Below are 72089 nucleotides of genomic sequence, written 5' to 3'. Positions count from 1 at the left end.
GTGCACCATGAACAGCGCACAAATCCAGTACATGGCGCACAGGCCAGTGGACCAGCATACAGCCCCCCAACCACAAAAATGCGTGTAAAACTCCCCGCGCACCCCTCAGAATACACGTACCCCGCTCGCGCTAGGCCAATCGCATGTAAAACTCCCTGCCCAACCCTCGAAATACACGTACCCCGCTCATTAGCGGGAAGTTTCACACACGGTAGGCCCTGTGCGAGCGGGGTACATGTATTTCTGGGGTTCGCGGGGAGATTCACACGCGGTAGGCCCTGTGGGAGTGGGGTACGTGTATTTCTGGTGTTCGTGGGGAGTTTCACACGCGGTAGGACCTCTGCGAGCGGTGTATGTGTATTTCTGGGGTTCGTGGGGAGTTTCACACGCGGTAGGCCCTGTGCGAGCGGGGTACGTGAATTTCTGGGGTTCGCGGGGAGTTTCACACGCGGTAGGCCCTGTGCGAGTGGGGTACGTGCATAACTGGGGTTTGCGTGAAGTTTCACACGCGATAGGTGTAACGCTCACCTGATTCTCGCAGAGGCGCCGGTCTTGACTGGGCGACTACCGTATCTTCAAAGGTGATGTGTAGCACCCGGTTGGCTCTTTGGGCTGGACCTCTGTGCACTGTATGCCTGACGTGTAGAGTAAGATGTCTGCAGATAGAAAATATGGGGTTAATGAACTGGGGTTATTGGGGTGTCCCTATCTCTTTCCTCTTCTCCTCTCCTGTAGACCCCCAAAGGTTAACGCTCACCTTAGGTAAGTGAATGCCGAGCTCTCCATCTGCCTCAGGGCAGGGTGCTGTAACCAGTTTCTTCACTGGATAGGTAGCGCAGGCCTCTTGACTTCAGAGGACTGCTGTCCGTCGTTTACTGCACGAACGGTAAGTTTCGAGTCATTCAAATGTCTTTAAAGTCTTTAGTAATGATGTCTCTTGTTTTGCAGGGTTCCGGCGATGGCGGATGACGGGCTGAAGTGAGTTGAAGATGGAGCCCGTGTGATGAATAGAAGCGCCTGGAAGCACGTAAGTAAGCGCTTGTTGCCTGCTTCACTATGCGCTCTAACTGTCTTTTTATTTTGCAGGTACGAGTTCGGAGCGGCTGCAGGGTGCCGGAATACCCACTGGATTAGATGTGGAAAGGAGTAATGGCACGTGAGTATTAAAGTTCCCCAATGTCTTTAAATGCACCTTGTTTTGTCTTTCAGATGCGGGATGCAGCGACGAAGGCCTCCGGAGCGTGCGAAGAGTTGGTAAACTTTTGTCTTTCAGATGCCGGAATGCAGTGTGAAGACCTCCGGAGCGCACGAAGAGTAGGTAAGCCTTTGCCTTTCAGATGCCGGAATGCTAACCTGTTCTTTCTTGTCTTTATAGGTGTTGCTGAAGACTGGATTCAGGATGGTAAGCCTTTGCCTTTCAGATGCCGGAATGCTAACCTGTTCTTTCTTGTCTTTATAGGTGTTGCTGAAGACTGGATTCAGGATGGTAAGCCTTTTTCCTTAGGCCCAGGACCGGATGCAGAAGACACGATGAGCGTTCTGCTGCAGAGGTTGCAGAATAACGCAAAGCAAGATTCATCCACCGGGTGTGGTTTAAATAGCCTCCTGTAGTGCTTATGTGTCTCCTTCCACAGCCACGCCTAAGTAAGAAAAGAGTTCCTGGTAAGAAAAGAGTTCCTGCCTTCCAGAAGAGTTCCAGTGTTCTGAATCTAGGGAGTGGCTCCAGCCCCACCCAACAGGAAAAGTAGTTCCAAACAGAAGAGGATCAGAGGCTCAACTGGCAGGCAAGTAAGCAGCATGGTCTGCTGAAGGTAAGTCCACCCAAGCATTATGAGCCCGGCGCTTCCAGCGCTGGGACTGGGCATATTTATGAGCCTGGTGCCACTGGCGCCAGGACTGGGTCCAAAAGGTCCCAATTGGGACTGGTTGGCACTCGGAACCTGGGTTATGGATCTGCTTCCAAGGGAGTTGGGAAAACCCTGACCTTTTGGAAGCAGAGATCATGACAATAGGCCCTGTGCGAGTGGGGTACGTGCATAACTGGGGTTCGCGGGACGATTCACACGAGATTGGCCCTGTGCGAGTGGGATACATGTATAACTGGGGTTTGCGGGAAGTTTCACACGTGATTGGAGTGGGGTACGTGTATTTCAGGGGTTCACGGGAAGTTTCACACGTGATTTTTCTGTCAGAGCGGGGTATGTGTATTTCAGGGGTGCGCGGGGAGTCCTACATGTGAATTGGCAGTGTGGGTCCTCCCAGGTGTGCCCTCTACCCCCTCCACGGCCCCTGCAGGCAGCCCACACCACAGGGGACTACCCTGCACCCCTGGTCATGTCCCGCAGGCAGCCCATCCACCATGGGCATGCCCCCCAGCCAAGCCACATGTCACCTTGTGCTAGTGATCACCAACTCATGTCCCCCAGCACCCCCACCCCCCCACCATTGACGGGCATCTGCCAGCAGGCCCCCACTCATGTCCCCCAGCACCCCCATCCCCCAGCAGTGAGGGGCACCTGCCAGCAGGCCCCCACTCATGTCCCCCAGCACCCCCACCCCCCAGCAGTGAAGGGCACCTGCCAGCAGGCCCCCACTCATGTCCTCCAGCACCCCCACCCCCCAGCAGTGAAGGGCACCTGCCAGCAGGCCCCCATTCATGTCCCCCAGCACCCCCACCCCCCAGCAGTGAGGGGCACCTGCCAGCAGGCCCCCACTCATGTCCCCCAGCACCCCACACCCCAGCAGTGAGGGGCACCTGCCAGCAGGCCCCCACTCATGTCCCCCAGCACCTCCACCACCCAGCAGTGAGGGGCACCTGCCAGCAGGCTCCCACTCATGTCCCCCAGCACCCCCACCCCCCAGCAGTGAGGGGCACCTGCCAGCAGGCCCCCACTCATGTCCCCCAGCACCCCCACCCCCCAGCAGTGAGGGGCACCTGCCAGCAGGCCCCCACTCATGTCCCACTCATTTCCCCCAGCACCCCCACCCCCCAGCAGTGAGGGGCACCTGCCAGCAGGCCCCCACTCGTGTCCCCCCCTACATGAAGTAAAGATGCACAATCATGGCCCAGTTCTACACCCAAATACCACAGCACGCCACCCCATTCTTGAGACGCAATGATTTCCCAATCCACCCCACACTGACATGCCTATCTCAAGACACAAACCAAAAGTCAACTATGTACATCAACACATGTCCGTCACACACACACATTGGTTGGCATTGATTGTGTAAACCCACATTTTCACATGCATCAACCCAATGAGCGAATCAAACACATGGAACTGAAATATGAAAATGTATTATGTACAAAAATAAAGCAATGAAAAGAAACCATGACAAAATAGCAAACATGAAATGAAAACCATGTGCAAAAGATGAGTAAATGAAAATTATAACCAATCCAAAGTAATCCTAAAGAAAAATAGTCAAAAATCTCCCTCCACCAACACAAATCCAAAGGAAACGTAAAAAGAAAAATCCATTGATCCATGGTTAAATCAAAAGAAAAAGTTCAAAAAAATCCATTGTCCAACTATGTACAATCCATTGTCCAAAAGAAAAATCCATTAATCATTGTTTAAAATCAAATAAAAAGTTAAAATAAATCCATTGTCCAATTATGTACAATCCATTGTCAAGGGTCCATGAGCCCAATGAAAGAAATGAAACCTACCTAAGAAACTACCAAATAAAAAAACTATGTACAAATGTGTGTGGCATAGTCCATTCACCACAAATCAAAGGAAAAGGAAAAGGAAACCTAACTCTAAAAACTATTTACAATGGCAGCGGGCTAGTCCAACGGCTCACTTTTGGATGTCCCGGGCCAGGGCATCATCGAACTCCCGCTCAATGTCCTGGAGGCAGTCCTCTTCCATGCCCTCGAGGGTTTGCAGGGACGACGACATGTTCACCTCCAACTCCCTGCGAATTGCCTCGAGGCACTCGGCCCGCCTCAGGGCCCTCCACATGGAGTTCTCCGCCCTGACCATTGTGAGCCATGGCTCTTCTGCCCGCTGCCGCTCCACATCTATGGCGTGGCCCAACCGCTGCCACACGGAAGACACTTGAAATCCGGGGTCCTCCTGCCCTATGGCCGATGCCTGCCCCTCCGATGTTGAAGGCCCCGAGCCATCATTGCTCCCACCATGTTGCTGCTGCGGTGCCTGTGCCTGCACCCTGGCTCTTGCTGCCTGCACGTCCTCCTCTGGCTGGGGTGCAGTTGTCGTGGCGGCCACCCCTGCTGGACGTCCGACTCCCGACTGTGGCAGGGATGTGTCCTCCACCAGCTTGGCCGCTGGGTCAGAGGCAGCTCCACAGGGTACCCAGGTGATACATGGGTGGGAAGATGGCATGGAGGATGAATGGCGCGTAGGGGGTTCAGGTGAGGAGGGGGTCGCAAGAAGGTCCAGCACACGGAGGAATCCAGCACCGGTGACCCGTCCCAGTAGGTCAACGCGGTCAAAGAGGCATGGGAGATGACATGCAGTCTCTCCACGAAAAGACTGCAGGTCACCTCGCATGCTGCATTGACGCAATGTTATCCCACTCAGGAAAGGCTCAACATGGTCCCGGATAGCCACGTCCGCGGGGAGAGGAAGGCCAGTTGTTGTGCGCTCATCCCCCCCTGAAAACGGGTCTGGACGTAGGCATCCCTGCTGGTGCCAGATGATGCACTGACAGGATCTGGGACAGGATTACACACAGGCACCTGCGCGGCTGCCTGACCTGCCTCCTGTCCCTGCCCCTGCACTGCACCACTAGCACCAGTGGAATCCCCACCTCCAGACCCGGTGTGTGTCCCTTCCGCGGCCTCCTGCTCCACCAAACCAATCAACCTGGATGACTCCGTGCCATCTTCCTCCGTCGGACCCTGTGGGGTCTCAGCTGCCCCTTCTGCTGCCGAGGAGTCCACCTCCGACCTCCGCCTCTTGGACCTACCCTCGTCAGCTGCGGCCTGGGACGCGGCACCAGACGCCTCACTCCCCGACGAGATGACAATCTGGGGGGCGAGCCAGGCTTTGCGTCTCCGGCTGGTGGTGCGATCCCTGCCGCTGTGCTCCACAGCACCCTCTCCGCCCTCTTTATCAGTTGACGCTGCAGACAGGGAGAGATAAAATACAGGCATCAGAGCACTGTACAATGGACTGATACACACATGACAGTTGTACATGAGTGGCAGTGTCATACTTCAGACATGGCATCACACTCCCCAACATGCATGTCATTTGTACTCACACACATGAGCAATTCCACAGCAATATTGCACCAGCCAGCACCATCCATACACATTCAACAGCATGAGCATCCGAAGGTGAGCCTTACGTGAGATGAAACACGGGGAGTGCACAACACATGCACACACGCCACCACACTCACATGCATGTCCAACAACTGTCACAGTGATGATATCGCCATCCATGTCACATCTGGCATTCAGCCTTCTGCATGTCAGTGTCACATGCATCCAAGTTGCATCACAGTTGCACACTTGTCAAATACACACACATGCACATGTACACAGTGCAGATACATGCAGCAGGAACCACCATCCATGTGTGACACCAGAACCATGCCAACGTACATACACAGAAATTCAAACATGTGTGCTCCCACACCTGCATTTGCCCAGCATGCTTACCAACACATACACCATCGATGTGTCTCACACCTGAGAGGACTCACATGTGGCAGCTTCACGCCCATGTTCATACACATTCCTACATGGCCCTACAAAAACACATGTGCAACCTGCACACTACTGGGACGACACGCACAGCGTCCAATCAGTATGCATGTACACTTACCGCTCGACTCCAGACGGGTCTGCCCCTCAAGGACCTGGACGTGGAGCGCTGGGCATATGAGTTCCAGGACCCTCATTTGGTGGTCGGACAGGTGGCCCCGGTGCCCCTTGGCATCCACTGCCTTCGAGAGGGGCCGGGCCTTGTTGAGGGTCCTGGACCTGAAGTCACCCCTCCGCGTTGATGGCAGTCACGATGTCCATCCAGATCCTGGTCCGTCCTTCATAGTTGGCGCGCAAAGGGGGCATCATACTGCCCCAGGACTTGCTCCACCAGGACACCAACTTCCCTGGCACTGAAGCTGGTGGCCCTCTCCCTCTCTGGCTGGGGGTTGCCAGTGGTGCCAGATGGTGTTGTGCCCGACATGGCAACCCCAGAGGCAGGAGTGGGTGGGCAACTGGTCCCCAGTCGGGAGTCTTCGGTTGCAGCAGGGGTGGTCACAGCAACTGCACCCCTGGCTGACGTGCAGGCAGCAAATAGCAGAGCACGTGGGCAGCAGGCAGTCAGGCAGCAGCAGATGGCAGGTGGGAGCGTGCTCAGGGCTCTGGGGGGCAGTAATTCGGCCTTCTGGGCAGGAGCGTGGTCTTTCGTGTGTTTTCATGTGGCCAGCTTGATATGGAGTGATTTGGCACGTGAAAAAATTGCACGTCAGCGTGTAATTCGAGGAAAGGCCCTTAGCGCGTAAGCGCGTCTGTGATGTTATGCGCGCGGGCGTTTCCCTCGTGACGTGTGCATAGTGGTTCAGCGCACGTGAAAAAACTGCACGTCCGCGTGTGAATGTGTGTAATCCGAGGAAAGGGCCTACGCGCGTAAGTGACATGACGCGCGTAAGTGACATGATGCGCGCGGGCGTTTCCCTCAGCACGGGTTAAAGGTGAGCGGGGCCAGCAGTTCGCTGTACGTGCCTATCGTGGAGACCGACGTGTGTTGCTGCTTCGTGTTGTTTCGCGCGCCATCACAACTTCACAGCTATCAAGGACGTATCTCTTCTTTTGGCGGGGGTATTGGCTACCCGTGTTTTTCTGCATCGCACTAGTCAGACGGTGAGTCGCGCATGCTATTTTTCCCACTGCGGGTGCCCCTGTGTATCGCACCCGTTTTCGAGGTCATAGTAGCCTGCGTGTCCCACGCGTACGCGTTTTTCATGTTACTGGGTGCCACCGCGTACTGCGGGAGGTTGATGCCACGCAAGTAGGCTGCAGGGTTGAGTGCACGGTTTTACTGCAGTTTTGGGGTGCCTGAGCGTTGCGTGATCTGTCACTACATCACCGGGGTCACATACAGCCTTGCAGGTGCAGGGGGGCTGTTAACATCTTGCATCCCACCCCCTTCACCCCAATTGCCCAGGACAATTGTGGTGTACACCTCCCATTGGCACTACTCCATCTGTGCCGGCACTACTACATCTGTGCCATGGTTGGGAGGTCACCAAAGGTGAGGGGCACCTCAGCTGGGCGTTCTCCTCATGGCGGGCGTGGTCGGGGACATGGCCGGGGTGACCAGGGAGTAGGGGGACTCCAGGGTGTCCAGGGTGGCCGCAGAGGGGGAAGAGGCAGGGGTGCGCCACTTGAGCACGATGTTGTGCCATGTGTCGGTGCAGTCATGCCACCACCCCCTGTGGTTCCGGGAGATGCAGCTTCTGCATCTGGCACTGGCGCCCGTGTGACCCAGCAGTCCGTTTCATCGACTGCCATGGGCCCAAGGGTAGTGTTAGCTGCAGGTGCAGCTGTGGACACCACCACCCAGGCTCAGGGTCTGCCAGCGCAGGCTGCGTTGGCACTTGAAGAGCCCTTGGAAGATTTCCAACAAGCCAGGAGGGAAACCGTAGGGGCACGCAGGGCTGCCCTGACCAAGACATGTGTCCCTGGGGCAGTTATGTCATCTGCTGCCCAGAACAGCCGGGTGTTGGAAAGTGCAGAGGCAGATGCACCCAACAACACCCCGGTTGTGAGTCTGCCAACCAGGACAGTTGCGGTCAATGACCCTGCCACTGCGGATGTTGCTGCGCAGGGTCCATTAGAGGGCACCCAGCTGCCACTGACACAAGTCAGGCCTTTGATCGTCCCTCCACCTGCCACTCCCTTGGCTCAATCCACCAAACCCACTGGCCATACTGATCAGGGCGGCATTAGCCAGCTAGGGTCTGCGCCACAATCCAAGAGGAGGAAGGTTGCACCTGGAGCACAGGCTGTGACCCCACACACAGCCACGACCTCCGGCATGTTGAGGAAGAAGCCTTTCTGCAAACAGGAACTGGACTTCCTCGTGGACTACGTGCGGGACCACAGCAGTGACATGCTAGTGGGTGCTAATTGTCAGACTACGGCTGCCCACCGTGATACCCACTGGAAGCAAGTTGCGGAACATGTGAGTGCATTCGGTCATGAGGTGCGCACGGCGCAAGAGTGCAAAAAGCGTTGGAATGACCTCAAACGCAGCGCTAAGGCTAAGCGTGCCTCAAAATACAACTTGACTCTGGTGACTAGCAGTGGGCCTGCACCAGAGGAGGAAGACCTCACTCCGCATGAGTCACTCGTTGCGGAGTTCATACCATCTGAATCGGTCGAAGGAGTGGGAGAGATGCCAGACTTTGATGCCCAGTCCAGTGAGTGTTGATGCGTGTTTGTCGAGGACGTGTGTGTTTTACCTGTGTGATGTGTTGTGCATTGCTGCCACTGCATGTCACGTGTACATGGTTCTGATGTGCAAGTAATGCAATGTTTCCCTGATGCATGTCTACTCTGCTGGATAGTGGACATGTGGAGCAGACGGGGACTGTCCGCATCACCACTATTGCACCCTACTCAAATGCTGGTTACCAATATGCCCCTCCGGTCCATGTTCCAGCTCACTGGCACTTCTGCATGTAGCGTGGGGTGACCTTTCTCTCAGCCCAGGGACTATGTATAGCATGACTGACATGCATGTGGCCTCTGCCTGCAAGCGGGTACTCAATGTAGACATGCTTCCTTGCCCCTTAACCCCCGCTCTGCGACCCAATTCCACCTTAGCACTGGTCTGCTACAATATTGCCGTTGGATACTTCCCTGTTCATGCCTCCTGTGTACATGCTAACATCCATCGGCCAATCTGCCAGACATATGCTGTGTGGTACATCCTTAGTACTTGATGCAGGGTGTCTCACTTGGACTGTGCAGAGGTCAGATGCCCCGCATGGACATGAGTGCCCATTCATGCTCCATATGCATTCCACGCATGCCCCTATGTGTCCATGACTGGATGATCACTGTAATACAAGTCCTGGATGACCTACATTGCATGGCATTTCATATGCCTTCCCATGTCAACTGTGGCTCAGTACTGCGTTGCACACATGTTTAGGGTCTGACAATCTGTGTGGGCCTCAGCCTGTTTAATGGCCAATGACTCTGTCCAACTGGTGTAGTGTCTTCTTCGCACGTGGGTGTACTCCATAGGTTTCATCATGTGTCATGCTTACTGTCCCATCATCATTTGCTGTGTTGTCACTTGACTCACATGATGCTGTTGATGCTAGTCAACGCTGTCTGTCAATACACAGGTCTATGGTCAGCCTTTTGATACCATGCTAGGCATCCCTGCTTTTGCACTTGGGGGGAGGGGTGGTTTGCCTGTAGACATGCTACCCATTGAATGCACATTGCACGTGATGCCTGAAGTTGACCTTGCACTGCCTTCACATTTTCTGACACACACCATGATGTCCTTGTACATGTAGATAGTGAGTACCATACATATTTGCTGCACTGCATAGACCCACTTCAGTGCAGACTGCCACCTTTCCACAGGTCTAATCACAGAAGCAATTTCAAGTTGACACAGCATGCATGCCAGGTTCTATTTTGTGTGTCACATGTCTGCCTGATGTGTTTGGTGTCGGTGTGTGTGTGTGTGTTGTGTGCTTCTAACATGTGTAGTGACCTTTTTTCTCTCTATTTTTCAGGTGATGACGCAATGGAGCCGGAGGATGGTGTTGTCATGCCAGGCATAGGGTTGTTATCACTACATCAACCCAGCACAAGTGGGGGTCATGGGGCTGAAGGCCACGAAAGCCCCCAAGTGCTACAGTCCATCTTGTCTCTGGCTGCCTATGAGTCCAGCCCTGATGAACACTCTGACGACCATGTCGAGTTGGATGAGCATCAGGTCCATATGTCAGGGGTGAGTGATTCTGATGTGGACACTCCTCTGTCCGCGACACCTGCACTGAGGGGTCAGACAGTCTTGGAACCTCCACCCGTGGTGGATCGGGACGCAGGATCACCCTCCACACCAGTCACTGATGTGCCTGGGACATCACATTGACGGGGGCATGTAGTCATGCAGCCGTGGGCGGTGCCAACACAATGAGGACACCCCGTCCTTTGGTGCCACACGGGTCAAGCCCAGCAACGCAGTCGCCACGCGCAACCGCTGTATACTGAGTGGGAGCAAGATATGACTGCCAATTCTGAACACCAGGGGGCAGCAATGGAGAACATCGCTGAGAGCATGGAACGTGTGGCCCGATCCGTGCTCCCCCCTGCTAGGCAGGTGCTTCTCCAGCAGCAGGCGGCACGGTCCACGGCCCGCTCGCTCAGGCTGGGCATGGCGGCCTCAGACAGGGCACGCCAGGCTGAAATGTCGTCTCTGCGTCAAGCAATTGCTGCTCACGCAGAGGCACACATGGAGGCCCTGAGGGAGGAGTATGCTTCCCTCAGATCCACTCTGGGTGTCCTTCTGATGTCCCAGAGGGAGCGTGCAGAGGAGAGGTTTGCACAGCTTGAGCGTACCATCTCAGCTGAGCTACATGCTTTCCGGGAGGTGCAGCGGTTGTCCAGCCAGGCCTTGCAGGAGGAACTCCGTGTTACACGTGCTACCTTGCAAGAGGAAGTACATGTATCACGGGAGGTTCTGCATGCAGACCTGCGTGTCATCGCCACACAGAACCAGGCTCACCCGTCTGAGAGACTTGCTGCCGACGAGGGGCAAGCTGTGGCTAGGCGTGGTCATGCTCCTATGCCACGTCCTCCTTTCCAGGAAGAGCCAGACTCGGACAACAATCTATCACCCACATAGGTCGGGCTGTTCAGGCGTTGAGCCCATGGAGGTTTTTTTTTCCTCAGCATCATCGCATGTGGGTGTTGAACAGCACCCTGTACCTCCCCCCTCCTGGTTTCCTCCCCCCACGGGTCGTATGTGGCCATTTTTGATTTTTCTTTTAGTTTAGTTAGTTAAGTTTCTGTTTGATAGTTAGTTTAAATAGGTAATGTAGATTTTTCATAGTTAGTGTAATTAGTTAATATAGTTTTTTTAAATTGCTTGTCTATTGTGCTTTCATGTGACGGTGTGGTGCTTTGTGGCTTTTGAAAGCATCCACTGTCTGTTCCAGCTGGGCCCTTCAAGCTTGTCTTGTGTATGTGTTTGCTGTTTGGGGTCCTTGACTCACATATGCCACTCCTGCTTCCCTTATCCATGGGCTCGCAAGGATGGTTCGGTGTAACAGCCTATTACACAAGGGCTTTGGACTGTCATATATGTGGCATGTCTGCTGCTGTGGAATTTGTGTTGACACCCCTATTGGGGATGATTGGGGTGTAATTGACCACTGTTCTTCTTTTGCTAGATGGGATGTTTCATGATTCATGTGTACATCCATTGCTATGCATTGTGTAGTATGTTTCTTATCTTTACTGTACATGTGCTTGTTGCAATTCATGCCGTAGATAGTGTGTTCCACACTTTGGCTGTGAAAGACGGACTGATGGTGTGATTTCTGATGTACGTCTTTGACATGGTCCAGTCATGAAATGCCTGAAGAGACAAACACAGATGAATCTAAAGCATTAATCATGTGTTTCATGGACTTTCTGCAGGGGGATGAGCCTCCAGACCACCTTTGCCAGGAGACATGGGCCATTAGACGTCTGGAATCTGGACACGTTTGGTGGTGCCGACATGCGCATGTGTGCGCAAGCAAAGGCACAGGGATTGCGATCATACATCCGAAAACTGCTGACATGTTTCAAGGGACTCCAGGCAAGGAGAGCAGCACAGGGGGGTCACAACACAGCAAACCTTCCACCAGGCCAGTTGCACATGCATGCTTAGTAGCAGCACTGACCGTGAGCTTGGACAAATATTGGTGTTGAAGCGCACAATACAGCTCAGATGTGTTAGTGGACTGATGGCTAGTTGATAGGGAAAGTTGTCTGGGGCACCTGCAGGGCCAGTGGCACATACCCTCCGGTCTACAATGGGCCATTGAGGCACTTGTATTAGCCATGTAGCGTTCCGAGACATGGAAAGAAGCAGCTCACAGGGACAGACAGCAAGGGACAAACTCAGTGCAGTGCACTGCATTTCATTTCCAAGTAGAATTAGAAAAATGCACTGCCTACTTTATTTTGGTCATGGTGGTACACGACTTGTTCTGAAGTCATACCTTGCTATATGCGTCTGTCTGCTTACCCAGGGAACATTGCATGTTGTGTGAATCGTGACACATTGGTGTTCCATTTGCCACACACCCAGCGGCGCCTGACTTACTGCATTGACTGTGTATGAACCATCACAGGGGTAATGTTACGTATGGGTACGAAGCATCCACACAAGATTGTCTGTTTGTAGAGTAGTTTGTTACTTTGGGGCATATTTGGTGGTGTGTTTGTGTATTTTGGGCATGCACAGATTATTAACTGTGGCTCTCTTTGCAGCATTGAACTGCTCCTGTTACCGGACCTGAGAGTGCACAGGCAGGAGGCCAGCACTCAACCCAGAGATAAGTTTCTCTTTGACTTCCATTTGAGTAATTTGCTGCTATGTGCATGATGAACAAGTTTGGTCTAATTGTGTATGTGTTAATGTGAGTACTACATTTTTGTGCATTCCCTACTTTCCCGTGTCAATCCTACTCCCCTCTCCTGCCCCTCATTCCGGTTATCCAGCATGCCAATGCCTGTCCCGACTGCATATCCCTGACCCTCCTTCCCCACCAGGGTCTCAGAGGCCTGTGTGAGTTTGACCTTGCAGGCACCCAGACCACGGTGGGGGTGGTTGGTTCGTGCCACTCCTGCGCCTGTACACGGGAGTTGTGACAGTACACATCCGTTCGTGGTGCATCATTCTATGTTATGTACCACACATGGTACACATCCTGTTGTGACATTGTTTTACTGTGCTACCTTGGTTGTTAACATCATTGTGGTAGTACTTGGCCTTTGTGGCGTACTGCTACTTCAAGTCATCTTCTGGAGGCTCTTCTGGTTTGTTTTACTGCCTGCAGGCTATTTGCTTGGCTTCTGTGTTGGCCTGCTTTAAGTTCTCTTAGATTTGGTGCTTTTGCAAATCAAGGTGGACTCTGAGGGTGCTGGCAACTTTTTTACACACAAGGTGGGAGATGGTGACAAAGGTGAAGGGTGATCCTGTGGCCAGGTGAAATTAAAGGTTGAGGCTGAATAACCCATGTGCAGTTGTTCAGTGGGTTGTGGTGATTTGTGAGGGAAGGGGGGTGTTTTGTTGTTGATAGCTGCCTTGCCCTGCAGTGCCCTGCAGTGTGATGGGCACCCTGACATTGCAATGGAACAATGACACAGATGTAGCTACCCAACTGCTCTCAGAGGGGAGCTAGCTGCAGGAGCTCTGTGGATGTGGTTCAAGTAAAATAAAACGTTGCTTCTGGCGAACAGAAATCACCCCGTTTGAATAGTACCCAATGGGGAGATTATCTCTATAGAATCGGATGCAAATTGTGCATTTTAAATAATATTTACTCAGCAACACTGGTCAAAACTATTATCCGCACAGTGAAGTAACTCATCACCAGTTCCATGGAATTGGTTTAAAGTGGAATTCATATATAAAGAAATTACGCTATTTTAACTATTATTATTATACATTTCCTTTGATCGGAGGTCAACTGCCAGCTCTGCCCCCAACCCCGCCTCCTCAGGCACCGCCCCCAAATTCCCGCCCCAACCCGGACCTTGAGGGATCCCCCACCACATTGTTTCCATTTCCAGCACTGCACACTGCAGCTCATAACCACAAATAATACATGTATTCTGATATAATTGTGCAACGTGCGCAACGCACTGGAGGCGCAAGTTTCAGCAATAAGATAGTGTGTCCCGAATTCAAATTGAATGAACTGAACTGTAGGTTTCAATGCATGAAAAACTGAGCTTCTTCTTCTGGACTGACTAACCCAACAACATGTACCTGCTCTGCCTCTACGGGCCGCCTGACACAGCCCTTTCAGAAAGGTCAAAGACCATGGAGGTTACCAAATGCAGACCTGTAATTCATTCCTAAAATGATGTCTTCCCCCGCGTCCACTTTCCTTGCCTTTCTAGATCATTAGGGGCTGTAACTCTTTCTATGGTGAACTTTTCAACACAGTCCACCTGTAAACTCTAAACAAAACCATGCTCTTAGCTTGTTATTTGAATCGTCTCTGCCATCCAGTGGACAAGCAGTGAGATGCTGAGTCACAACTATTGTGAGCAGATGTAAAATGACTCCCCTGCGTCCCTGGAGACAGTCTTTATGGCGCCACCCTTTTTGCCCTGCACAATACACAATGTAGTCGCTGGTGCACCCCTCTTCGGCTCTTCCCCTTTCTCAGGCTATTGTCTAACACGGGGTCCCGCTTCTCAATTAGTTTCCAGTGCAACGGCTGCTACCCACCGCTCCACTTATTCCATCTCTTGATGTAGGCAACTTTAGTTGAAGATGGATTTCACCAACACTTGTAGTGCTGAGCTTCCATTGATATCTCCATTCAGCTATAGAAAAAGAAAACAGACTGATCATCACACCCCCATGGCATGGCCCATTCTAAATTGCCTTGGAATGACTCTAACCATTGGCTATACCATAGTCCAGAAACGTGTGCCCTTTTGCACAGGGATAGGATAAATTAAACAAATGTTATCAGCCTGATTCATTTAGGTTAAATACAAGCATATACTTTATTCAAAGTTTCACAAGTTATTAAAGTACAAAATGTCGTATTCTGGAAAAGACGTGAACTTATAAAATTACAACACAATTGTAAATGTTTTCATCTGTGAAACCTGCTTTTCAAGGAATGTCCCCAATTTTTCAAACTTGTGCCTACAATGGGATATTTGCCAAATGTAGAAGAAAATACTCTGAATCGTTACTTTTTTTTCATTTACATCTTGTTTTGTATAAATAGCCGGCACTGCCTGCAGTGTTGCAGTGCTGTTTTTAAAAAAAATCATTCTTTACAAAAGTTTAAGCTTTGGTCACAATATTAGTCTTTTCTAAAGAAGTCATGCAATAAAATGGAAGCTTGAATATTGTGCTTCCAAAGATCAGGATGCCTCTCCACTGGCTCTCGGTGAAAACCATAAGTCCTTTCACTATTCTCTGTTTGGTTCACCATGATCATTGTGGGTGGCCCACAATATTTCACCATTGAGATCTGTGCGATCTACTAACACTGGCCTCCTTGGTTTACCTCACTTCAGATGTTCCTTGCATGGCGGCGGCCATTTTGTGTTCTGACATCCAAGTGATTTGAACATTGAACACCCTTGCTTCATTCTGATGCCACTTACTTCCGGTTCTTGGCTTTGAATACATCTTGTCGTTTCCCATGTATTCCATAAACAAACCATTGCGTTCACCTCCAGAATACACCAGTGCCAAGAATTGTTGAGCCGACATTGCACGTTCTATATCTCATCCAACGTATTTCCAAACACATGGTTTCATATAGGATTGTACTATTTTTAATGTCAGTGATCTTGAAAAGAGGGTGCATGCTTCAGTCCGGCATATCGGCACCAGAAAAGGATTTATGTCAACACAGTGAGGGCTGTTTGGCAGAATTCACATAATTCCCAGCTGAGTAGTTTTCTATTGACAGAAACAGGTGGAAAATTGAATATTGGAGTGTAGGTAATGTAATAACAATGCCATAAAAACGGTATGTATAAAACCATGCATGAATACAAAATTGATGTCAAAGTTCACCTGGGCCTCTATTATCAGCTCCAAATACAGACAAGGATAACCTTTGCACGGCTGTATTGTGCCAGGGATTGAATTGCTACATTACAGCGGCCGCCCCGCAGAGCAGCGGGTATGTGTGATCCTCGCCTTGGGAGTATGAAAAGACATGTCTAAGGGGCCAATTCACAAAGGGATACACTTACACACAGAAATGATTATGCATACATGTAGGCATAAATTACACATGACTGCCGAGTCTCATACTTCATAGATCACTTTTCGTGCATAATTTATGAAAGTAGTTATGTGGCCATGGAAAGTATCTACGTCCTGGGCAATCTGCTTGATGTGGCTCCGTGTAAAATTGGAGAGAAAAAATACTTCCCCCTATGCAAACAAAAGTTCACTGTTTCTGTGGCGGGTACGTCGCCCACTTTTGTGGAAAATATGGGAAGAATCCCCCTTGTTATGCTTAGATTTGCACAGGTGAAAAACACTTAGAGCAGGTGGAAACAGCAGTAATGTCCTTCTTGTAAAGCCATGCATAAATCGGGCACTGCTCTTTTATGATCAGCGACCTGCTGTGCGAGATATTGCCTGTGGCTATGGACCAACTTTTGCCCCAGCGGTCTGTGATCACTCCACTGAAATCCCCCTGACGCTCCCATGTATTCCTTGTTGTGTAATTTAGAGATGCATGACATTTGCAGCTTACAGTTGACATATGTGTATCTAGCGCATTTTTCCATGCATGCATTTTACCAATGCCTGCGAAAAACCTTGTGAATTGACCCCTGAGTGTGTTATTCTCCCAGAAAGGAGAATTGCTGGCTTTGCAAAGTGGCAAACAGTTTGTCCCATTTCGGCCTCCCACTGCAGTTCTGGGTATGTCTTCAAACTTCAGAGATATGGGGTTTGGTTCACAAAGAGTTGCACTGGAAACATCAGGAGGTGCCAGAGGGTATCCCTGATTTGCACCTGGTCCCTTATCCCTGATTCACGACATCTAAAGCTGGAGCGAATGAAGACCCGCCCGAGCCTCTGCGAGATGCTCACATGCAAATGTGAGTCACAAAGATGTGTTCAGTCTCCAGATTTGGTCCAGTTTTAGGCTTTGTGAGTCAGGTGTACCGTATAACACATGGGCGGATATCTCATGGGTGAAAGGCTCCCCTCACACATGGAGCAAGATTGCCCTTTTCACGTTCAAATCCCAGCAGGGCAGATGCAGTGCTTCATCCTTCTGAGGATGATGAGTTGAATGCCAGTGAGCTGGGTAATAATACATGTTTGGACAGCACTGACAGATTTGGGCAACATAAAATGAAGTGCTGTATAAGGTAACTTATTGTAAATACTATTATTCATTATTTTAAGATAGCAGGTGCAAATCTGTGGTGTTCATGGGCATCACCTGATTTGCTCCAGTGCAAATATTTGATAAGAAGTCTCGGTCTCTTTTACCCACCAAATATATTTGATCCAAATCCTTATGTTAATAATATCCAGAGGAATTGAGGGATACAACAATGTGACATATTATCTTCTGTGGGTAGCATGATTCAGGCATCCCGGTGTGCAAATCAAACTGTTTGGTTTCATACAAATAAATATTTACATGTGAAAGATTGTCTTTGTGCATCAAACGTATAATTCCGGCGTAATCTTATCACAACCGAAAAAATAAACAAAATGTACAAATTGGCAGTACTCCAATCTAATATAGATTGATTATTGTTCATGAAGCAGTCCCAAATGCCCAATTAGAGAATATCCCTTGGGTAGCACTGGCGCTAGTCCATGGCTCTAAAGCACAGAGAGGTCATGGCAAGACTTGGATTTCAGCTTGAGCGCCATATTTTTGTTATTTTTCGCAACAATTTTGCCCCAGAAGCGCCTGGCTTTCTTCGGGATGCTCTCTCGCCGTTTCTGATGGGACATCCTCTCTTCGTTCTTTTCTTTGCTGTCTCTCCTTAAGCGCACCTGTCGCACAATTCCTTCAAACAATTCTTTCACGTTATGCTGGACCGCCGCAGAGGTCTCAATGAATTTGCAGTCAAAAACAACTGCACAAGCTCTTCCTTCTGCAATGAAAACAATGAAAAAAGGTTGTGAGTGAATATACAATGTTTTTTAAAAACACGGTTTGCCTGTTCACACCAGGCTCACACGACCTTCACCATGACACCTGGCAAGATGGTCCAGGCTGCCCCCTGAGGTAAGTAACTGGACCCACCTGGCAGGTCCAGGTTTTCCTCCACCTTTCCTCCCAGCTGGTGAGTTCTAGTTCTCCCTCTGCCTTCTCACCTAGGTGGCCCTAGTCATCCCCCAACCTTCTCCTGAAGGTCCGGCTTGTCCCATTCAACCTCTGTCAAATCCTGGTTGTACTCATCCCACCTCCCTCATCCTCCTGGTGGATTCTGCTTGCCCCCTGCAGTGGGCTCCAGTTGGCCCAGCATGCCCCACTAGTGGCTCCTGGCTGTCCCACTCCCTCTTCCATGCAGTTGCCAGTTTTCTCTCTTTTTTATTTTTTGTATAGGTCATTTATTGTGCACCTATTCACGGGTGTTTCTCAGGGCGCAACAAGGCAAGGGTGGGGTGAGGGTGGAACGATCCTACTAAGCCTTGTAGGTTCAGATCCGGGCTTGGTTTCAAGCGCGGATCCGGGATACGAGCCTGTGTTGTTCAGCGTGGTCTTGCTCCCAAGACCCGCGCGTTGCCACAGAGCTTTCCTCCCTCTCACTCGTGCCCCCTAGCAAGTCCTAGTTATCCCCCCAGAGGGTTCTAGTTGTCCACCAAAGTGAGTTATGGTTGCTGCCGCCCCCCCATGTGGGCACTAGCTGTCGACCCTCTCTCTACACTAGAGGCTCCTGGTTGTCCCTACCCGTCTCTTACATGATTCTGGTTGCTCCCCCCCACTTCATTTAGTTTATGCTTTAATTTTCCAACTTGTTCATAACGCTCCTCCCCACAGGTTTTACCCCCCTTTACCCCAAGCATGTCTCCAACTTCTAAAGCACTCAGTAATGGCACTGCTACCATAATTCGTTGTTTTATGTGATGCGTGTTTGATCAAACCATGATCTGCTTCCCCAATAAATACAAGTGCACATACATTTGGATGGATCAATTGTTTGGTTATAGATTGGGTAATTTATGGTAAAGTACAGAATATTCTGGCATATTTTCAGACGAAGTGTTTCATTAGTCATAAATTCACAACACCAGATGGGTTGAATGATTTAGGATGTTGGAACACTCAGGGCTTTGTAATGTGCATGGAAGGAACCTGTAACATTTGCAACATGCCCCTCCACGCAAGTGTTGTCATTTGCACTACAATGTGCACATGGCAGGCAGCATTTACAATGGATTCCTCCAATAAATCCCCCTGCTTTTAGCTGGTGACAATAGCAGGGGGATTCCATAGAAGTCTGATGCATCTGCACCGGCATTAAAATAGCAGGCTGGTGTAAATGATTGGGAATGTGTAAGGTGAGGTGGGTGGGGGTGGCGGAAATGGCAATTCTATTCCGTGAGCCAGCTCCACCATACAAATGAATGAAAAGATGGAGTAAAATAAAAAGCATGCGTAAGCATTTTATGCATTAGCATCCCTCCATTTTTCTTTCTCTGACTACCTGCCGCTACAGGAGATCGGGCTGCAGCTTGAGTACATAGTACACCCCCCCGCACCCCTGCATGGAAACTGAACAGGTCTATCCCATCCCGTTACATGCATATTGCATACATCTGTACTCAGTGCCTCCAGCTATTGATTGAAGGGCAATATGACCCTCAAACTGTTTTGGGAGCTAGACTATTCTCACCCACGTATATTAGCCCAAAGGATAGCAAGGATATGTCTGATGTACTTTATTTTTTAAACAAAACATTTACACACCACTAATGGAACAACACCATAAATGGTTCAGTGACAGTTTAGCTGAGGGTATCACCAGATAGTGATTGCTCTATTTTTAAATGGTGAAACTATTGATATTACGTGTGACCTGATCCTTTATATGTAATATTCATTGGTCTTCCCAAAGTCTGGATCATACTCGGCGATTTTGAATATGGCTTACACCCCCGCTGTGGGTGGTGGCCAAGCCCAGGTATCCCGAGCGAAGCGAGGGGGTCAGCGAGTGCTGCATGCCGTTAAAGGCCATGTCTGGCCCCCACAGCGGGGGTGAAAGCCATTCACACCCAGCGGTTTATCTGGGGTGCAGGTGGTTTTCTTTTTCCCTTGGGAGATCGACATCGCTTGCTCAGGACCCGTGTTGCTACCGCACATAAAAAGAAAATGGTGCCAACCGGGGCAGGGCCTCGGGTGGCTGTAAACAGCGGTCAGAGAATGTGTATTCTTCCCCGCTGTTCCAAACACCTGATTGGCAAATGACACTAAGATGGTGCGAATAAACTGTATCCTCTTATTGGTGGAAACCTAACATATCTCCCTACCTTTGTACCTGGCACCTGTTGGGATACCCAGTATTTCTGTCATAGTAAGAGATAATCAGAGTCTGGATAGGTGGGTTACCTGGGGGGATGACTCTGTTTTATGACCTCCTTCACTCACAAGGGAATAAACTCCTCACCCTCACCTAAAAAGAGTATGGGTCAAATACACCTATTAAGGTTCATCGCTGATGAGTGTGGGGCAACACACCTCCTCCATGCAACAGGGAAACACCTGCTGCTGCTTCACAGTTAGTGAATATCTGCCACAAATGTCTCCTTTCCTCCCACTAACCATGGATGTTCCTGTACCTATCTAAATGGGGAAGGCACTGGTTACAGGGTGACTGCCATCCCTCCTTTCCTTTCTCCACACCTTTTATAGATCACAAAAATGCACCATATTCTCTACTTGCAATAAGGATGTCCAAAACCTTTCCTGGATGTCTTGCTCATTCCTAAGCACGTAGGGTACACCCACTCCAGCGACACAGAGACTTCTGTCCTTATGGCTTGATCCACAAAATGGCAGTCCTCCTGTCATTATGTGTTGTGAAGGCATCATGAAGTAAGACACAGACAACAGATTCAATTTTCAAAGAAAAGCTTAATTTATTTAAATGGCAGGATGGATTAAGCCCTAACTTGCCCTATGCTAAGGTGGGATTTCCCTATCTAACAAAACCAAGAATAGTCAGTGTGCATAAGTTCAAATGAAGTCTGCCTATGTTCAAAACCTATACTTGCCCTCACAACTCAATCTAAATAGTGCTCAAAAGTAAATTTCCAGCTTCTTCCAGCTCAATTGCCATTCCGTAGCATGCGTAACAAGATTCAGATTGTTCGGCATTTAAGTACGTCATTTCCTGCCTGGAGCGTCCTGGCATGAGTGTTGCCTTTTCTGCACTCACCAGTAGGAATTCGCTCCTCCAAGGCTTCTCTGTTTCCTCTTCTTTGCTCTGCTTTCCCACCTAACATCGATCAATATCTTGGGCAATTCACAGCCCCGCTCTTCCACAGTGCGAGCGGTTGAGAGCCCCTCTCGCTCTCTGTGCGGTCGGCAGCACCTTGGAGGCTTCGGTGCCCCACAGCTTCTGTTGTCGGCACCGCAGAGGAGAAATGACAGGAGTTTCAACCATGACACAGCCAGTCTTGGCCCCAGCATCGCACTCATACTCCTGCTTGTCATGGCTTCCCTCCAGCCAGTTCAACCACACATTGTGTCCTTCGATAGCTCTTTCTCCCTACGTGATCTCTCCCTCTTACTCTTATACACCTGATGCGTGCTAACAGGATGCAGGTGCAGGTCCTCCACAGTGATGGCCTGACTTTTGTGAAGCTGATTAGTGGGACATGACTGACTATAGTAGTCAAACTCCTCATGAGCCCTCTTCCTCGTCTCAGTACCAAAGTGTTGTGAATGCAGGGGAGTGTGTATAACACTTAGTAGTTTCCTCATCGTCCCGGTCTTATGATAAAAGGACTGTGGGACATTTTGGTCAGAATAAAGAGTCATGGGCTGACAATAACCTACAAGGGCAGGAGGACGGTTGAATTTACTTTGACAACGGAAAGGGGGATACCATGACTCACCCAAAGACGTTCTCCCCCCACTCCCCAAGTTCCCTCCACCCAGGTGATCCTCCCTCGCATATCCACCCCCAGGGTTAGGATCCAAAAGCGATGGCCTTTCCCTGGCCACCTGATATGAGCATGCCGGGGGAAAAGAGGTGAGGATGCCCTCAGGTTCCTCACAGTGTTTAGATTCTCCCTTCCCAATGAGAATCTGAGACATTCTAAATCGGACATGTCTATGTAAGGGACTCTATCCACAATGTTACTCACCTGAAGCAGTTTCTTCCCATTCCTTGTGCCACAAACTCTCCTCATGGTAAACTCCTGCTTCCCTGTCCTATTATATGTCCTGATAGCCATTGGCTCAATCAACTGTCAGTCATGCAGTCACTGGGATACAATTACTACGTGCCATCCTCCTTGGAGATGCCATGCTGACATCTACTGCCAAAGCACTAGCACTGCTGTGCAGAACCACCCAACCAATCAATAGCCAGTATGACATCACACTAGGAGCTACTGATCTGAAGGTTTAACCACCTATATCCCAGGCAGCACCTTCCCATCTACTAGCCAGTTAAATAGGAAATACAGCAATCCGAATCTATAAAATGTCACAGGGTTACACTGCTTTATGTTTTACTCCATTAGAAAAATGACCTCCACAGAGTGAAAAACATCTGAGCACATGGCTCATTTCACCATGGATTATTGTTATATGATGCAGGGCCGCCTGCAATATTGGTTTAAAAGTCTGTAAATAATGTTACTATTAGAGGCTAGTTGTGCCTTCACTTCTTAAGCAGTAGAACCTGAGGGGTGGGGGCAGTACTGGTCTAGTTATGCCCTGTGGTATTACCAGACCGGTAATGCCCCCCTCTGAGGGTTCTATTGCTATTAGTACCCTGGTAAGCTGTACCAGAGTATTAGTAGTTTATTTTTCTCTAGTTGAGAAATGGTGGGTAAACCGTTTCTCAACTCGAGAAAACAAATGCTAACAACATGTCCGACATGGCCTTTCCATGGACGTTATTTGTGCAGCGGATATGTGTCAGGAACAGTACTGCTCCCTGCTCCAGCAGCGAGGGACAGAGCAGCGCAGGTAAGTGGGGTAGGGGTAGTGAGGGCAGAGGATATGTGGGAAAAGGGGGTGGAGGTGGTGGGCAAGGGCCGGGGACGTGGGAGCACACTTCCCGGTGAGGGAAGATGGTGGCCTCCCGCTCTGCAGAGGCTCAGAGCGGGGTCTTTCCCGGTGTGGTAAAGACCCCGTTCACAGTCTCTTCATTGGCTGGGAGGCTGCCACACCTCCCTCGCCAGGTACTAATTATTTTTAATATGAACATGGCATCAGTACTATAACTGTAATGGGAAAAAGAAAAGTACAAGTTCCAGCAAGCAATTGGAAGCAAACAGCAGGACTGGCTCGAGGTATCACACATGGAACTGGGAAACCTGGCAGGTAGGCTTGTAAGATCACTGACCACTGACTATCATGGCAAGGGCTAATGCGAGTGGAGGGGCGAAACATCTGTAAGGTTGTTAGTTGTCCACCACTGGTATAGACCAACTCCAGCATGTGTTTACCTGTGCAGGATATGTAGCTCTCATGGTTGTATACGAATTGATCGTTTTACAACTGCTCGAATGACAATTGACCTTTTCACAATTGACCGAATTGTGAAGGTCAATTGTACCATATATGTGGGGGGAAACCCCCCACAACCCTCCACCCAATGCCAAACCCCCCAAAACCCATATATATATATATATATATATATATATATATATATATATATATATATATATATATATATTCGGTCAATTGTGAAAAGGTCAATTGTGACCCTTTAAATCCGGTCAATTGTTCATTCGAACAATTGTAAGCGACCAATTTGGGTAATACCGCTCTCATTACCCCATAAGTTGTGGACATTACTATTATACATGAAAGAAATTAGGTTTTTCCTGGAAGAATATCAAATGCCTGATACTCAGATAGATGTGTATTGATTGAAATCTAAAGGAGGTAACATTTTGACTTAGTTGATTAGTTCAGAACTGACTCTCATAAAAAAGAAGTCCATTCTAGGGTGAGTGTAGTAGTACTCAATATACAAAATATTTTATTCTACAATACATAAAAATGTGATAAATCTATTAACATTAAACATTAAAAAACTGTATAAAAATACAATTCAAGGGTGACAACGACAAGACTTACCTTATAGGTAGTTATCTAAGTGAATCTAATTCTGATCCATTTGGAGTTGGAACCATTTTCAACTGACCCAAATATTGTATGCCTTGTTTTATTGTAAAAGGTGCCGAGCGACAATACTCCTGAAGAAAGTTCCTATAAACTAGATGAGAATTGAAACATGTCGAGTTTATTAATGTGGTCAAATAATTAACCATAGAGAGTCAATCCTAATCAAGGACATAAACTACACTGAGACGCCAAACAAATTCTCAGTAGTAGAACAGAAATAGATTCACTTAGATAACTTCCTATGTAATAAGGTCTTGTTGTCACCCTGGAACTGTATTTTTATACAGTGTTTTAATATTTAATGTTATTAGATTTATCAAATTTGTATGTATTTTAGAATAAAATATTTTGCATATTGAGTAACAGTACTGATTCAATATTTGTAACTGTTGATTAAGATCTATCTACCTCTCGTTTAGATAACCTTCTTTGACCCATTAAAAGGTAGAGCTTCCACTATGGTGGACCATATTGGACTCCCCCCAATAGTTTAGTGAGTGTAGTAGTACTCCAGGAAAAGGCAGATTTACATCATTTCTAACCCTTCCCTCTACACTTCGCTTTTACAACATGTAGGGCTTTTCTTAATGCCTTAAACCAACCATTCCTACCTTTTCCCTCTCCGATTGTCTACAGACAAACGTATGTAGAAAACCTTTAAAGCCAACATAGTTGGGTATTATTGTTAGCGGTCAGTGGTTTAAATTTGAATCTTATGATTTCACGCACCTGACACTGACACTTCTCGGCACCGGACCAGGTCACTTTTGTTGCCCACCAGTATGATCGGTATGTCTTCTGTCTGCCGGGCCCGGCGTAGCTGTATCCGGAGTTCGGATGCTTTCTCAAAACTTGACTTGTCGGTGATAGAATATACGATCAAATAAGCGTCGCCGACTTGCATGCAGTGATCCTGGATCCAGTTGTCTTCAGCCTAGTGGAAAAGATGCAGATGGGGTTAAGAAAATGCAGCTTGTGCGTTGGTTGAGACTACTGTGGAGAGGCATGTAGGTCACTGGTACATGAAGTTTCCTCATGATGGGCAAATCACCTTTAGACCCCCACCATCTTTAAAAGATTCCATCTAGCCCCCAAAGCTTCTCATTGTCCAGCGCAAAATCAGGGCTGAGACTTAGAGCAACCTCTTACTTAAAGGGGGTGAACTGAGCCACCCCTTATGGCATAGGCCTGGTTATCACATAAAAAAGGTGATGGAAATCCCTAAGTAGAAATATAGAAAAACTAAGAGTATTGAAAATACAACCTTTGGAAGACCTTTTGGGGAGCTGTTTTGAAAGTTTCCCTTCATATAGCATAGATAGGTAAGTGCAAATGAAGAGCTGCTTAGTAGAGTTGTTTCAATAAGAAACCAAACAAAGTTTTAAATCAAATACATATTTGTAGATTGAATTTCTTTTTTTAAACAAGTAAAATAATAGATGCCGTTATTTTGACTTTGTTCATGTAAAAAATATGTATCTTTACTCTTTACATTACTATCAATGTAAATGTTATTTTTACCTATTCGTTATTACCATCATTTTCAGGCGGGGCTATTATTCCTAACGGATTATCAAATAGAAGCAATGGACACAAGCTGCCTCCAATGGAAATCCTCCATGATAAATCTGTCCTTATATTGGCTCTCACTGTGGAGAGTGGGCAGCCCACTGATGGGTGACATTTTAAAACATGATTGTAAAGACAGTAGCACAACGATGTTGGATATAACAACTACTATAAACATAATTGCATATTCTCTCTTATTTCCAAGTTTTCAAAACTTTTCAGCCAAAGTCACATTTCGGCAGAATTAAATACAAAACAGTTTTCAAGCCAAAACTTTGGGCTTCGCTGACTGTTTATTGGATTCCTAGCCCCTGACATGCCCTCCCAACTGCAGAGGGCCATGAAAAAGGAAGGAGTGGCGGGGAAAGTAGGCCAAACCCGAAAGCCAGGGGATACACAGTATAACATGGGGGAAGAGTACGAAGCGTGGCAGTGGAAGAGGGGGCTCAATGGCGTTGAGAGTGCCCAGGGATGATGTGGGGGGCATTAATAATGTGCAGGCCCACCTCTGCTTAAATTACACCAAAGAAAAAATTGACTTGTTTCACAAATCCATTTTTCTTAACAAAGTTGACTGTTAAAACGTTCCCCCGTGATTGACACTTTGATGGTTCAAGGCCGTCCATTCAAGAGCAGAGGAAGAAAGGGGAGTTCCACGCTAGCACAACTAGCCATAGGTGTTCCACTCTTTTTGGAGAGTGTCTGTCCCGCAGTGAAACCGATAATGCATCAATGTTGCTAATGCTCATTGATGCACCATTGATTTCCAACATCAGCTTATCCTCCAGGACCCAACAATGCCACAGACTAATATCTGATATCAATGCATCTAGCCGGCCCCAGATGTACCACTCACTGATTTCTGACATCAGTCCACCCTCCCGGACCAAGCAACATCCTCCTTAATTTAGCAATACCACCAACATATATTTCCAACATCAGTACATTCTCCTTGACCACTAGTACCACCCAGTGATTCTCAACATGAGAGCACACCCTGGTGCCATCACCACCACCATTGATTTCTAACATCGTGGACTCAGCAATATCCTCCTGATCCAGAAATACGACACACTGTTATCTGTCACCAGTGCACCCTACTGAACCCAGAAACAACCTACTTCACTTAGCAATACCACCAACATATATTTCAAACATCAGTGCATTCTCCTTGACCACTAGTACCACCCAGTGATTCTCAACATGAATGCATGCCCTGGTGCCATCACCACCACCATTGATTTCCAACATCAGTGTATGCTCCTTGACTCAGCAATATCCTCCTGATCCAGAAATACCACCCATTATTATCTGACACCAGTGCACCATACTGGACCCAGAAACATCCAACTTAACTTAGCAATACCACCAACATATATTTCCAACACCAGTGCATTCCCCTTGACCACTAGTACCACCCACTGATTCTCAACATGAATGCATGCCCTGGTGCCATCACCACCACCATTGATTTCCAACATCAGTGTATGCTCCTTGACTCAGCAATATCCTCCTGATCCAGAAATACCACCCATTATTATCTGACACCAGTGCACCATACTGGACCCAGAAACATCTAACTTAACTTAGCAATACCACCAACATATATTTCCAACACCAGTGCATTCCCCTTGACCACTAGTACCACCCACTGATTCTCAACATGAGTGCACGCCCTAGTCCCATCACCACCACCATTGATTGCCAACATTGTGGACTCAGCATTATCCTTCTGATCCAGAAATACGACACACTATTATCTGACACCAGTGTAGCCTACTGGACCCAGAAACAACCTACTTCATGTAGCAATACCACCAACATATATTTCCAACATCAGTGCATTCTCCTTGACCGCTAGTACCACCCACTAATTCTCAACATGTGTGCTCGCCCTAGTCCCATCACCACCACCATTGATTTCCAACATCATGGACTCAGCAATATCCTCCTGACCCAGAAATTCCACCCACTGATATATGACATCAGTGCACCCTACTGGACCAAGTAACATCCTCCTCAACTCAGCAATGCCACCCACATATTTCCAACATCTATGCAACCTACTTGACTCAGCAACATCCTCCTCAAATAAGCAATATCGCCCACATATTTCCTACATCTATGCATCCTACTTGACCCAGCAACATCCTGCTTACATTAGCAATATCACCCACATGTTTCCTACATCAGTGCACCCCCCTTGGCCCGGTACCATCAACCACTGTCCAATTGATTTTCACCACAAGTTTGTCTACCTTCGCGCGGTACTGCTAGCAATGATGCAAAGTTCCCCTATGTCTTCGTGGACCCAGTAGTACATGTGTGGATTTGAGCAGGGTGCAAGCCAAAACATGCAAAAGAACCCATGGTTGAAGGGCAGGTCTAAGAGCACGCACACACATATTGGATGGCATTGATAGAGCTGTGTCTGTATTTGCCTGATGTTGGTATTTCAAGCTCAGCAGAATAACCGATCTGGTGTTAATCCCTGACCTTCTATTAGCACACAAATGTAAACTTTAGGAAATAAAAAATATTACCTTATTTTCCCACATGTCGATCAATATGATGGTCGCGCTTTCTCCGTCTACCAGCAGGGTCCTTTCATACGTGTTCTCTTGAAAAGGAAATAGGACACAATCAAAAACCATGGTGATTCAAAATTACAAAACAAATTTGCAGAGGCATTCCTTCCAATCAACACAACCTTGTACTAGTCATTATTGCATGTACACAGATCAGAATTGTTCTCTTTAAGAATAACTTTTTTTGCTTCCATGAAAAGGTGCTACAGTAAAAATAGCTGGAGCCCTCCGAAACCCAAGAAAGCTGCAGACAAACAGACTCCAGCTAGTGCAGCCCATGGAAAAATGCGTTTCCCTCCCTCCATCTGGGATTTCTTGGGATTAGCCTTGCTACTTCTCCCAGCATGTTGGCCAGCTATCAGCTGTGATATTTTACTTTTGTTGTTTTATTCTATACCGCTGCCAAAACTGGAATTAGCTACAGTAAGTATATATTATTCTTGTACATTCTAGGGTCTCTCGCTGCCGCTTCTCACAAGGGTATTTCTAACGCATGTCGAAGGAAGGCTTAGCGCAGGAGCGAGCCGCCATATACCGGTGTCTCCTTCAGCAGTCCCGCGCAGCTCCTGCTTCAGCGGTGGTCCGAAAATGGCGACCAGCATCAAAGACCCTCATGTTTCAAACCCGGTGAGGCTGTGCCATCCCTGTTTCACCACGAGAGCCATGCTCTTGAATTATTTGTCAGAAGCAACGTACCCTCGCTTTCAGCAGAGTGAGGACCAGCCTAGTTACTTTCACCAAATTCAGTGAGGGAGTGCTGGCGTTCCACCATGTGTCGCTTCCTCTCATTTATTTCCACAATAGGTCCACTTGGTTTTATCATGCTGGGTTACCGGGTAGCCATGCCACTCGCTTCCACCCTATTGAATCCAAGCCTACTCACTGTTGCCGGTTCCATGTAATAATGTGCTTGCAAATATGTCTCCTGACAAAAAAGTCGCCGTTTTTTGCAGAGCCATTATTACATTGAACATGGGGGCGGGACACCCGCAACCCTTGAATTTTTCTTTTTTTACAAGGGGAGCAGGGAACATCCCTACAACCCACGCCCCATACATGATGTCACCATATACAATGTCGCCAATGGCTTTTTTCGCCGGCGACATTATGTATAGGGACATTATGTATGGGGCCATTATTACCTAATACCCGGTTGCCATGGTGTCATCCAGACACCATAGTGTGGGAAAACCTTGTCAAGCGCTAACTGGAGAGCCGTTCTCCACCCCCTGAGGGCCATACTCCTCTGTTGCTACCCTACTGAATGCAAGCCTACGTTCACTAGAGCCAGCGACCTCTGGCATTGTACAGTGTTGTAGTGCTTCTGTCTTTTTCTCTTAGTTGCTTCAAGTCTGCTTACTTTATGCATGCTGAGACAGGGCCTTTCACCTTTCTCACTGCTTGCTGGTTAGCATAGTGAGTCTGCGCATATTTACATTTACCATGGAAAGCCAGCAGAATTGTACCCCTTGATCACACATGGCATTGAGTTTGAAGCTCATTTTGCGCTTTGATGTGAGCATGCGGCTCTCTGAAAAATTGTATTCAGGGTTTCTTTGACTAGTATAAGTTACCCAAAGTGCCTTGGGTTATACTGTAGTGCTCCTCATAAATTATGTATTTGCATTGAACACCCTGAAGAATATTCGCATGTTAACAGTGGTGCCCCCTTCCTGGTCCTCTTACTCTTTCCCTTGTGCCATGTCAAAACCATGCTCTCTCACTTTCATGACTGGTGGATGGATACACCTCCAGAATTTGTGATCCTATATCCCCCCTTTCATTTTTGGCAAATCCTGCCCCTTTTATTTACCTGTCTTATTCCCTTTGGCTCCGTCATCGTACAGCTATATCATATGTACATAAACCATGCCCGTAATAACAGCATTACCGCCTTATCTGAGGTGGGTTATTGGTTTCAGAAGAGCCCTATACTACATCCACGTCTCTGCAGGCTGCAGAAGCAACCACTGACTTGGCAATGTTTTTCAGACAGTGGTTGTTTTATAATTAGTGCATTGCAATACACGCTACAGTATATGGTTCAAGAGTTGGTTAACACTTATATAAATTAGGAAACCAACATGTTCTCCAGTGTTTTCATTATTTATTTAAGGGGTTTTGTGGTGGTACATATGTCACCCACCAGCGACTTGAGAGCCCTGGAAATGGGGGAAATTCCCTTTTTATGGAGTTTAAGCTTCATTAAAATCGAGCTGGATGCCCCACTTATCCGGCCTATCTCATATACCGAATTCCTAGAGGTCGCCTTCCAATCAGAGGTCTGTCTGAATAGTTCAGTCTTCAACAGTTGCATGAAGCGTGGATGGTTGGTTTCTGCTAGGGTAAAGGCATTCCGAGCCCATGACCTTGAACTCCTAGGCATCTACCTCCATGTGTTTGCTGTTTTATCCGCTGCTGGTATTGGTTAACTGTAGGTTCTGACTGACAAGCAATGGGATGCCATTTCCTTTGGATAACCAAGTCCATTTCCACAGTAGGCCTCGTGCATGGTGCGCAGCATCCTGGAATCTGAAATCCACTGAGCGTCGTCAGTGCAGGTTTCACGTGGTCTCATGCTCAAAGGTGCAAGCACATTCTGTCTTCTTAGCTCTGGGCTCTCTGAAGGCTGTTGACAGGCAGCTTGAGGTGCTTGTGCTGACTATGTTACTGTCCAAGTGAGCCACCACGAGGGCTGGTCAGCATAATCCTATGGTTTGTTTGAAGAAGCAAGAGGACTTTTCAGAACATGATATTTGTAATTGGACCCCCTTAACCATTGCATTGAATTGGAATAAAAGTTGGGGATACTGCTGAAGGTGTGTCCCAGGTGTTTCACTTTCTGAGATGTTGCTTGTGGTTTAGGGCCAGCATACAACGACAGCTGTTAACAGACGCTAAGTGGTGATTTAGTATCTGGGGATGGTGTTGAAGCCATGGGATCTGGTGGCTAAACTGTTGACCAGGAAATCTGGGCTATAAGTGCAATTGTGATACTTGACCAAATTGTATAGGTCGCCACGCAAGCCACTTTATCTGCCTGTAACTAAAACTATAAATATATGTAATAAATGAACATTGTGCCATCTTGCACCGTACCAACTACATGTCCCACCTACCCCCCCACACTGCATTCTGGTTTCTGTAAACCATTCTCAGCTGGACCCCACATGTCATGCCTTTCGATCTTTGAGATGATCCTGCTACAATCAATCTTCTCGAAAAAGCACACATCTGCTTCTTGATAGAATAGATTGAACACCTTAAAAGAAAGTGCCGGTCCGAAATAGTGTGAGAGTCATTACAGATATGAGGGTCTGAACACACCAGAGATCTAACGATCACCACATTATAATCAATTATTTATAACGCACTTAATACCCAGAGGTTTCTAAGCACAGGCACGGGGATCAAACCTGTGTTGCTCCATGTTGATTTCCTTCCAAGACAAGCGCGTTGTCCCTGAGCTATCCTTCCGAGACTCACTTTACTTTATGAACAGTCATAAGGGCTGTCCGTACCAGGGCAAGGTTCCTGGACCTTATCAAAGGAAGTTTGTAGTGATATGGGAGGGAGATGAAAGATGTGCCGGCCAAGGTTGCAATGTATGTGTGGAACCGAAGGATAATGGGCCAAGATAAAGGGGGTGTTAACTAGAGCACCGGAACTCTGTACTAGGGAAACCAAAAAGCCAATACCAGAAATCAAAGCGCAAAAACCACTATAAGGTGCACAATATTTTGATGAATAGGTATTATTCACTCTTGTGCATCGTAGACAGTTTACATTATGCCTAGGTACTTGATGGCCAGCTCCAGCAAAACCTCTCAGCACAACATTACCAGTTTGCAAGATGCTGGTTTATCAGATGACATCAAGTCTACTCGGCAGATTATTACCAGATTCCATTAAGCCCAGCTTCCACGTCATAAAGGATTTCAAGCATACCCACTTAGCATATCAATGCTGATTTAAATTATGCCCACTTTGCCCAGAATTGCCCAGGGTAATTGCCCTCTCACAGTAGATTATTGGGGTTTTCTCTTAAGTCGTAGTTAGTCTTATGATGATTATCGTTCAAAGAGATGTTTCATATTGACCAAATATGCAGCAAAGAATTTCTGAATCACTGGACATGATGATGTCAATGAGGGGTAAGGGGCTACTTAAGTCTCCTGACTGGACCATTATTATAAATGATAGGCAACATTCAGATTAGGGGGTGTAGAGCGAACTGCAGAGATAGGGCATTTGGCTGATCCCTATGAATTGCTGACTGCCTAGGCTAGCATGCCACACGGGTATAAGGACCATAAGGGGGGGGACTAAAATGACACACAGTGTCGGTACTGTGGGTATTGTTTACTCAAACAGCACCAGCTCTCTTCTACAGTCAAATATGAATGCTTGCCAAACACACCATTTTGGTTACCAGCAAAAGGATTTAGGAACTAGGATTAAAGGTTATGGTGCAGCACAATGACTACTACTCTGCAGGAGTACAGGGATGAGCAGTGAATACAACTGAATAAAAAGGTGAAAAAGCAATATCCTGACAGGTGTACCTCTTTCACTTCGTTAAGGTAGCAAGGGCCAAAGGCACGCTATTCTCTTCAGGAAGGGTGTCATCTAGCACAGAAGCATCCAAACAACAATAGTAATGTTGTACCGAAAAAGAAGAACGTCCGAAGGTTCTACAAAACATAGGAGAGTTTAATTAAATTAGAAATACAAACTACTTATCAAAACACTAAAACCCAGCCCTGTAAGAAAACGCACAGAAAATGCAGACTTTGTAGAAAGAAAAGGGGCAGTCTGGGTTTGAATATAGGGGAGCACATGCAATATTTCATCAGAAAGGTCAAAGTCACTGACTATGGGCTTCATTCTACGCTTGCCCAGAAACAAACGTGCTGGTAAGCTTACTGGCACCATTGTTTCTGGACCAGCAAACTACGGGTTTGCCCGCCGGAGCCGCTGTCCCCGATAGGTCTGACCCTGCCGGGCACAGCAGTCACAGCAGACAAACCCGTCACGGAAGCACCGGTACCATTAACAACGGTGCTGGTGCTTCCGGGGCCCCATTCCCATAGGGACTCTATGGGAATGAGGAGTAACTAAATTGCCGGCGCCTGACTTTCCGGCCGCCGGACTTGGAATAGCCTAGTTGCACCGGGAAGTCAGGTGCCAGTTATTTTGTACGTGTCCGGCAGCAACCAACCGGTAGCACCGGCATGGTTACCGCCGGACGCGTAATGAGGCCCTATGTCTTTAAAGAAAAATAGAAAGTGAAATCTCAATACTCACAATTGCACTTTAAGGAAGGCTGGGTGGTAGAACCTCTTCAAATACCTGGACTGCTTGTTCTTTGGAACAGACACGGCCAAGCGAGGCTTCTAGATGCTTTCAAAGGGTTCAGTTGGGGGGGGAAAAATGTCCAGTCAGTGGTTCCCAATACATTAAAGGTATTGAGACAGTCGTGTCTGCCGAAAAACGGTACAGCTTTGTCATACAGTTCTGTGGTGGTTATTGATTTGAAACAGGCGCAGAACAGGGTGGTTGATGGGTCAAGTCGGCTATAGGAGGTCCAAAGCTCCGATGCAGTTCTTCAGTGGTGATCAGCTCAAAAACAACTGGAGCGCAGGCAGATGATAGGTTGGATCAGTGGCTCTAGGGCAGGACAGCAGATGGAAAAGCAGCAAGTGTCAAAGGCAGCTCCATGGTTGAGTCAGTTCAAAATGGATCAAAGTTGGAAAGGATGGTCCAGAGATGTTTCTTTACTCCTGGGTGCTGTAGCAACCCAGTCCAGGGTCTCCAGAGGCAAGTTAAGTCCCTTCTTCTGCACCTCCCACCAAGGAAGGATTGCAGAGAGCACTTGGAGGGTTCTTTGACCACCAGTGAGCAGGTTCCTGTGTATGTGTGGTCTCAGCTGCACTAAGCCTTGTTCAGCCAGCAGGTCACCTCAGTTATTTCCTTGGGATGGTTAGGCACAAACAGCGTGCCTTTTGCTTGTAAATGATGGTTTTTCACCTCTATGGCAGAACATTGGAGTACACTGCACCCCCAAACAGGTTCCAGATGAATCCTTAGTCTTCAAGTGTTCAAAGATTAATCAACCAAGGGAGTGTTTCCCCCCTTATATAGGAAAAAGGCCACAGTGGATGATCACCTTGTAGGATTCTCTACGGGGTCCAATCCTGACTTCTGTTTCAGAATCGTTGCCTTGTGATGTCATTCCCAGAGTGCTTTTATGGGCAAGAAATGGGGAGAGAGGCAGGAAGTGTGGGAGCACTAGGAAAAACCAGAATAGTGAATCCCTTCTATAACTGAAAAGTTCTCCCCTGAGCTACTCTACTCTGCCGCCTTCCTCTTTCTGCTTACATCAAATGGTGTCTGTTAATTATCATCATGGCGTGGCCTCCTTTGGCCTGGCAGGGACTGCTCTTTGAAGCACTCGACCTTTCCTTTCCACCTGGGGTCAGTTGTTGTCATCCTCGGAAGTGGCAATTCTTTCCCAGGGAGGACAAAGGTTTTTGCTGGAGTAGAGCCTACATTATTTGTTTTGGGAGAAACAGCCCCAGGCAGTGAATGCAAAGGAACCCCAAACTTGTAAGGTCACAAGTAACCACCTGGTGATAAAATTACCTCAATTGGCTTTGGCCAATGTAATCGTGGAGTCCCAGAGATCATCATGTCATAACCAAGCATGGCTAATATTTCGATATAAAAAATGTATTCATATAAAAAAATAAAAAAATGTTTCTCAAAATGATTGTTAAGAGAAAAAACATCTCTTTTTCTGTCTCCCTTGTAGACAAAGATGTCACAGTGAGAGTGATTCCTGAACAATAATCATGCAATTCCAGACCATTATTATTACTTCTTGGGTGTGATTACACAGGGCATGTGGATGGATTCATACACTTGGTACATAGATAGGTAGATTTAGCTTTCTTCTATCCATTTTCCTAGATAGGCGGCATAACACCTCACCCTAGGGGAACATGCGCACTTGGGAGGGAAAGAATCGTTCTTTCTATAGGGCAAGAGAAAGTGACTAGCACCAGACTTTATCATGATTCTTTCTACAATATTAAAAAATGTAGTTAGATTTGTCATCTGACACAAGATCATGGGTCCACAATTGCATAATGTTGTGTTTACCAGACATCACCTTCTACCCACATCATTTTATCGCCAGAAATCATTCTGCCCTCACAGATGGCATTTTGTCACTTATGGTCATTGAATATTAGGGATGTACAGGACCAAAACAAGTGAGTGTGTAGAGAGCTAAAGACGTCTGGGGCTACATTAGTGGTACTACAGGAAACCCACATGAAAGCTGTAGACCAAAGTAGACTAAGATGTTGGGATTTATAGGCCCAGTTTCACTCCTCACACAAAGGCACTAGAGAAGGAGTAGTTCTGCTGTTTCATAAACTCTTCCGATATGTTCTATCAGACACCAAGAAAGACAGAGAAAAGAGATTATTGATGGTCAAATGTTCTTTGGGAAAAGAACGATTCCTCTTGCGCTATGTTCCTAATCTCAACTAGGAGAGGTTCATGGTGGGGAGCATGAGAATGTTAGTGAAAATTACACAAGGCCATGAAATGAGAGCATGGAACATAAATGTAGTTATGAACCCAGGCCCAGAGAGACGGTTGCACCTTAAATCTCCAGCAGGAGGAGGCACATACTCTACGCTGAAATGCACGCTCTTGGATGTGAATATGACCGACTTCAAGCACCCGCGGCCACCTCAAGACAAAACATGTCATTTCTCCCGTGCAGAGAAATGGTCATTCCAAATGGATGACACCTTTGCAGCATCTACGGTGATGACCAAGGCTAGACACACTGGAAAGACACTCTCAACAGCACCGAGGTGACAACTGATCTGAATCCAAGACTGTGATGACCAAGGCTAGACACACAGGAAAGACACTCTCAACAGCACCGAGGTGACAACTGATCTGAATCCAAGACTGTGATGACCAAGGCTAGACACACAGGAAAGACACTCTCAATAACACCGAGGTGACAACTGATCTGAATCCAAGACTGACCCGGGTGAAGACATGAAGACTTGATAAGTCGATGCTGAGGCACTTACCCAACAGGGAGGAATGTACCTCAATGGCCAGGGTAAACCGGGAATGTCATTGCTCACACAGCAGATACGAGGGGAACCACTGGGACAATGGTAGAAACATTGCAGAAACTGTCCACATTTGCAGAGACAAAGTAATCTGTCAAATACTTGGGAGTGCAAATAAACCCCATTTGGGCTTAATTTTTTTGGGACTAATAACCCCAGAGCATTTGATTTAATTGAGTCAGATGTGTTAAGGTCGAACGTCCTTACTTGGCTAGGAAGGATGGCAGTGGTTAAAATGAATGTCCTTCACTTCTGTGGTACCTTTTTCAAGGCATTCCAGTTAGCACTCGAAAGACCAGACTAGCAATTTGCCAAACTGCCATGGAGAGGTTTATAGTCACAAAAGAAATTATATGTGCACCCATATCTTTGGGGTGATGGCTGGTGGCCTGCTTGAATGGTTCTATGTGAAAAGTCCTTTTTATAATGGTCACACGTGAAAAAGACCGATTTTATTTTTCCTTTGGCCGAACATCTGGCATTCGAAGCCTGCCTTTCTTTTTTTGTTGCCCCTTTTTTTTTACAGTTTGGGGGGTTTCACCCCGCGAACACCATGTTGCTCCCCTGCACCCACCCGCCCGCCACCCCCCACACTCTCCCTCCCACGCTATCAACTCATAATTGGGGGTTTTGCCCCAGAACAGCCCCCTCTCAGCCCCCACACAATCCCTCCTAACCCAAGAGTCCCTTAAGCCAAAACACATACATACACACGCACACCAACACACACACACTTACCCGTTCTCCTCTGCCTCCGCTTCCGGGTCCCGCTGAGCCTGTCACCCCCTGCATGCACTAGTGTGCGCCAGGGGTGTGACAGTTCCATTTAGAAAAACCACTCTGTGCGGTCACAGAGCAGTCTTTCTAAATTGTTTTTTTTAAGTCGTTCTATAGAAAACTACTTCTTCACTTAGGACCACTTGAACATATGCATGTACTACTTTGCATCCCTGCTGAAAGAAATGCAAGTGTGTACCCAGGAGTCATCGGAAAAAAGTTGGGTAGTTATGCAGCAATACATAGCTGCGAAACACATGCAGTCAAATCCTGGGTTGGAGAGACACTAAAGTGCAGAATTCCTACACAGGAACCAGTTTACTAAAGCCACCATGCGAGCTGGGGATATGATGGCGGCGAAGGCCTGATTGACATCCTTTTATTTGCCTTTCACACCTATCCTCTCTACTGAGCAGGTGAAGAGAGCTGGGTTGCACCAAAATAGAATATCTGGTCACATATGTGGGAATGCAATCTGTCGAGGTAAGTGTGGAGGACTTTGGGGTTGGGGGAACATCAATTATCAATTGAGACAATAAACTAGTATTTTTGCTGGCTTTGAGACAGTGATTCAACAGGCCACATCCACAAAGGTCTAAATTCTCCAATGTTTAAGATAATGGCGGTAACCAGAGGCACTGGTGGTGGGAGCTCCAAACACAAAAAGAATACTGACCTATGTCAGGACATTGATAAGAACACGCGGAAAGCGGTATAGAATTGACTGACCAACACAACCACATGCACACAGGGTGCAGAAAAACTGTACAGGATTCTCTACAGAGCTACTATTACCACCTTCTAGGCTGAGATGCTTTTACTCAGACCGGGTTGACACATGTTGGAGAGGCTGCATGACACATGTTGGAGAGGCTGCAACCTGAGCGGTACAATGCTACATGTGTGGTGGAGGTGTACTCATTAGGCCTAACCCCACCGGATGACTCTGTCTTTATGTCATTAAGTGCTGCACATGAAAAATATGTTTCCCTTTTTTCAACCAAAGGGCCACTGATTGCTTATTTGCTTCACAAATGTTGATTACCTCTGACTGTGTTACAAGCATTTCTCTAACACTCAACATATAGTGCTGTAGGGTAGGAAATATTATGGGATGGAGAGTGAGCATCTGGTCACAGAGATATCGGAGCATACAGAAGTTCCTGGACCCTGTTCTAGAATATTCACCATCTGAAAATATGAAATAGAGGTATGTGGCGCACAATCAGGCTGAAAGTAATGACTTTTTGGATTGAATGGTGAGCGACGAGGATTACCTGGGCACCTATTCATGTTGGGAATTTGGGGGGAGAGGGCAGTGGAGGCCAGCACCAAGGAAATAATGGCAAAAGCGATTATGCTTAAATATTGAATCAGATTGTCTTGTCATACTTAAAATTCAAAACATGATTTTGGAGGAATAAGTATTATTTTGTGCAGTAGTTTAGATTGTCTGTGACTGCTTTTAGATAACCCAGCATTTCATTAGGTCTTCAAACTTTTTTGGCCTGGGCCCCCCATGAGCAAAATTTGGGCAGGCCGCCCCCCCAAAAATGACAAATAGACAGTACGTACAAATGCCTATGAATTATTGCGCGCCGTCACTGGACCCTACTCCCAGTGTAGTCCTTGAGCTCCCCCACCTGCTCCCATCACAGTCGCGGGGCTCCCTCATCCCACTCCTACCCAGCCCATGGCCTCTCCCCAGCCCATCACAGACCCTGACCTCTCCCCACCCTGCTCCCACCACTATACCAGTACTCCTGCCCATCCTGCTCCCACCAAGGTCCCTCGGCTCCCCCTAACCCGCTCCCAACACAGTCCAAGGGCCAGTGGGAGCTGGTGAATTTTTTAAGTGGAGGGGTATAAATATTTCCCACAAAAATGCCATAGAGACTGAGTGCAGTGAGGGAGCCCGAAACAATCAAGGAGTTCAAAGTTTAAAGTTTAAGGTTACCTTGGATTTATCTATATTGCTTATATATTATTTTATAAAGGTTTTAGGTTGCATTGGATTACACTTAAATTACCTTAAATTGTGTTAAATTCCTTTTAGATCACCTTGGATTCCTTTTGATTCCTTTTAGTTTGCCTTAGATTACCTTGGATTACTTTTAGATTACCTCAGATTACCATAGGCTACTCTTACAATACCATGGATTACTAGGGAGCAAGGAGCTAACAACTGGGGCGTGGGGGAATGGAGGTGACAATTTGACAGCAAAAAATTTACAAACAACCAGGGGAGGAAACAAGGGGTGGCAGATCACCCAGTTTCAGGTTACTGGAGAGTGGAGGGTGTGTCGACCTAGGTGGTATGGAAGGGCCATTCCTAGAAGAGGAGGCTCCTGAGCTCCTTCCTGAAATGTAGACACAAGGGGGCGAGTCTGATGTTGATGGGGAGGAGGTTCCAGAGGCTCTGTGCATAGACATAGAATGCCTATATTCTGGTTCTTTCCTCTCTGCACTCGCAGAGTTCACATGTGCACATGTCTTTACTTCTGGTGGATATTAGGCCTCAAAGGTTGTGGAGTTTCTCAGCGACTTAGCTTTGGGACTTCAGGGCAACAAACTTGTCGATGATGCAGCAGGATTGGAAGATGATTCACACTTGCATCAGGAGCCAGTATAGTTTGATAAGGGTCAGGGGATGGTGGCAAATTTGCATAGTGTTTCTGATGAGTCATCCTGAAGCATGTAGGACACATCTCTCTAGATGAGTCGGGATAAACTTGGATTACTTTTCAAATATATTGGGTCACTTTTAAATTACCTTAAGTGTCCATAGATCACTTTAAGGTTATCTTAGATGACATTTCGTTTACTGTTGTTTATCTTGGGTTGCATTAGATTACTATTAGATTACTTTAATATCGCCCTGTGTTTCCTTTAATTACCCCAGATTGCCTTGTTTTACTTTTAGATTACATTTGGTTGCCTTGGTTAATTTTAAAAGAATATTTGTAATGTGCTTATGTTACATTAGATTGCATCTGAGATTACTTTTACATTAGGCTAAATTACTTTAGGCAATCACAGATAATCTTTAACTAACAATTCATTATTCCTTTACTCGTTTCCTCCTTACACTATGCTACATAGTAACACTGCATCCTCCCGTTCGCCTTCTCTTGTCCGGCTCCTCTTCCTTCCTAACTTCCCACCTTGCCCCTCCCCTTCACCTGTGCTCTAAGCCCATCCCCTAAAACTGCCAATTTCTCTACATTTCCAGTTTTACATTCCCAATAATCTCCCAGTGTGACATGTCCAGTAAACTTGACATTCCTTATAAAACTCCTCGTTTGACATTGTGAATATACTCTGAGTTTGGCATTCCCAGTACGCTTGATATTCCTAAGCATTCTCAGTTTGACTTTCACAGTAAACGCCCTGTTTGGCATTCCCGTTAAGCCTTGTACTTCCCGAAAGCTCAGTTTGACATTCCCAGTATCTTGATAGTGCCAGTTAACTCCTATTACAACATACCCCGTAAAATCCCAATTTGACATTCCCAGTCAGCATGATATACCCAGTAGGTTCTCAAAAAGCTTGACATTCACAGTAAGCTCCAAGAATGGCATTCCTAGTAACCTTCCATGTTGACATTCCTAGTAAATTCCCAGTTTGACATTCCCAGGAAGCTCCCAGTTTACACATTTCAAGTATACTTCTAGTTTGGCCACTCGAGAACGCAAAAGTGAGAAATCTGAAATTAGACCCACATCTCCGGGAGAGCAAGCTTCCTTTGGAGAAATCTCAGGGAGAGCAAGCTTCCTTTGGAGAAATCTCCGGGAGAGCAAGCTTCCTTCGGAGAAACCCGCCTGTGTAGCACAGCGAGAGAAGACAGAACATACATAACAATAACGCAAGTGGTGTGATGAGGGTTGTGATGCATGATAGCAAATGGCTGCCTTTTCGGAAGTCTAAGAGATGGAAGCAGAAGGAGGACAGGAGAGTATATTGGCAAAAGCAAAGGCCTGCCGGGCAGGGAGTATGGCGGGCACATGTCACAGAGGAGGAAAAGATAGAAGAGACAGTCAAACAGAGTTTAAACATGTTTAGATATTGTAGGCAGAGGAGGTGGTGTGAGCTGTGAGATTGCATTATCGAAGGAGGGGCTGGTAGAAAAGCTAAGATATTGAACAGCTGCTTTAAAAAGCATTCAGGGTGGCTGGAAATGATTATGGCAGTTCAAGACCTGGGTGAGTTTGCAAAGGTAGCGGGCGCCCCTCTCTCGACAGAACAAGGCCTGATAACCTGTTCAGTGGTTATTAACCACTTGAGAGTTCGCAGCCACTGCTTTTACTCATTGTGCCTTTCACAGATGGGAAATTTCCATTTGCATATCAGTCTTTGTCCTGCCCAGGGGCAGTCCAGCACCGAAATGCAATGGCAATTCCAACCTGAACGAGAGTACCACCAGCAACCCCATACACGTGTTTCACCCTTGTTGGGGATCATCAGTGAGGTGAAGCTGATGCCTCTCTAAGCACAGTGAGAGGGAGACCACGTCTGGTTGCCCCCAGGAGACCTAGGGTTACCAATCCCAGGTTCCTTGAAATTTAGTTTGCAAAGGTAGCGGGCGCCACTCTCTCGACAGAACAAGGCCTGATAACCTGTTCAGTGGTTATTAACCACTTGAGAGTTCGCAGCCACTGCTTTTACTCACTGTGCCTTTCACAGATGGGAAATATCCATTTGCATATCAGTCTTTGTCCTGCCCAGGGGCAGTCCAGCACCGAAATGCAATGGCAATTTCAACCTGAACGAGAGTACCACCAGCAACCCCATACACGTGTTTCACCCTTGTTGGGGATCATCAGTGAGGTGAAGCTGATGCCTCTCTAAGCACAGTGAGAGGGAGACCACGTCTGGTTGCCCCCAGGAGACCTAGGGTTACCAATCCCAGGTTCCTTGAAATTTAGTTTGCAAAGGTAGCGGGCGCCCCTCTCTCGACAGAACAAGGCCTGATAACCTGTTCAGTGGTTATTAACCACTTGAGAGTTCGCAGCCACTGCTTTTACTCACTGTGCCTTTCACCGATGGGAAATATCCATTTGCATATCAGTCTTTGTCCTGCCCAGGGGCAGTCCAGCACCGAAATGCAAAGACCTGGGTGAGTTAGAAATTTTAACAAAGGGAGTCCTGGGAGTCCCTATGCCAGACATTAGTTCTTGTTACGAGAGACTTACCCAGAGTCTTTAGCTCACTATCTTTCACAGAGAAGAAATATCCCAAACATACCAGTCTTTGTCCTGCCCTGGGGCAGTCCAGCACCAAAATGCTAAGCAATTCTCCTCTGAGCAAGAGTACCAACAGAAACCCCAGACACGTGTTTCAGTCTGGTTGGACCTCATCAGTAGGGTGGAGCTGTGCCTCTCTAAGATTAGTGAGCAAGGGGTCCACGTCTGGATTCCCCTAGTAATTTAGGGTGAGACCCAAAGTTACTTAAATATGCAAATTATCAAGCGGAGTCCTGGGAGTCCCTCTGCCAGACATTAGTCCTGGTTACAAGAGACTTACCCAGAGTCTTTAACTCACTATTTTTCACAGAGAAGAAATATCACAAACATATCAGTCTTTGTCCTGCCCTGGGGCAGTCCAGCACCGAAATGCTAGGCAATTCTCCTCTGAACAAGTGTACCAACGGCAACCCCTATGGGACTCCATGGTAATGGGAACTTACCAATCCGCTGCCGCCCGTAATATCCCGGCAGAAACGGTAAGCCGAGATTTCCGGTAGTCCGCCAGTAGCACTGAGGCCCTAAGTCTTGAAAGTACATTTTCAAAACTCAAAAGCCATTTTTTGCCTTCTGCCGAATTGCTTTCTGACATTTGTAAACTCCTATAATTGTATGCTTTTTGCCTAAGATGTTTCTATAAGGATTCATATATTTTTGTGAATACCTTACTATGGTGTGTGTGCTTTTTAAGGCATCTTTATAAAACAGAATACTATTCAAAGCCAAACATGGGGTGAAGGGAAACAAGTCATTTATATATGCCCACGATGTGGTAAGAGGTTGCAATCCTGGAGAGGTGGTTTTCCTTCATTGTTGTCATGTGTTGCTTTTCAGGGAACAAGCAGAGGATATATGTGGGTGGCAAGTGGCGCACACTTTTTTCAGAGAGCGGAAGCTGCCCAGCTTGGGTGATTTTGAGGCTGGCAAACTTGCTCAATTGTTTGGCTACAAGGATGTCACCCTGGTCGTCACGTTCCAATTGCAGACCCTTACCCACAAGACCGCATAAAAGTGTCATCAAAACACATATCTTGCATTGGGATTTTGATTTAACTGGAATATTTGACTATGGATTGTTGAGGTTAAAAGATGGGCACGTTTTATACTTTTCCAGTGCATTTATTGGAAAACACAGAGGCTTTAATTTGACTTCTGAAACCTAACACTGTGAGTGCACGTGAGGGTGAGTTAAGTGCAATGGAATCCATCCGTGCGGCACAGGCAAAATGGAAAGAAATGGCCATTTATTCTTTTCATATTTGACCATTTCTTTTCATTTCGCCTGTGGCGCGTGGGCAAAATGTCAAGCAAAATGGAAAGAAATTACCATAGATGAAAAAAATAAACGTGGCCCTGATGGTGGCTCGCCAGGGCCACGTTTAATCGTTTTCCTTTTCCTGGGGGAGAGAGGGATTTCATGGGCTCGGCCAGTGGTGGGCTCCTAGAGCCAGGCCTGACCCCCAGACTCGGCCCTGGCTCGGCCCTACCCATGAAATCCCTGGCTCCCCGCTCTATTAGAACGCTGGGGCCAGTGAGGGAATGAAATCCCAGGGAATATGGGATGTGTCATGGTGTCTGAGTGTTCTGAGACTGATCGTTGGTACCTGAGCTTGCGTGCCTGAGGCTGGCCGGTGAGTGTGTTCCCTTAAAAGAGTAGATAAACCACAGCCCTGGTTTTCACAAATTCTTTAACCTGGGAAAGTCCCATTGAGAACATTTTTGTAAATCAAGCCCTGCGTGTTTTACACTCCCTGACGTGGTTCCTTCTGTTGTCCCGGACGTAGCTCCTTCTCTTGTGCCTGCTGAGAGAGACTGCCCTCGGTTATAACAGTGCGGCATTGCTGATCTCTCTGGCTGCAAACCCAAGGCCCAGTTGCCTATTGGAACCCATTCATCTGAGCAAGGAGGTTAGGATGTTTAAAGGAATGACGTGTCGGTGTAAGGGTCCGGTGCTGCCATCCACTGATACAATAGCACACTGCACCGCGCCGTGCAAATAGTGAGGCAAAGGAGGCGATGCTCGGCGAGTTTCGAAAGTGCACGCGGCGGCACCAAGGGCAAAGTCAAGGAAGGCCCTGGTGTTTGTCTATCGCTGCTTCTCTTCGGGAAACGGGTGTCATCGTACACCTAGTGACGCACATCACAGGAGAACCCGCAGCAAAGGTGAGGCCGCAGAGGGCAAACCACACCCGTCTATTATATTTATGGTCGCAGCTTTGGGGCCTATATACAGGGATCATGTCATTAAATTCACACGGACAAAATGGGACCTGCTATTCAGATGAACCCTTGTTCGCACGGTGTGTTAGCCGGGAGAAGTGAGGATCTGGTCTAGCCATTTGATTCTAGTAAGCAGATCATCCATTTAAAGCGCGCAAAACGCTCATGACTCCGAGAATGATTTGCAGCGCTAGGAATGGCGAGTCTGTGAGGAGAGAGGATCGTGTGAGATAGGGTGGAAGCCAAGAAAGAGACTACAGGTTATTTTGTTTGCAGAAGGATAAATAGAGCATCAAATGCTTGGAATACAGTACTTTGTCTGATCAATCACCTCCTCGTGTACATGGCAACAGTGGCCAATTAGTGGTTGCACCACCAATCAGCCAGAACAGAAAAGTGAGGTTTGCAGAGGTATCCCCATGACTGCATTTTTTGATGATATGCAAAAGGTCATGGAAGCGAGTGGATGAAGGATTAGAAGATTACAATGACAAGCAGGGGGGACGAAATATCAATTTCCCGGGGGGTGCCCAAATGTAGGAAGTGACATCACCAGCAGTTATATGACCGCATTTGCACGTAGTCGCTAACTTGGTGCAAGGGGGTGGGGCGCAGAACAGTGGAAACATTGGCTAGCTTGTACTGAATATACTAAAGTCAGGTAAGAAGGAGGTTATCACCTTCGAGTTGCATTCCAGTAAGCCATCACTGCCCCTACTCCACGCCTCTATAATCCTCCAGGTTGTAGTAGCCCTCAAAAGGCAGAGCAACACAAGTAGGATGGGAGAACGAAATGCCATCCCATCCTGTGAGTGTGTCAAACCTCAGAGCAAAAACTGTGCGTGTGCCTCGCACCTTGGAGCACAATCTCACTAATTTGGTGCAAATTTCGCAAGTGGGTGCATGGGACTCCCATGTGTGTGTGTGGGCTGCAGACCCTGGATCACATGATCATTTCTTCAGTGTGAAACTCTGGCCAGGGCTCTTTGGGCAAGCATTCAGGATGGGTCTCACACCTTTAAACAGTGTGATATATTGAGTGGGCACCTCACTCCTTGGAGCATAGTATACCCGTTGCTGGTAATCTCACAACTGAATGTACAGTTTCACTCTTAGTCATCTCAGTGTATATTAATATGTATATTAATGGAGTCAGTCTCCCATCTGGGAAGACAATTATATATTCTGATATTTTACAGGCACAAGCCTTCTATCTCTTGCCCCATGACGGCTTGCAGCATCCTGAGTGGCAGCTTATGTACAGCAGGCAACTTGGGACATGCCTGTTGCCAATTGAATGTAGCCAGATCTACTATTTAGACACTGGGAGAGTGCCATAAACCCACATTGGTGGTGAAGAAGCACTCAACATACAGAACACAATGGTATAGTGTTGCAGTCCTGCTGAGAAATGACAATTTGGTCTGTTTAAATGTAAAGCAGATTAGCTGAGAAGTACACGCACTGTGCCATTAAAAATAAAGCAGCTGTGGTGGGTGGAAGTGCTGCTTCAGTGGCATCAAGAGTATGCAATTCCCTGCAGGGTAGTGTTGGTCATTTCCTATTGAAGTATAGCAGCCCTATTGAGAAGTGCCATTAGAAGTGAAGCTGTCTAGTAGGCTGGATCAGTGCTGCCCCATAAAAGGTGTAGAAGCCTCTGTGAGAAGTAACAGTGAGAGGTGTAGTATTTTCACATTAACTATGCTTAAGCACTTTGGGGTATTGAATAGTGCTGCTACATTCTGAGTAATTCCATCCCTTTAAATATATTAGCTCTTGTATAACCACTACAGTGTTGAGTTATTCCGATGATGATGAAGATGATATCAGACTTGCTCAATAGTTCTGGTTCTCTATCATTAAATGTACTTCAGATCTTCAGAAGGATAGCTCAGGGGCAACGTGCTCGCCTTGGAAGCAAGACGACACGGAGCAACACATGTTCGATCCCTCAGTCTGCGCAACACAGGTTCCATCCCTCGGTTCGCACAACACAGGTTCGATCCCTCGGTCCGCGCTTAGAAACCTCTGGGTATTACGCGCATTATAATTAACCAATAAAAATAAATAAATTGGGAATTGAGAAGTGCTAAGCCTTGTAAGAGTGTAGAAGCTCAATTGAGAGTGCTGATGTTGTCCCATCAAAAGTAGCCCCACTAAGATGAACTAGCATTGTCTAAAAAAAAAGCATAGTAATACCACTGAGAAGATTCAACAATTATAGAAGCCCTGTTGGGAAACAGCAGCACTACCCCATCAAGAGTATAGTGAGCTAACTGAGGAGTACCAGTATTGGCCCATTTCAAATATGGCTAGCTCTGCTAGAAAGTGCTAGCTCATATAGATTAAACATCTCTGCTGAGAAGTGCTGTTACTGTCTCTATAGAAGCCCAATATCTCTGCACCATTACAGTTACAGCAGCCCTGCAATTACTGTCCCATTGAATGGTATTACACTGAACAAGGATAACAGTATGGCAAGGTCCATACTGGGTTCTATGTGATAATTCGCATTTTGAAGAACAAAAAAGACCGATTTATTTTGGCCGATTTGTGTGGTCTTCAAAATGCTGAATCATCACATTCTACTGCCCCCCCCCTGCCAAACCCCCCAAGAAGGTGATCCCACCTGACCCCACACTCCCCCCCCCCCCTCTCCCACACTGTTTCCTTCCTTAGAATTCAGGGTAGTTCCCTCCCTCAACGCCTCTGTTCCCCGCCCATTGCATTCACCCTCACCACGTGCACACTCAGAGACATGCAAACAGCCTCATTTGCCCTCTCCCTGCCCCCTCCCTCCGCAGATGCAATGGATGCAATGCAAGAGGGGTGCACAGATGTAGAGGTACGCCCAACCCAAAACGATTTTTATAAATTGAGGGACAGACTTGCTTTGCATCTGTGCCTCAATTTCTAAAAATCGTTTTGGGTTGGGTGTACCCCTACACTTGTGCACCTCTCTTGCCAAGAGGGGTGCACAGATTTACAAATACAACCAACCCAAAACGATTTTTAGAAATTGAGGGACAGACTTGCTTTGCATCTGTGCCTCAATTTCTAAAAATCGTTTTGGGTTGGGTGTACCCCTACACTTGTGCACCCCTCTTGCCAAGAGGGGTGCACAGATTTACAAATACAACCAACCCAAAACGATTTTTAGAAATTGAGGGACAGACTTGCTTTGCATCTGTGCCTCAATTTCTAAAAATCGTTTTGGGTTGGGTGTACCCCTACACTTGTGCACCCCTCTTGCCAAGAGGGGTGCACAGATTTACAAATACAACCAACCCAAAACGATTTTTAGAAATTGAGGGACAGACTTGCTTTGCATCTGTGCCTCAATTTCTAAAAATCGTTTTGGGTTGGGTGTACCCCTACACTTGTGCACTCCTCTTGCCAAGAGGGGTGCACAGATTTACAAATACAACCAACCCAAAACGATTTTTAGAAATTGAGGGACAGACTTGCTTTGCATCTGTGCCTCAATTTCTAAACATCGTTTTGGGTTGGGTGTACCTCTACATCTGTGCACCACTCTTGTCAAGAGGGGTGCACAGATGTGCAAATACACCCAACCCAAAACGATTTTTAGAAATGGAGGCACAGATGCAACCTCTTGCTTTGCATCTGTGCCTTAATTTCTAAAAATCGCTTTGGGTTGGGTGTACCTCTACATCCGTGCACCCGGGTGCACAGATCTAGAAGTATACCCAACCCAAAAGGATTTTTAGAAATTGAGGGACAGATGCAAAGCAAGAGCCTCTTGCTTTGCATCTGTCCCTCAATTCTAAATATCATTTTTTTACCCGGGTTTTACCCGGACCGCCAGAGAGAGACACACAGCCTGATTCATGGAATTATTTGCGCGTAAAACGCACATTTGCGCGCCTTTCTGCCCGAAAATCCATATTTAAGGTATTGGGATTTTCGGGAAGAATGGCGCGCAAATGTGCGTTTTACGCGCAAAAAATTCCATGAATCAGCGTGACAGTATGGATGGAACAAAGGGCCATCCATACTGCGTCTCTTCTCTGCGGCGGGGGAGGGTGGGGTGTTGACAGCCCCGACTTCATTCTGCCGGCGGGTGCCCGGGCCCCGGAGCACCCACGTACTCGGCGTCCCCGATGACAAGGGGTCTCAGGAAGCTATAAAGGAAGATGGCTACAAGAGAGTGAAAAATGTGTCTTATTACTTTGTGGCTTCTTAAGTAATTACCAACACCGTCAATGTACCTTTTCAGATTTAAGCTCCCTTTTGGTATGATATTCTCAGTAGCATAATAGTTGCTCTACCAGGGTATACCATATCTGCTTTCATTACAGCTGGTAAGATAGCTCCGCGGGTTGAGCGCTTGCTGCTGCAATCTATGTATGATATGCAGGTCGCAGGTTCGAATCCGGGCAAGACCAACTTAGCCTCTCATCCTTCCGATGTCATAAATGAGTACCAACGTCAGTTAGAATGGTGATGTGTGTGAATATGTTGTATGTACAGCGCTTAGCTGTACACGCTACATAAATAACACATCATTATCATGATATGTGTCAGTGGACTCTCCCAGTAGGGGAGCCTTGGTTGACTTCTTTCTTTGGCTCCCTCCAATCTTTGAATGGCGAATGCTAAGGATGAAACGGTAGTCTTGTCCCTACTCCCATCCCATGTCCCAGGTGTGTGTCTGTGAGGAGCCTAAGTGTGTGTGTGATGGCGAGGGAGGCCCTGGGGAAAGACAGAGCAAGCAAGAGAAGCCATCTTGGGAAGGGATGGACAGCATGAATGCATCTACATTTAACATGTTGCAAACACATTCCATACAATTTTGCAACGGGTATAAATCTATCAAAATAGATAGTAAACTGTTTTTGTTGCCGGTTAAGTAATGGGAAGAAGCACCTATGTTTCTTCCACCTCTTATTCTTAAAAGTGCCGACTGAAAACCTGTGCAGCCTATGAGGCAGTGGGCAAAGGTATGACAGGGTGGGCTGCTTGTTGCCCTGACTGTGCCCGCTCAATCTGGCCATGCCCAGGGGTGAACTGGCCTATTGGGAAGTCGGGAGACTTCCCGGTAGGCTTCTGCACCACAGGCCTCTTTTCTGTAGTATTTCCAAATTTTGCGATAGGAAAAGCGTTGGTCTTGCTGAAAATATGTAATATGGAGACACTTGGAACAATATTTCCAGGGTCTCTTTTGGTTCCCAGTCCATCCTTGTCCATGCCCCCCTATTCTGCCATCTTTCCAATTTAAAACTTGAATGGAACTAAACAAACATGGGCCTCATTCTGAATTCGGTGGCGCAGTGAAAAAGTGGTGGCAATTCCATTACTGCCTCGTTTTTTGACGGCAAGGAAATGACTGCAATGTTTACTGCACCGCTGAATTCCGAGTGGACCTTGAAATAGAGGATGCGCCTGTAGAGCGGTGCCGGAGTTACATCCTCCACCCCAAGGCCACAAATAGGCAGATTCACTCCGTCACAAATTCCCATAAAGTCCTATGGGCTCCAAAAATGGGGGTTTACACTTCGTGACCACCACTTGCAACCCTGTGCTAACCCACAGGGACGAATGGCGGAAAAAACAGATGATTTGGGTGGTAAATTGGCAGTCTACCTCCAATTTACCGTCAAATTCGTAATGAGGTCGTAGTCAGAATTTCCTAAACATGCCTGAAATATTTGGAAAATTGTGTTTATGTCATTTAGAAGCCATGCAAATGTTCACAAAATTGTTTTCCAGATAAATGGAATGTATCCGCTAGGGGTGTGAGGGATGAGGGCACTATCAGATATTTATTGACTGGGGTGGGAGAGAGAGATTGCAAAGTGAAGTGAATTATTGCTATTGTGAATCCTATTCTACGCTTATTGAGTTTGAAAAACAATAACCTTGCAAACAAACCTTGGCAAAGCCAACAGTTTTGACGATCCCCTATGTGACCTGTGCCCCTATGTGACCTGTTCCCCTATGTGACCTGTTCCCCTATGTGACCTGTGCCCCTATGTGACCTGTTCCCCTATGTGACCTGTTGGCCTGTGTGACCTGTTCCCCTATGTGACCTGTTCCCCTGTATGACCTGTTTCCCTGTGTGACCTGTTCCCCTGTGTGAACTGTTCCCCTATGCGACCTGTTCCCCTTTGTGACCTGTTCCCCTATGTGACCTGTGCCCCTGTGTGACCTGTTCCCCTATGTGACCTGTAAGACTGTGTGACATGTTCCCCTATGTGACCTGTTCCCCTGTATGACCTGTTCCCCTATGTGACCTGTTCCCCTGGGTGACCTGTTCCCCTATGTGACCTGCTCCCCTATGTGACCTCCTCCCGTGTGACCTGTTCCCCTATGTGACCTTTTCCCCTATGTGACCTGTTACCCTATGTGGCCTGTTCCGCTATGTGACCTGTTAGCCTGTGTGACCTGGTCCCCTGTGTGACCTGTTCCCCTATGTGACCTGTTCCCATGTGTGACCTGTTCCCCCATTGCGATACTTTTAACATTATATATTACAATTTCCTTCTAGCAAATGAACCCAATAACATTAATATCTTACTGATGGTGTTTGCCATCTCTTTACAAAAGAACACAGTCATATGCCGTTACTCGTCTTTACAAGGACATGAGCAAATGATTTAATTCAGGGTTGAGTGCAGGGTTGTTGTATTGCTTATACATGTTGTGACTTGGCTAAGAAGTTGTATTGCACCATACGCAGCTCAAAAGCAACCATTAACCCATTATTTTTAGAAATAGCTGTTTTAAGTCACCTACATGTGACAAGACTCCACGGAAGGGTGCGGCGAATGGCTGCTAATAGCCTACTATCAAACAACTATTATTCCAGGAAGAAATCAAAGTAGGACAATAATGTGGTAATGGTACTGATGTGTGTTTCACTCCACAAGTGCCAACACCGCATATACATTGCATATCGACATGTGTGTCCTCATACAGGTGGTCATTATCAGTCAAAACTAAAAAGGCATGACTACTTGCTTTGGCCATCCCTGGCCTCAGGGCTGTATTTTGTTTCTTTAAAATAACAAAAAGCAAACATGTGTTTTAGGTAGAGAAGTGTTCATTTGGATGATATGCTAGAATGTGGCAGTTATAACGCACGCGCCCCCTGAACACACGTGTTTCTTGTCAGATGTCAGATTGCTCTGGTACCCGGCTCGTTGCTCTGTGACGCAGTTCCGTTGAGGTTGTTTACCCGTTCATTTATTGATCCAGCACCTCATCGGCTGTAGCATGTGCCCATAGTAGGGGTAATTTCTTCAAAGTCCATTTCACAGGTTTAATCTGGATTTGTCCTGCACGGACCCGGCTGACATTACCATTACAGCTGGTCCCTAGAACATCCCATGCCAGGGGTCTGCAACCTTTGGACTACACATCCCATCAGCCTGAGACAGCCCAGGGAATGGTATGGGATCATGGGAGTCGAAGGCCAAAACAGCTGGGGAGTCTCATGTTGTAGACACCTGCACTTTGCCAATAAGGACGTCCTTGGCATCGTTTTGGGTGTTATTTGAATCCACTGCTTAACTGTCAGGACATGATGTGCACAAAAACTCGCCACCAATAGGCTTCTGGAAAAGACGTCCAGATTACGAGTTTGGTTGTATCTCGGAGGAAAATCTGCTGAGATACCACCAAACGTTATTACCGTTACCACCACCTGGTCTGACGGTATTACTGCTAGATTACAAGTGGCGGTGGTGGTGCATTACACGCCGACGATCTTCTGTGAAAGTGAACCACGGACAAGCACCATTTTATTCACAGAGATTTGGGGCCTCATTACGACCCTGGCGCTAATGGGTTAACGGCGCCTTAAAAAGGCTGCGGTGCCGTTAACCCATTAGCACCTGATTACGAGGTCCCTTTGCGGGACCCGACCTTAACGGCTGGTCTACACCAGCCGTTAAAGTAGGGACCCGCAAAGGGACCTTGGTGCTAAGTACGGTACCGCAATTTGCGGTACCGGTACCGTACTTAGCGCCTTCCCCATTCCCATTGAGCCCTATGGGGCAAAAATGGGAATGGGGAAGGGCCATGGAGGAAGGGGGAATTACCGCCCCCCCAACCTTGTAATGGGGTGATAATTCCCCCTTTCTCCATGGTGGAGTCTGTAAGTTACCGGCATGGACCATGGTGCTAACAGCACCATGGTCTTCCGCCTGGGTCGTAATGAGGCCCTAGGTCTCCGCTCCCACGAGGTATGCGTTTGGCACTATCTTCACCACACTATCATGGTTTACTAATGTTTCGTAGTAATTTGACACTGGCAGTATAGACGCTGCTATCAAGGGAATTCATTGTAAGATGGGTTTTCTGTTTTTCAGCTAATGTATGAATACAAAGTGCACCGGAGGTGTCAGGCAAGCCTACTTTCCTTTGGACGCCGAATAATGGTGCTTCAATCCTATAAAGAAGTGTCCCTAGATTGAGAGGCACTCTCTAAGAGCACAAAGTGCAATTTGAACACATATATTTCATAAACAGGTATATGACTCGTGATGCAAATTACACAGTGAATTGTATAAACAACTCTTTAGTGTATGTATGCATCCAATACGCATTAGGGGTCTCAATAACCCCACATCTGTTCATATGTTTTAGAGCCCGCCCTGAAGAAGGACAGACCGTCTGAAATGCATCGGCTCGGGCCTCTGCTAATTAAAGACTACAATAAAAATATTGTTGAACACTTGGAACAAACGTGATGAAAATTATTTGTTGCAACCTCAATAGGTTGAACAGAGAACGCCACAATACATTTACAAGCAAAGATTGAACACTGAAGTCGTTTTCACTACGAATTGGGCGTCTCCATGCTCAGTGAGAGACTCACGGCGCAAACCTTGCCTTGGTGGTGGTGTTAGTCCCCATTTATTATGAATCCATAGGACCCTATGGGGCATTACGACGGAATTACCGCCACAGTAATTCCACTGTGATAATTCCACCGAAATTGGGCGGAAAGCTGGTGGATTTACCTGCTGCTCATAGTTGGAGGTGAATCCTCCAAGTTTCCACCCAACTCGTAGTTAGGCGGTGCAGTAATGTGGCGGTATACGGTAATACCAATGCATGTAACCCGCATCGCCCAACTCTTAATGAGCTTTTTTTCACACATTTTATTTTATGTGCAGCCGTATGATCCATTGCATAATATTATTATCACACTGTTATATATGGCTTCATGCCGGATTCCTCCTGCTTCTAGGTGTTGTAATAATAGTTGTCAGTATTGCCCAATTTAACAGCACTCAGCTTATTGCCCTGAGAAAGTAGAAGGGCTCGGTGGGCTCCGCTAGCATTGAAACTAGTGACAGTGTCTGCTACAAGGCCAGCTTTCATGTCTCAGAAAAACAGGCCCTTTCGCTGTTTTTTTCTAATATGAAGCATATTTACACCCAAAGGCCTAGGTACACATGTTACCCGCAATATGGGCCCCGTGGCCTATGAATGAGCAGCTGCACTGGCCAACTGGCATGGCAGTTTGCACAAGTTGTATCTGCCTAAGTGAAGTGGTCTCAGTTAAATGCTGGGGGCTCAGTGCCAAAAAGGAACTTGATCAAATGCTGCAATGTAGAACAGTAAGGGAGTGCAGCAGGCAGGCTGGTATCATTCTGGGATACCAGGGACAGTGTGACAATGTTGCAAGTCTCTCAGCTCTCTGCAAACAGAAAGAGGCTAGAAGGCTGCTTGCATGAAAACAACAGCCTCCTGGTTCCCACTTTCCAATCTGTGCAGCTTAACCAGGAGGACTGAACCAAATGGAAGCCTTCGGGAGGGGTGGACACGCGTTAGCTCTGAAAGGCAGTGCCGGATGATATGCTCCTGAATGGTCAGTGGATGACCAGCCCCCGGAGGTGGCTCTAGAGGTGCAGCCAGCATAGCGGCCGTCCCGCTGCCCCCCACTCCCGAGGGAGCCTGAAGGGGCGTTCCCCTGGGCCGGCCAGTACCGGCTCTGGGTCCAGGGGGACGCTTAAAGGTCCGGGGCTGCAGAGACGCCTCCTCTTGAATAGCCGCCTGAATGGTCAGAGTACATTGACTTCATTCTGATTGGTTGAACGTCGGGAACGCAAGGCAGAGTGTGGCGTGAAGGTGTCATCTGGTCATTCCATTTCAGGCATTGGAGCAAATGCGTGGTGCATTTTAAAGGCGTTGCAGACGGTACAGAACAAGCATGGGGGCACCCAGGAAGAGAAGTTGGCCTAAACGAGATGTCGAGATGGGAGAGTGCCAGCAACAAGACCATCTGACCCCTTTCAGGACAGCGGGGAATCCTTTGTAACATTCTGAGATGAAGGCACAACTCCTTCACTATTTTGAAGAATCGATGCATCCACGAGAACAGTTATGAATTTGTGGTGACAACTCTTGTTAAGGAGTGCAACTAAAAGGTGGCATATCAAATGGCACCAGAGTTTGGAATTATCCGCTTACCCAAATATTTATAAATTGAGCGAAAATGTCATCAGATATTGGAGGGCTGCACATGGAGTAGAACAAGCAGCTGCAGAAAGAGGTTGCGTTTACGCAGGGTGGGGGGGGGCTCATCTTCAGGGCTGTCACATTCAGGAAGCTACATCTTCAGGAAAATGAATCCAAATTGCATACAGTCAAATAGTGCATGCTGTAAAAAGCATCACAAGTAGCAGAAGGCCAAGGGGATGGAGGTGGGGGAGTTGCTGGCACAGGCCCAGGGACTCAACCGTGCACCTAGAAAGATCAGCAGAACATCCAGAAGTAAACTACTGAAGACTGGGTCCAACCGGAATCCCCTGCCTGCAGCCCTGCCCATCCCACTCTCTCACTGACCCTCCACTAGAGCCTTTAAGCTCCTATCCTCCCAACAGTATCTGTGGCATGGTGCCCTATTACCATATGCCTGTGTTGCACAGTGCTCCTATGATGCAAAAGGTAGCACAAGCGCAACGCCCTCGCTTTGGGATCAGAACCATGCAGTATATCATTGGCTTGATACTTAGACCTTCACCCCTCCACCACCGATACACGGAGTACCACATTGGGGGTCATGTTATTAAAAGTGGTCATTGCAACGAGAGGACCACCAATGTTAGATGCTGCTGTATCCCCAGTGCTTTAAGTGCGCCGAGCCATCCTGGGCTGGGCCCCGGCAATCTCCAAAAAGTGGGGCTGAGCCAGGGTCCCGCCGGGGCCCCCCAGTCCCACCACATCACAGCAGGACACATTATCCTTCCACGGCCGCAGCAGCGTGGGCGACGCGCCCGACATTGAGTCAGGAAAGCTGACAGAAGTGCCAGAGATCCACAGCGTTGCTGTGGCTGGCTAGCACTTCTGTCAGTCACTGTAACTTCCTTTGCCGATCCCTTGCTTGAGGGGAAACCAGAGGAAGCTACTGCCCTTTTGTCCGCCGAGGCCACCAAGACGTCTTTAACCCTCGACGAACCTGAGGACTGTGTGACATATTTATGAAGATGCCTTTGTCCATAGTCAAAGTTTTATAAAAGATGGATTGAATTGTGTACTTTTCAAACCATCTTTTATAAACCTCGAAATATATTATGTATTTCTGTTTAAAGAAGAAGGCTTGAAAATTGCACCAATCATAGTAAGGCACGCAAACAAATATATGTAAGCGTTTATATATTTATGTGCGCACCATAGTATGGTTTGTGCACTTTTCAAGCCATCTTTTATAAACATAGAAATATGTAACATATTTCTATGTTTATAAAAGATGTCTTGCAAAGTACACAAACCATTGTTTGCATACCTTACTAAATACCTTACTATGGCATAGTAAGGCACGCATGCAAATATGTAAATGCTTACATGCATTTATATATTTGTTTGCATACCTTACTATGGTTTGTGCACTTTCAGGACACGCCCATCATGCAAGCCACGCCCCCAAACGAGAGCCCCCTCAATTTCTTATCCCACTTAAAGCCCTGTGTATCCTCTTTATGCAACTTTAGAAATGTGTGCCAAAAAAAGTTTTAAAACAGGCAAAATCCCCTTTAAACCTTGTTTTTGCACTCTTTTACAAAAAGTGAGCATGGCGGGTAACATTTACACCTGTTAGACAGCATTTACAATGTAGTCGCATGTAATGCGCCTCCTTTAAGCAGGAGCAAGAAGCAATCAGAATCCATTATTTTTCCACCAGTATGAAAATGTCCTGTTGGCGTAAAACCATTTGCTATTTGGAAGTGGGGTGAGAAGGGCTGGCGGGAACGTATATCTCCTTCCTTCCCCCACAATTCCTCCAAAAAGATTCCAAATCCCGGAGCGCCTAACAAGAGGACGTAAGCTGCATGTGCCTTGCTTGCACTCTCCGGGGTCTTAGGAAGTGGTCCTCTTTGTGGGTAACTGTGATGTAATAAGCAAAGGCTACCAAGCGCTCTGATGCTGGAAACGCAGTGAAAGTGGTGCCGGCTAAAACCCCAGACGTATACTAGCTTCTCAGTTATGGCACCAAAACTCTGGAACACACTCCCATTACACATCAGAAATGAGGCCTCACACCAGTGTTTCAAGAAGTCACTAAAAACCTGGTTATTCAAGTCACTATTAGAAATTCAGCGCCATAAATGTACCAAAGCAGGAGGGAGCAGTTTCAGAGTCCTTGCCCCAACCCTGTGAAATTCCCTACCACTCAGAATCAAAAATGAGGAAACTATTTCAAGTTTCAAAACATCGCTCAAGACCTGGCTGTTCACCCAATACTGATAGCCTATGCCATCCTACCTTGACCTACCTAACACAGGCATACTTTATTGACTATTAGTAATGTATGTCTTTGTTTGTAACCATTGTGTGCACTAAAATTGTATCTACACTGCATTCAGAGCCATCTGGCTATTTGTTATCTGTTTTACTGTAACACTGTATAAGAAACGTGTTAAGCTGTCTGTAACCTCTCCGTGATACCCAAGGGTCTGGGCGTGTAACAAATGTAATAAATAATTAAATAAATAAATAATGTATCACAGCAGGTTTGGCGCTATATAAAATCCAGCACACATGTACATGTGCACATTCACATGTTCTTCAGTGAGTGGCTAGCCCATCCAATGCACTGGAGAGAAGGGGGCATTGGAGACGTGATAAATGTGAACATTTTCTTGAAGTGCTTCTTACATTACATTATGAGGCTATTCTCAGAAATAGAGTGTGCTTTCCCCCATTGGAATGGCCTCTTGGCGCTGTTGGTGTTTGGGTTGGGATGAAAAAAAATGCACCCAGGTGAAGGCGGGTACAGATTCAGTGAGTGAGGAAAAAACGGGTTGTAGTTGTATTCGGACAACAGTAATTCTATATGCAAGAGAGGGAAAGGGGGTTCGTTTTGTAGGCGATAATATTTGGCTGCTAAGCCAAGGAATGAGCGCGGGAGAATCATATTCACAACGTCCATTTGAGGCTCATCTCAATCATGCCTCATGCGCTTGCTCCATCACATGTTTCCTTGCATGCCCCTGCTGCCCTTCTATTAACAGCTGCGGCACTCATTCAGTCTCGATCTGATTATCTGAATTCCCTGCCGCTCGCAATGCTGCAGTATCGCTTTCACCACTGGCGACTGCTGGAGAAAGCAGCAGTGCGTCTCATTTTTGGCCTTAAGAAATCTTCCATTGCTCCGCTGCTGACTTGCCTTCAAGGGCTTTCTGGTGAAGCAGCGGGTCACTTTTAAAGCACTTTGGGGCTCATTACATTTTTGCTGGTATCTCAGCGGTAAATCCGCCCAGATACTACCAAACTGTAATCCCGTTACTGCCACTTGATCCAGCAGTATGTCTGCCAGATAACAAGTGGTGGCGGCTTCGGCGTTAGTCCTCATTTATTTCGAGCCCGTGGGACTACATGAGGCATTTTGGCGGAATTATCACAGCGGTAATTCTGCTGAAATTGGACGGGAAGTTGCCAGCTTTACTGCCAAGCTCATAGCTGGAGGAGAATCCTCCAACTTTCTGCTCAACTCATAGCTGTGCAGTGCGGTAATGCGGCGGTATACAGTAATACTTCCACATTTAACGCACAACGCCCAACTCGTAATGAGGCCCACATTTGTGTCACCTACCTTTGTCTCTCTCCTGTTGCACCGGTGACCCTAAGTTTAAGATTTAAGGGCCATATACCTAGACGGAGCCTTAGATCACAATATCTAGGCTTATTGGTAATTCCTCGTTTTCGATATGTCCGTATGGGTGGCCGGGCCTTTTCGGCACTGGCACCTAAACTTTGGAACAAGCTACCCATATCTCTGTGTAAGGCTCCTTCTATCAACATTTTTAGAAAAATTCTCAAGAATGTTCCATCAAATAGGAATTAGGGACCTTGTTGGAGGTTAACATGTTGGATGTAATTGATTAGTAGGCTAGCGGCAAGAAACCTTTGTTGGTGTCATTTGCGCCCTGCAAATAACTGTAGCGTAACATATATTATGGCAGAAGTCTCAGTAGCAACACTCTTTGTCAAAGAAAGACTACTCAGGGAATGAAACAACCTCCCTGGAGGCGGATGAAGAAAAAAGCGGTAATCCATGTATGTAGCCAGGGACAGATACAAGGTACTGGAAATCGCACTAAGAAAGAAAAGACTGACTGGGGACCATGTGAGGTCTGTGTGGCACCAACTGGCCATACCACCTTTACAATTCCATGTTGGGTGTTCCTCTCTTACTGTTTATATCTGAATCTATTTCCAATCCTTATCACCCAGTGCTAATGCACCACCCTGTTGCTCGGTTGGAATCGATGAGTCCTCTTCTCACTCACCTCCTCCATTTAATATGGCAGGCTCTGAGACATATTTGGAGTCATGTCCCATTACACACCTTATGTTAGGGGTGTTTTAATAGAGCACAACCATCACCCAAAAGCATATTGGCGCTATTGAGGGACGCAAGCGTAGTCAGGAGGGTTGCACTGATGGGTTCTCAAATGGTTCCTGAGTTTTAGCAGATTAGTTTCACTGCGACGCGATGGTGGTAACGCATTGGACAATCTGGCTGCTTGGACGTAAAAGGAGTGACCACCCTTCTACATATTAATAAAACTAGTAAGTATTTCCAAAAATGCTTCCGGTTCTCTTACCACCAAGAGTTTCAGACTCCCCATCTGGATTTTCATGGATGCCTGCAAAGATGTTGGCGAGGGTAGACTTGCCTACTCCATGCTCCCCGATCAGCACTACCCGGTAGTAGGTATTCCCAGACTCTGAGGAAGTGACCGAATCAGACGAGTCTGAGGACCAGCTGCTCCTGTAATAGTCCTCAGGACTGATGGTGTACTTGCGTGTCAGGTGTGTATGTTTCTGGACCAGGAGGTTCCGAGCGTCCGCGGGGATGCTCCAGCGTTGCTGCTGCGGTGTGAGCGCAGTGTTACTGCGGCGCATCCTCACATTCAGAGTCATGACCAGTTCCTGCAACCAAAATATAGAACATTTTAGAATATTCCTACACTTACACGCCAGGCTCCTCGCTTTCCCTGGGTCCTAAAATTCTAATTCTAAGATGATAGGTCCTCCTAGTATTACGATCATTGACATTGACATTGTTCAACAGTAAACAACATTCTGTAATGAGGAAGAAAAACAAAGAGAAGACACACACTTAGTCCAAGAGAATTAACTCTTTCACATTATACATTCAAAATGCCAGAGGCATTTCGTATCCAACATGATTTTTCAAATGTCCATCTCCCCAAGCCTTGAACAAGTGATTGGGGAACGAAACATGCTGGACAGTTGAAATGACGATGTAAGATACAATGTGTTACTTCAACAGGAAGAGCTGTGCCGCCCTCGTGCTATGAAAGGAGGATGGCATGCACACATGGAACCTCATCCAGTTGAAATCACTTTGTGAGTTGGGAGATTGGTGTTTCGCCAGCGTTCCCAGAAGCAGACTAGACAGGAGTGGATTATAGTAGAATAATCCAGATTAAAATATAGTAAAGAACAGATCCTAACCTAGATTTTTGAACTCGGAGGAGGCACAGCTCTGGAGATAATGGGTGTGACTGATACTGATCATATACACAAATTAGATGCCAGCAGGAGCTCTGGGGTAATACATCTGCGATTAATTCATACTGTGCACCAAAAAACGACTTTTAATGGAAAACGAAACTTGTGCATTTTCTTCAGTATCTACCCATTTACATCGGAGAGATTTAGATAATAACACGCAAAGACGCCTTCAGCAAAAACCTTTTCAGACGTGTCTTCCTCAGGAGATTGGGCAAAGTGGCCAAGTCTATCTCTGCCGCTGTGAAGTGCACGTGGCACCGCCTCTGCCTACTCTTTAATCAATGGCCATCTTTTATGGGTGCTTTTTTTTGTCTAGCAACAAGCACGGGTGTTTAGTATGTTACCTCGGGGTTCCCAAAATGGGACCTATACGGGGCCGAAAGAACCACTGAGATAAAGTGGTGTGGACGGATGAGACCATGTTGGTCAAGTGGGGGGAAGCTGCAAAGCCAGGATAGGGCCTGAGCCCTCTGCTTCCCAGTCACACTATAGGGGTGTCACGGTATTAGTTTTCTGACGGTATGATAACCTTCTTGCCAAATGACGGTATATCATGGTTATCGCGGTATAGCAGGTGGAGTTAACCAATCTTAACAAATATTTTCTAAAAGGTCATAAATTGTGAGATTTATCATCACAAACAAACCAGGCACCCAGGGCCAGAATTGGGCTTTTCAACATACTTTCCACTGAAATGCCACCCCTTGCTTCCACCAAACACAAACACATGTGTGGAAAGGAGGAGGGGGGAGAGCCCTGCTGCGACTGGCAAAGCAAACTGAATAGCTTTTCTTAAGTGGTTATTTAGGCTTTTAGCTCCCCCCACTGGCTACTGGTGAAGATGAACATGTTGCCATATTTATAACCTGCATGCCACAGATCAATGGAGGCTGATGGTAGTATAAGCTTGTGACATACTCGCACACGCACGCTCTCTTTACATTACAGCCTTTAGTTTACTTGTGGGCCAAAAGGTGTTCAGTAATCACAGACATTACCCTTTGGTATGACAGCAGGGAATACCCACAGATATGATTGCATTTTGCAGTGTTACTTATTATATGTTAATTCAATGATAGAACCAGGGAAATCCCCCATTGTCATATGTTTAGCAAACATTATACATTATAAATATATAAACCCAAAAGCCGCCAACCCAAAGTAAACCCTTTTCCTTCTTGGCACTGTATTTATTCTTCCTATTGGTAACATATTGATTTTGTGTCAGGCACGTGTGGTTTATGGAATGGCATTAAAAACTGCTCCAACTGAAACTACTCGGCAGATGGCACATCCAACAGTGCAAGACCAAGACTGCGCAGCACTTGCTTACTGCAGCTTTCCAAATCAGATTGAAAAGCACACTTAACGGTATAAACGGTATACCGGTATAAACAATGTGACGGTTATTATTGTTCAGTTGAGTGGTTCACGGTATCTTTAACGGTATACTGTTATACCGTTACATCCCTACACTGTAACTCACGAAAACATACATCCTCTGATAACAAGAGAGCTGTTTACAGGGGTCAAGTCCTAGAAAAAAGTGAGGGGCTCATTAACATATCAATTGAATGTGACAGCACCAGAAATTAGCATATCAAGGTGCCTTCTAAAAAAGTGGGGGGACTGCGCCCACCCGAATGTAACTTCGACTTACTTATTTACCCCCTAAATGGCAGGCATTTCATGTACATTTTACATTTGGGGGGATGGAGTTTGGAGTCGTGGATGCTTTCAGGGGACACAGAAGCCGGTCCTGGTCTTTCAGCCAGCCACACTGTGGACTCATGAAATGGTGCTTTCCTTCTCATATTATAAATATGGCCCGGAACCCCAGCGTGCAGAGTGGTGTTGATTACCAAAACACTGCTGCACGAAGGTGATCCAGAACGCATGGCAGTGCGGGAGCCGTCTGCCTTTACCCAAGGATCCTGGGGCGGTTGTGCAGACACTTTGCACCAGTGCATGTGCCATTTGTACTAGGGCAAACATTGCCGGACTGCTAGCAACGTACTCTCTCCAATGCATTTTTGCAGTAGGCCAGCAATCGTTGTCCTAGCCGTGCTCCTTAGGCCTGGTCTAAGAATGCACTGAACGCATGTTTCCCCCGGTGCTTATTGCACCTGCACAGGTGCACACTTTCTGCAATACCACCCCAGAATACTGAGGCTCGCGGCACAGTGAGTGGCTGTGACCTGCCGAATCTCCCACCATGATCCTCCCTGCAAACTGCAGTGTAGGGTCAATCCTGTCCTCTCTCCTTCTACAAATGTTTGATATCAGGACTCAGTGCAATGTGTTTATTAAAGTCAAACAACAAAACTACAACCCCTGGAATGCAATGAAGTAAAAATAAAAGCCTGGAAACAGAAAAGCGGTTCCCTTTTGTGCTGAGTTGGAACAGGGCCAGGGAGAATTGTATTCTTCATTTCTCTGATGCACTCCCCCCTTCACCGCCCATCCTATTCATTAATAATAATTTGGTACTTATATAGTGCTATGAACCCTCGGGTATCTGAGCGCTTCTTATTTTTACCCACTGTGTGGTGCTCATTTATCGACCTCGGAAGGATGAAAGGCTGAGTTTGGTCTCGCCAGGATTCGAACCTGCGTTAGCAGGATTTGCAAGGATGTCAAAGCGAGCGTTCTACTCGCTGTGGCACTTGACCGGCTGGGTTTTGGATGGTGCTCTAAATCCTAGGCTGCGGTCCTGCTGGTTATTCGAGAAACGTTGCACCAGTGCAAGTGCAAAATTATACGGTATTAGCACTAGGGCAAAGTTTGCCCTATTTTTTAAAACACTGACACATATTAGAAAATGATTGCAGCCTGCATGACAAGTGCAGTTTGGCATGGTACAAGCACCAGGTCAAAAATTGCTCCCTGTCAAAAAAAGCTACATTTTCACTGCAAAGTTTGCCCTAATGCAAATATGGAATGGTGTTAACACTAGATATTAACACTTTGCCCCGGTGAGAAAACGCATCGAAAAAGTATCTTTTTTTTCACGATGGCAATTTTTGCCCTGGTGCTTATAACATGTCAAACTGCACTTGGCATGATGAAATAGTTGGTGAATCTGTCCCCGTGTTTTTAAAAATAGGGCAAACTTTGCCCTAGTGCTAATATCGTGCACATTTGCACCTGCACATGTGCACAGTTCCTGTAATATGGCCCCAGAACGCCCACTGCAGGAGTCAAAGTGCCAGAATGCAAAGAAAAGGCCCACGTGCAGGCGACAGCACGAGCGCGTCAGTCTCTGTGCAGAGTCGGTTTCCAGCATCAAAGTGATGGAGGCAGCCGGGCTGCGGCGGTTCAGGCTGGGTCAGTGGCACGGGGGCTGCCAGAGCTTCGGGCGCGAGGGGGTGGTGCAGCCTGGCCTGCTTCTCGTACAGCACCGATCCGGTCGCTGTGTTTAGCAACGCTGCTCTGATGCTGTGCAGCCGCGGTTTCGGTGACACTTGTTTGGGCATCTTGTTTTGGAAACCTCTGCCTGCGTGCCCTTTTGCTTTTTATCTAAACGCACTTGGAACTGTACGCAAAACAAATGGGTCCAAAGTGGCAGCGGTTCTGCGTCGAAGCCCTGCCTGTCTGCACCGGGCGAGAACCGGCGTCACAGCAGGAGCCAACCGTGAGCGGCCCCAGGGTCATGACCCCACTTTTGAACTACATCTTCATGGCACGACTTGCAGTTTTGTATAACTCGGTTTCATGGAGGGGAAATGCGGTCTTGGTTAGTAATGTAGTCTTGCATTTTACCAAACAAACTCCCGAGCATGCACTGGTCTGCAGCCGTCACGCCTGGGCACGCGCCCGTGGCTTTTGATTTCTTTAGGAGATCACAACTCGTCCCGTTCCCGGTACCAGCATCTCACCCGCCATTTGTTGTCTCACTCCCGGTTTACCTTAGTAGTGCAGCGGCACACGTAACAGAATGCAAAAAGGCGCGTGCTGGCCTGTGCTAAACGATCCGGTTCAAGTAATCTCTGCGTATTCTGTCCTCGCTGTGACTAGCGCCTAGATGCCCACGCGCTTTTCGTCGCCGCTATACATGCAAACATGAAATAAATTAATAATACATATTGATAAATGCCTTAAGAAATGCAATTACTGTGAGACGTTTATACCTGTCGGAGAAGGCTGCGCTCTTCTCTTCTTTATGCAATGCTGCTCGCCAGGCCTGTTTCAGGGTTGAAGCTGTGCCTGCCAAAAAGACAGAACTATTGACTACGACGGGTCTCGTTTCCAGCAGCACCACAGAAACGTTGACCTGCTGCGGGCCCAATTCGCACCAGAACGTGCGATGCAGTAAAAAAAAAGTCCCGGTGCAAATGCGTGTTGGACAATACATTTTTTTTGCAGCCCTCGAATTGTTGCCCCAGTGAAGTGCAGTGAAAAGTGTCTGCGGCGGTAGAAAGTTTATGCGACCAGCTAACTTCATCCTCAGTTGGGGTTGGAGTTTGGCGCTAAGGCTCACCAACCGCGACACTCTCTAAATACCACTTAAAACTACATCCCGTCGCCCCTGAAGCAAGCGCTTGACGGGGGGGGGGGGGAGTGATTTTGCAGCAAATCCCGCTTTCCTAGCTCTAGCGCCTACCTGTGATCTGGCGTCGCTCGGATGAGTCTGGCGACAGAGCTCTGAGAATAGCCGGGCTCGGTCTACTGGAGCAAATCCTGGCTCGTCCCCCGCTCCTTCTCTCTAACTCTTTCTCAGCGCCGCTGGTTTATATTAAGCATAACTGATCGGAGACAGGGCTTTTCCGTGATGTCACCGGCCTCTGCGGCGAGCAGCCACCCCCAGCAGGAGGGACACGGGGAAAGTGAGGAGAAAAGGAGAAGCGTGTGGAAGGATGACAGAGAAAATCCCTTATAACCGATGAGAGCATTCCAGCATGTGCATCAGGGAGGGCTTTCCCCGGCCACAAAACAGGGGATCCGGGTGGCAGAGGAACACACGGTGCTATATTGCATAGTACAGATATCTGTGGCCCTCATTATGAGGTGGGCGGTAAGGGATTACCGGCACCGGTAAGGGCACCGGTGCCGGTAATCCCTTACCGCCCTACTACGAGTTCCCTTTGCAGGTCCTTCCTTAACGCCTGGTTTTACCAGGCGTTAAGACGGGGCCCGCAAAGGTACTTTAGAGCTAATAACGGTACTGCAATTTGCGGTACCGGTACCGTTATTAGCGCCTTCCCCATTCCCATTGAGCCCTATGGGGCTCAAGTTGGAATGGGAAAGGGCACTGGTGAATGGGGAATTACCGGTCCCGCCAACCTTTGAATGGGTCAGTAATAGCTCCATTCACCAGGGCGGAGTGGGTAAGGTTTTGGAGGCAGTCATGGCACTAATAGCGCCATGGCTACCTCCAACCTTGTAATGAGGCCCTGTGTGTCCTACCTGCAGAAATTCCTAAACACAACTCAGTATAGAAAATGCCATAGGAACAACATTGCGCTCATCAGCTCCCTTGCCTTTGCAATTATACCAACGGGCCTGTGGTGCTGTCCCCTTAAGGGGAGCGCATGCGGCAGCGTGACGTTGCACGCCGCCGCGTGCATTCTAAATAAAGGGGGCGTTCCCGGCCGCGATAGTGCGACTGGGGAGCCCGAGCAGAGCAGATGTGTGTGTCTCAGTCTGTGGGAGTTGGGGGCTCACGGGCATCGCTTCTGGGGTCATAGATAGACCCCCAACAGGGCCCCCCGGAAATATCTCCTTTTCAAATAGACGGTCCTCAAATCAAGACGAAAGTCTCCCCGTGCGCCCCATGTTAGACCACCCTGTGACGGAATGTCACCTGGGAGGGCACACTGGCCGGAAGCTGTTTCATTTGGAATTCAAAATGTTGCTGTTGTTTCTGTCTCAGAAAGTTAGATTTGCTAATCGGACCTCACTTTCACAATGCCACAAGCTGAAAAAATAGTGCAAGCGTAAGTCTGCCGAGACTGTCTCCAGACACCAATTGCATTTACCATGTAGTCTGGCAACATGGCAATTGCAGAGTAACATGTTCATTCCTGAAAACAGCCTGATGGTATCCACATTTCCAACAGCCAGGGACTGCCTTTAACCATGGTTAGCTCTGATCCAAATTAATTAATTGTGTGCTCCCTACATGGCCTGGTGGCAAATTAATATCTAAATACGAGCATTGCTAGTTTTGACATAGTGGCCTCTGGGAATTTACAACTATACTGGCCAAAACCCATTTGTGCCATTGTCTTGTCAGCTACATTTCAGACTTTTTCTGTCAAGGGCTTCTGTATATGCACCGAGTTTCACTTAAAACAGACCATTTGGGCGCAGCCCCACCAAATACTTTATTCTCTCTGCGAAATACTTGCCACCTTCCAGGAGGACAGGCTCTGCCTCCAGGGGGGCTAGGCCTAGGAGACACCCCATACTGCAAAAGACAGGCTCTGCCTAGCACAAGAGAAGCCACTCAAGGGTGGTACATACTAGAGACTCTTCAAAGCCAGTCAGACAGGAGAGCAGCAGTAGTTAGAGTAGGTAGAAGAGGAGTTACAGTACTGGGAAGGGTCTCACAATCTTGGAATCTCCCAGGGCTCCCACACTTCATGTGTCCCTCACCACTTCCTGCAGTCATAGCAGTTGTGGACTAAGATTAACAAGAAAAGCCTCTAATCACAGCAGCCAGGATTGGACCTTTACAGAAGACTTGACATGGACCAATTGACAGTGAGTAATTGACTATGTAAAGGGGTGGACCCATCTCCCCTTGAATGAAATCATCTTTTGACATCAAAAAAAGAAGTGAAGAGGGATGGGGATATTCCTCCTCTCCTGCCCCTCCCATAAGGTATATGACACAAGAGATGGGCAGGCGATACCATGAACGCCCCACACTATTTCGGACCAATTCCTAGTGCTTCAATGATAGACAAGTATGTCAAGAGGTACCCACTCAGCAAGCCCTACAGACCAGGAGCGGTGCAAATCTTCCCCAGAGTGGACGAGGAGCCCCAGGCTGCAAGTAAAGACACCTCAATTGACAGTATTGACTAAAACGCAGAGAAGCCATGTTGCTGACGTCGTTAGAGACACCACGACTTAGCAGCATTAGACATGAAGCACATGTGCCATCCGCACATCGGGACACAACCACATACTCGAATACATGAAGAACACGAGCATACAGTTCTATAATTAGAGGACAGATACATATACATATTGCTATTGCTTTTATTATTTTGTCATTAGCTTAATTCATCAGCGCAGAAACCGCAAGAAGCAAGAGATCCTGAGTGAAGCTTGCAGATGCTTCTATGCAAATAACCTTATGGAACTGCAGGAGCACCTATGGGACCTGACAGAGCCATGTGTGACTAACATATGGAGAATATAGAATAGCATGGATCCGTAGGAACCGCATAATCGTCTAGGAAAATTACAGTAGGCCACAAGCCTCTCAGCAAGAGCTGAGCTGAGTTGAATTCAGGCTGGACAAGAGCAAAGGTATGAGACAGGACCCACTGCCAAGGCCACCAGATATGAGTGACATTTCATTCCCTGAACGACTGTCACACCATCTGCAATAAATGCAAATAATTCTTTATAATTCAGAGCGGCAGAGCTCCAAATCATGGTCTCCGAACACGTGACCCAGCCGACTCAGACAATGGACAGAAACCAGAGCTGGGAAAGAAAGTCAATATCACGCCAACAGACAGAAGCTTGCAACAAAGGTGGTACAATGTGAGACAAGTGTTGCACGAAATGAACGGGCACTCTCACAGTCTATGGTGGTACACACAAGTTACAATGCAGACACATAGTCGTTCTTATTACCTTGAGAAGGTACACTGAGAGCTGAGAACCTTTGCAGATCCCAGGCCTGGGGACGTCAGCTCTAGCCAACCACAGTTCAGAATCCTAGCAATGGGCAAGAACCAATGATAAGACCATCACACAGCAACATTGTTAGAGATAGCAATTTAGGGATGGACCAGGCCAGCCACCTGACATGCGAGAGCCAGTAGATTGACATGTATAGTGTCAACTATAGGTGGACTATTACTCAGTACCCAATCCAGTAGTGCGATAGTATTCTTGGAGAGGGGCCCAGGTTGTGACGTCACTATGACTCAACTTTAGGACAAAACTGACCTGCGAGTCAGGAGACGTTGAGTGGTCCTCAGATTTCTTCTATCCTTGTGCTGGTCCCTGTTGGTTTTGCTGTAATAAACCGCAGTTTGAATTTGCTGTCTGGCTGGGTCTATGTTCCTTTTGGGGGAGGGTGTTGGGCCTTCCAAGAGTCTGCAAACTCCTATTGGCCCTCCAGTCAACCTGGGAGTTTGTCCCAACAGAAGAATTTTGCTGGAGCTCTATCAAGTACAGTCTGCCCAAAGATCTTTGTTATCTAGGTGTAGATAGAGGCCTCTAAAGGAGAGAGAAAGTCCCTTCCATCACCCATGCCAGAGGATCATTTGGGGTACACTGCTGTGCAGACAAGGCTTACCTGCTGCCTCTACAATGGAACCGGGATCTTGCATAATGGAGATGGGAGCCCCTGTAAGTGCTCTCTGGCAACCTTCCTGGGTGGAAAAATGGGCAGAACAAGGACTCACCTAATCCCTGGAAACCCGGAACTGGGTACCCCAGCAGTGAAGAAGCAAAGGAATAGTCTTGGAGTCAGTCTGCCACCCCGATCCACTCTTCAAACTGACACAACTGTGTACCTCCCATTTTGAGCTGCTGCAGGACCCTGTTACCACTCTTCAATCTGTTTCAAAACCGACACGAGACACCGGAATCAATCATCTCGCCTGTCTCAAACTCTGACTCGACTCGGTGGATGCAATCGTCTCACTCACTGACTTGACCCAGTTCAAGCGATCAACTCGCCCCATTCTAAATGCTGACTTAGCCTGCTCGAAGCAATCCCATCTTGATGCTAACTCGATCCCGTGGAAGAAATCGTCTTGCAAGTCTTTCACACTGGTTTGAACCACTGGGAAGCCTGACTTGACCCATCTTGATGCTGTCTTGAACGGCAATAAAGTACCTAAAAGCCTGTTTCAGGAACAATCCTAAAAGTTATTTGTATTGTTGCTGTGCCCCTGGCCTGCCTTAAAGGGCACTAGTGACATTTAAGTCCCTACTATTTACCCTTTTGAAGTCATCTTAATTTTACTTGACTATCACTGCTGAAAATGTTGTCTGTCTCACCCTGTCTTCAGAGCCCAAGATGCCTCTTTCATCTTAAAATCTGCATATTCTGTGTCTTCTCTTACAGTGGTTGGTAATAGTGTTTTTAATAAGTGTGTTTTTATGTTTAGTTTAATTAAACTTCCCCACCCCCTTTTCTTGCAGAGCCACGCGAGTGCCTGTAGGCTGCCCCTGGATGATAGCGTTGCACATTATAAATCAAAATAACATAACGGGGGTCATTATGACCTTGGCGGTAAGGGGTTAACGGTGTCGTAAATGGAGCCGGTAACGTTAACCCCTTACCGCCGCATTACGAGGTCCTTTAGCAGGTCCCACTAAGGGCAGCTGGTTCTACCAGGCGACCTTAGTGGGAGGCGCTAAAGCACCAGCATGCTAATAATGAGCCCGTTATTAGCATGCTCCCAATTCCCATTGAGCCCTATGGGGGCTCGAATGGGAATGGGGAGGTACCGGGTCCGGGTTCCTTGAATGAGGAATTACCGAGTCCTCCAAGGTTGGAATGGCCCGGTAATTCCTCATTCGAGGAACCCGGACCCGGTATGCGGTAAGGGGGTAGCCATGGTGCTATTAGCACCATGGCTGCCTCCAAAGTCGGGTCCGGGTAGTCAGAATGAGGACTTACCGGGTCATTCCAACCTTGGAGGACCTGGTAAGTCCCCATTCTGGAAACCATTCCCCATTCCCATTTGAGCCCCCATAGGGCTCAATGGGAATGGAGAAGGAGCTAATAACGGCCCGCAAATTGCGGGCCCGTTATAAGCTCTATGGTCCCTTGGCGGAACTCCCGCTAAGGGCGGCTGGTAAAACCAGCCGGCTTTAGTGGGACCGCTAAGGGACCTTGGAATGCGGCGGTAGGGGCTTAACGGCACCGGCATCCTTACCGGTGCCGTTAACCCCCTACCACCGTACTCGTAATGACCCCCAATGATTCTAAATGTATGCACATTTCTCCTCATGAATATTGAGGCATATTGAGGCCTATCCTGAAAACCCGTCAGAAGCTGGCAATATGTTGTAAATAGAATTCAGGCGAAGCAGCCATTGCATAGAAGCTTGACATCAGAATCATGAATTTAGTAAGCCCATGAAAAGGGAAGTGAAACTGTGTCGCAGCAAGAATGAGCAGAATCGTAGAGCCGCATGGCAAGGTGGTCTGGCCTGGAGTCAAGACAGAAGCAGCCATGGTCGGCTATCTATTATGGAAAGGAACTAACGTGCAAAGGATGAATCATCCCTTGTTAAGGTGCAAGGAAAGAACACCAAGACTGCCACGTTTAATTCATCTAGAGCATTTAAAACCTGCAAAATGGACCAAATCGTGGTCTCGTGTCACGTGTGCCAAAGGTGAAAATAGAGTTCGGACTTGGAGTCCCTGAACACGATTGTGAGTGCTCTCACTCCAATGGATTCTAAAGATAAGGATACTTTGCAAGGCCAAGTTCAAATACAATCTTCATGGCAGAAAGCATGGGCGATGAGAGATGCTGAGCTAATTGTTTGGGGCGGTAGTGTCATGCCCAACTCCTTGCACCTGGGTCTGGGCTTACGTGCTGCTAAGTGAACCAACAGTTTCAGACCTGGCACAACTGTGCCAACCAATTATATTAATCCATGTATTGAAGTACTTTATAGTTTAAAGACCAATGACAAACCGTTTATCTAATGTTTTTGAAGATGACATGTTTTAGAGGTAGGCACATGTTGTCCACCTGATAGTGGGCAGCCAATTACAATCCTAGTCCCTATAGACGATATACTTAGATGTCTCCCTTTAGCCAATCCCGATCCTTCATAAGTTTTCACTGTTTGCCACGTAGTATGGCGTCACCTTTTATGTATTTTTGATATAAAAGCTATTGTTTATGTAAAAGTCATTGAGAGAACCTGAGCCTAAGTCTGTTGATGTTCGTTCTAAACTCCCTGTTTTAGATAATTGTTAATAAACAGTACTTGACCATCTTCCTGAGTTGGTCCGGTTATTTGGACTCAGAGTTATTCTGTGTGAACCCATCCATTACATGCACATTCCTAAAGGGCCGTGAGCTCACGTGGTAGCAGTGCGGATGGTTCGAAGATCCAAACTAGTTCCGCTCCAGATTTCTGGACGATCCAGCATCCTACACCATTAGCCAGAAGATCGCAGAGTTTCCTGTGGAAAGCGGTGGAATAGAAATAAACTTGCCCTGCCCGGTTTCCATGGGCACTCTGCGGACGGAAGGCAAAGTGGTCGGATT

At 47.2% G+C, this 72089-nt stretch overlaps 1 protein-coding gene across 3 annotated transcripts; it reads right to left on the bottom strand.

Annotated features, from left to right (window-relative positions):
- Positions 1 to 14733: 14733 nt before the first annotated feature.
- On the bottom strand, positions 14734 to 65440 carry GEM (GTP binding protein overexpressed in skeletal muscle). 3 transcript variants are annotated; one of them, XM_069621357.1, is made up of 6 exons: positions 65261 to 65435; positions 64788 to 64863; positions 59721 to 60048; positions 28188 to 28264; positions 24805 to 25009; positions 14734 to 17854 (listed from the first exon to the last, which is right to left on the bottom strand). In XM_069621357.1, exons 3-6 carry the CDS (start codon positions 60037 to 60039, stop codon positions 17577 to 17579), a joined length of 879 nt encoding a protein of 292 aa, XP_069477458.1. In that variant the 5' UTR covers positions 60040 to 60048; positions 64788 to 64863; positions 65261 to 65435; the 3' UTR covers positions 14734 to 17576. The 3 variants fall into 3 exon arrangements, with proteins under 3 accessions (XP_069477458.1, XP_069477457.1, XP_069477459.1); XM_069621356.1 differs by lacking the exon at positions 64788 to 64863 and having other exon boundaries at positions 65261 to 65432; XM_069621358.1 differs by lacking the exons at positions 14734 to 17854; positions 64788 to 64863 and adding an exon at positions 24007 to 24166 and having other exon boundaries at positions 65261 to 65440.
- Positions 65441 to 72089: the final 6649 nt, after the last annotated feature.

Source organism: Ambystoma mexicanum, chromosome 5q (assembly GCF_040938575.1).
Source record: "Ambystoma mexicanum isolate Mex_15411 chromosome 5q, UKY_AmexF1_1, whole genome shotgun sequence".
In the NCBI taxonomy this organism is placed as follows: domain Eukaryota; kingdom Metazoa; phylum Chordata; class Amphibia; order Caudata; family Ambystomatidae; genus Ambystoma; species Ambystoma mexicanum.
The sequence above is the reverse complement of the archived record's forward strand: the minus strand, read 5'-3'. Positions and strand labels throughout refer to the sequence as shown.

Coding starts and splice junctions, on each gene's coding strand:
- GEM (XM_069621357.1), bottom strand. CDS start 60,039: ATGACTCTGAATGTGAGGATGCGCCGCAGTAACACTGCGCTCACACCG. Junction 28,265..59,720: donor GGAGTCTGAAACTCTTGGTG/GTAAGAGAACCG, acceptor TTCCTTTTCAAG/AGAACACGTATGAAAGGACC. Junction 25,010..28,187: donor TCGACATGTGGGAAAATAAG/GTAATATTTTTT, acceptor CTTTTCCACTAG/GCTGAAGACAACTGGATCCA.